This window comes from Apium graveolens, unplaced genomic scaffold, assembly GCF_009905375.1.
Source record: "Apium graveolens cultivar Ventura unplaced genomic scaffold, ASM990537v1 ctg8481, whole genome shotgun sequence".
In the NCBI taxonomy this organism is placed as follows: Eukaryota; Viridiplantae; Streptophyta; class Magnoliopsida; order Apiales; family Apiaceae; genus Apium; species Apium graveolens.
Window position 1 is genome coordinate 16,673 of NW_027421215.1, and position 72,089 is coordinate 88,761.

Below are 72,089 nucleotides of genomic sequence, written 5' to 3' on the forward strand. Positions count from 1 at the left end.
AGGTTAATTATTTTTAAAAAAATAAAACGAGATGATCAGAGTTTAACGACCGAAAGAATAGTAATGTTCAATATTGATTAATAAACTTTTTCTTATAATGATATAAACATTATCGATCTACACTTGTTTCTTAAATTTATATATATTTATTTTTGACGTCGAGGTTTAAGAATATGTCCAATTTTATTTTACACTATTTAGAAAATGCTAATTTTAAAAATCGTACATTACTTTTTAAAATATAGATGTGAAAATTTTATTATGTTCTAATATTTTACTAAAATCGGGTGTATGTAAATTACAGGTTATTTAATGATGTTCATGAAATTATGAAAAAATTGGAGACAAATAAATCATGATTACAATGTTTGATACTTCTCTTATGAAAAAATTAAGCGTTAAATTTTGAAATATGAACGACATTTCCATAATAATTAAATTATTAATAAACGACGAGAAAAATATATTTATAAATATATTATTGATTAGTAATAATTTATCAATGGTAATATATATCATTATAAATAATTTATTATAACAGAATTTTAACTTAGTTCGAGCTGATTCCGAGCTAAATTATTACCGAAACCGGACTAAGTCCAAGCGATTTCGAGTTTAAATTGTCTATTTTTGGTTCATCATCTGGTCATGCTCCCACTCTTAATACTCATAGGGCTTATGAATGGAATCACTCTTGGGACTACCAAGTGAGAAGATCTCTCTGGAATCTGCTCAGACTTTAGTTGATCATTCTGTTCATTTGGTTTCTAATTCTGATATGAAAGCATCTATCAATGCCGCAACAGTTTTAGTTAAAGGATTGCATTCTTCTATCTCTACACTCAAGAAAGATAATGTTGATCTTAGAGAAAATATTGTTGATTTTTCAGTGATTATTAAAGGAATAAACAAACATAATGGCTTGATCAAGAGGATGTTCTGCATGGAAGCTAAGCAGGATCAAATTTGTGAGAAGCTCGCAGCTCTGGAAGCAAGTCAGACTACAACAAATTCTAAGTTGGATGTTATTCTCTCTCTTCTACAAAGTCTAGATGCCCAAAAGGGGGAGATAGTACCAAAGATAAAGTGTCAACCTGAATCAGTTTCGAGGAGAATACCAATTCCAATGATGGTGATAAGCAAGCAAAGAAGTCCTCTGATGTTGTGATAGTTCAAATTGGAACTGGAATTCAAAATCAAACTACACACTCAACTCAAGTCTCTAAGGGTAGATCACATGGATCTAATTTAGAAACTGCTCGTGTTACTCCAAGTTCAATTCCTGACAACAAAGAAACAAGTTCTGATTCTTTTCCTGATACTGATAGAGTGATAGTAACTCCTCATTCTGTTAAATTTGAAGAAGAAGAAATTCTATTTCGAGTGGATTTACAGATTCTTTCTGCTTATTGTGAAGCCTTTAATGCTGAAAACTTCAAGGAAGAAGAAATGGTTTTTGACAGAGAAGAAAGAGCACGGGAAGGAAAAATCAGAATTGCTGTTGACAAAGCAAATCAAGCATACAGGAACATGCGTAAAAGACCTGAAATGAATAGATGGAGGAGTACAGATAAGAAGATGTTACATGAAAGAGCAGAAAGAAAAGCTCAAGTATTTCCAAAAATCAAGAACCAATATAAACTCTTGCTGATAGTCCTGGTGAGGAAGTAATTGTTGATCATCTGGAAAGACTTGAAGTTGTGAAGATTATACTTGACAAACATGATGGTTCAGAACCTGAACCGAAGATCTTACTCTTATTGCAAAATGATCAAATTCAAGTTCTTTCACTTGATGAACTGATGATCATGTCAACAAAGGAACTGAAATACATTCACTATTTGCTAAGAGTTGAAGATGAAACTTCAAGGTTATGGTCAAACATGATTCTTGCCAATATCAGAAAAAAGATATTGGATGATGGTCAATATTAATTTGGATCATATATTCCTACATACATAAATTTCAAAAGGCAAGAAGTCAATATGAAGAAAGGAGGAGCTATTATTGAAAATATTCTTACACAGACACATAACCATGAATCCTGATGGTTCTAATGCTTGTTATGTGACACTGGACGAGTTAATGATTGAAAGAATTCCAATCATAAACTTAAGGGCTTCTATCTATCAACTGTCAAATTAATCTGGATATGGGAAAAACTAGAATATCATATTAGAAGAGATATTGTTTAAAAAGTTTGATGATAGATTTAAAGTTTTTGTTCAAAGATACTGTAGAGTTTATCAATAAATATAAAAATTAAAGTCTAAAATACAGTATGCTTTGTACTCTACAATTTGTCTCTTTGGTTTTTGGCACTAGACATTACTTTGGAATTTATGCTTATTCTGCAAAGCATAAATTGGCGGAGAAATTTTAATAATTATCAATGTCAGGGATCGATTTATCAAGGCGTCAAGATCTGACAGAGGAATTAGGATATGTTAAGCCAATCAGGATCTGTTTGACAGTCAGGATATGTCCTCGGCATTGAACTCCGCAAAAATACCCCTAATTGTACGGCTAACCATCATGGAAACTGCTTGATTCTCATGAACAATGGTGTTCATGACTACAGTGCTCCAGAAATCGTTCAAGACATCCAGGTAGAGCTCTGGGTTTACAGTTAATCCTCCTGAAATATAGGAATCAGAAATGAACTTGACAAAGCACTTAAAGTTATCAGGTTCTTGAGTTGGATCCACAAAAGCCAGATAATTGGTTCCATCCTTGGGAATAACAGTTCTCATATTGTTAGCAACCATTAAAGAGTTTGGGTTTTAGTGGGTAAGTGATTTGAGAAAGAAAAAACTTGAAACGAAAGAGATTGGTGAAATTTTGCAGAAACTAGGTCAATTGAGATCTCAAAAGCGTAAAGAGGGGTTATGTCGAGATGTCTGGGTATTTATAGGGTAGAGATGTGACTTGTCAAAAAGTGAATAATGAACTGTTAATATTTGCTTGTAGAGAAGTCTCATGACCTATAGAGAACTCAAGTACAGATGTCACTTTCTTGACTCTTATCGAGAACTAGATAGTGACTTATCGAGATGTTGTACAAATACCCAGTTTGTCCTTATTGGATTAAATTATTCCAATTTATATTGAAGAACTCAACATAAAATTAGAATAGATTTTATATCAAAAAAAAATTATCTTTTACTTAAGAATTTTGTATTTGATCTTGAACCTATATATTCATATATAGATATATATATATATACGTGCATGCAAACTGTCTTTAACTACAAAATTACAAATAAATAAATAAATAAATAAATAAAACTCATACAAAACTTTGGTTAACACATATATAACTTAAATTAAAATACAATTACATATATTTACGACAATTAATTTTAAATATTCATAAAAAGTACGTGTAAATTCATATGTAATAAAGTTCTAATATGGTACAAAGACTATAATCTTACTATATGATACGGAGCTTAGTAGTTACATTTGCAAATCAACTCAAACTCATCGAGCTGCAAACAAGTCAAGTTCTTTTTGAAACGAGTCGAGGTTAATTATTTTTAAAAAATGAAACGAGCTGATGAGAGTTTAACGACCGAAAGAATAGTAATGTTCAATATCGATTAATAAACTTTTTCTTATAATGATATAAACATTATCGATCTACACCTGTTTCTTAAATATATATATATTTATTTTTGACGTCGAGGTTTAAGAATATGTCCAATTTTATTTTACACTGTTTAGAAAATGCTAATTTTAGAAATCGTACATTACTTTTTAAAATATAGATGTCAAAATTTTATTATGTTCTAATATTTTACTAAAATCGGGTGTATCTAAATTACAGGTTATTTAATGATGTTCATGAAATTATGAAAAAATTGAAGACAAATAAATCATGATTACAATGTTTGATAGTTCTCTTATGAAAAAATTAAGCGTTAAATTTCGAAATATGAACGACATTTCCATAATAATTAAATTATTAATAAACGACGAGAAAAATATATTTATAAATATATTAGTGATTAGTAATAATTTATCATTTGTAATATATATCATTATAAATAATTTATTATAACAGAATTTTAACTGAGTTCGAGCTGATTCCGAGCTAAATTATTACCGAAATCGGACTGAGTTCAAGCAATTTTGATTTTAACGAGCCGAGTACTAGTTTAAAAGAAAAAAGCTCGGCTTCACTCTTTTACTCATCCGAACTCATTTTCATGTTTAAGATCGTTTTGACTAAGGAGACGAGACGAACTGAGTTCACTTAAACGGGCCGATCTCCAGTATTGTTCATAATAACTCTGTTTATTTGTAGCCCTACAAATAAGGTTTCTCTTGGGTAAAGTTATTTGAAAAAATATACTAAAAACTAATTAACCTTAATTCCTTGAGCAATTTCACGTACAAGCCTCTGGAATGGAAGTTTTAATATCAAAAGCTCAGTAGTCTTCTGATACTTACGGATGTCACTACAAGAAATTACTGTATGATTAGCCTTGGGCAACAACCAGGAAATGATGTTTCAATAAATAACATGAATTGATAAATATATACCGAAGGGCAACTGTTCCAGGGCGGTATCTATGTGGCTTCCTATAGGCACCAGTTGTTGGAGCACGCATACGAGCAACCTGTGATGGAGAACAAAACACAGTAATGTTAGGAGAAGATATATCAAGTTAGGAGAAGATAGATCATAATGTATTCTATTATAGGCATTTAATAAGATGTAACCTTGTGTGTGAGCGGCTTTCGAGGAACCTTTCCTCCAATAGATTTACGAGCAGTTTGCTTGGTACGAGCCATCTAAAAATAAAATAAGAATGGTTTTCAATCAATACCTTTGATGAATACTATATGACATACATATAATTAGATAGATTAGAATTCCTCGGAAGAAATTTAAATTGTACTTCATATAGAGGAAAAAAATAAAGAGAAATGGTCACTTAATAAATTACCTAGCTATAATTCTTCTTCAAATATTTTGAGGTTTATTTTCTCTTTATCACTTCCTAGTGGATGTATATAAAAGTTTGAAGAACAAATGGGGAGGGGGAAACTGTTTTTATATATGGGGCAGGGGAATTATGATTTGATTTAACAGTTACAAGTTGCTAATGATGTGCTTAGTAGTTTCTACATGAATTGACGGCTCTTAAGTGTAGTTTTGTGAGTTCCCCCCTCCATCTGACGGTCTATAATCAATCTTAGAGGTAGGTGCGGATCATAAATCCTACTCAACATGTTCTTATTGGAGTGTTCAAAAATATTTGGTTCGAGGATCCTTTTATAGATAAAATGGTAATAATTCTAAAATTAATAAAAATCTAGATGATTGTGTGCAAAATATGCAAAGATTTAAAAAGAATATTTTAATTTCTAAAAATAAGAGTAGATTTTTACAAATGGGCTTACTAATAACTAGACTAAATTCACGCGACTAATCAGACTCGACCAATAAATTTTGATTATAAAATCCAGTACAAATTATGTACAAACTTTTTTGGTAATTACATATATCACTCGAATTTAACATCATTTAACAATAAATGAGTAAATTTTGATTATTACATATATCACTTGAATTTAACATCATTTAACAATAAATGAGTAAAATTTTTAAAAATATTTACTATATACGTACAACATTTTCATAAAATTTCATAATTTATGAAAAAGTTGCAAAAATTTCTACGAAAGTCTCATATTTTCTTATAGCTATGCTCAACAAATACAGAACTAGAGTTCAAACTCGTGTGTGTTAAACAATAGTTATGCATGTGTTGAATTCATATCATATATAATTTTAAATTGGTATTATTAATAAAATCAAAATAAATTAACAATATTTTATAATTTCTGTACCTAATATTTTTTGGGTGAACTAATTTAGTATTGGCGAATGAGAAGGATATCGAAGAAATAAATTACATTTATTTATTATAATTTAAGTTATTAGTGAATAAATGATGTTTAACCTGTGTTATATAAGTAGAATCAAAAAAATTGTTATCTTGTACTTAAAATTTTGTATTTGATCTTAAACCTATATATTCATATATAGATATATATATATATAGGTGCATGCAAACTGTCTTTAACTACAAAATTAAAAAAAATAAAAAAATAAAACTCATATAAAACTTTGGTTAACACATATATAACTTAAATTAAAATACAATTACATATATTTTACGACAATTAATTTTAAATATTCATAAAAAGTACGTGTAAATTCATATGTAATAAAGTTCTAATATGGTACAAAGACTATAATCTTATTATATGATACGGAGCTTGGTAGTTACATTTGCAAATCAAATCAAACTCATCGAGCTGCAAACAAGTCAAGTTCTTTCTGAACCGAGCTGAGGTTAATTATTTTTAAAAAGTGAAACGAGATGATCAGAGTTTAACGACCGAAAGAATAGTAATGTTCAATATTGATTAATAAACTTAAATCTATATATATTTAATTTTGACGTCGAGGTTTAAGAATATGTACAATCTTATTTTACACTATTTAGAAAATGCTAATTTTAGAAATTGTAAATTACTTTTTCAAATATAGATGTCAAAATTTTATTATGTTCTAATATTTTACTAAAATCGGGTGTATGTAAATTACAGGTTATTTAATGATGTTCATGAAATTATGAAAAAATTGGAGACAAATAAATCATGATTACGATGTTTGATAGTTCTCTTATGAAAAAATTAAGCGTTAAATTTCGAAATATGAACGACATTTCCATAATAATTAAATTATTAATAAACGACGAGAAAAATATATTTATAAATATATTAGTGATTAGTAATAATTTATCATTTGTAATATATATCATTATAAATAATTTATTATAACAGAATTTTAACTGAGTTCGAGCTGATTCCGAGCTAAATTATTACCGAAACCGGACTGAATCCAAGCGATTTCGAGTTTAACGAGCCGAGTACTAGTTTAAAAGAAAAAAGCTCGGCTTCACTCTTTTACTCATCCGAACTCATTTTCATGTTTAAGATCATTTTGACTAAGGAGACGAGACGAACTGAGTTCACTTAAACGAGCCGATCTCCACTATTATTCATAGCTAACTCTGTTTATTTATAGCTAACTCTGTTTATTTATCGCCCTACTCATGAATAACTGTGGTATCAAGTTTTTCTGTTGTTGAGGTGGTTACTGTGTGAACAAATCTTTATAAATTGACATTTGATTGCATCATCAATATTGTGCTAAATTCAAAATTAAACTATTTAAGTTTACTAACTAAGACTCACGATCCATAATTTTTTACTTTATTTATTCTCTAAATATTATTGTATTTTTATATTTATAAAAGACTAGTAGTAGTAGACTCGGTCAAAAACCCAATATTTCACCAAATAAAATCTGAAGGAATAATAATTTGAAAAAAAATGTTCAAAAAATATTTTAGTTTATGTCCAAATTCTAAAGACAACATATGTTTTCAAGATCGGCATCCTATATGTTCAGATTTGAACCATGCTTCTATTAGAGATGCTGGTGTAGGAGAGGGGCAAATGGAAAAATAAGAAATATGTAGTGGCAGACCAAAGAAAGGAGGAGTAAATGAATGGTGTCTCATGGTTGTACGAGAAGAGGAGCTATAACAAGCTTACAATAAGGAATAAAAATGGAGGAATAGGTGGGACAAATATATTGATTAAATGTGAATAAAGTGATTTGTTTTAAAAAAAAATTATTAGTTTGGATTCTCATTTTTCATGTGTCTCTTATCAAAACAAACTTATTTAAGGTAAATATACTATTTTTAATTTCATAATACATTTTAATAATTTCAGATTTCCTCATTGTGATAAATTATCTTTTTTCCTAATATTATTGAATACCAAAAGAAAAAAGCATGTCCTCATTGAAGATTAACTCAACATATATATTTTTTTCTTCATAACTCCCACATAAATCATCAATCCTCAAACTTACAATTATAGAAAAGTTAGGAGAAGAGAGATCATACTGAATTCTATTATAGGCATTTAATAAGATATGTAACCTTGTGTGCCAGCTGCTTTCTCTTAACCTTTCATCCACTAGATTTACTAGGGGGTTTGTTTGGTATCAGCCATCTACAAATAAAATAAGAATGGTTTTCAATCAATACCTCTTATGAATACTAAATGACATACAAATAATTAGATAGATCAAAATGACTAGGAAGAACTTTAAACTATACTTCATATACAGGAAAAAGTTAAAAGAGAAATAATCACTTAAATTACCTAGTTATAATTCTTCTTCAAATATTTTGATATTTATTTCTTGTTTATCACTTTCTAATGAAGATGTATATAAGAGTTTGAACGAACAAATGGGGATGGGGAAACCTCCATCTAACGGTCTATAATCAATCTTAAAGCTAGGGTAGGGATCATAAACTCCATTCGATCAACGTCTTTTTATTGGAGTCTTCAAAAATATTTGGAATGTGGATCTTTTTTTAATAAAAAGGTAATAATTCTAAAATTATAGAAAATATAGATGATTGTGTGCAAAACATACTAAGATTTATACATGGTACAAATTTTGTTGGTTATTACATATATCACTTGAGTTTAACATCATTTAATAATAAATGAGTAAAATTTTGAAAAACATTTATTTTATACATACAACATTTTTAGAATATTTCATAATTTATTAAAAAATTGCAAAACTTTCTACGAAATTATGATATTTTTCTTATAGCTAGTGCTCAAAAAATACATAACTAGAGTTGCCCGCAAGGGTTGGCTCAGTTGGTTAAAAAGAGGAAAACTAACCTCTTGGTCACAGGTTCGAATCCCACGGGAGGAGTATCTATGATTATACCTCCCGATCCAAAGCCTGTCGCTTAAATGCGGTTTACCTTGGTTCACGTGGTTTGCAGGCTATTACGTGAACCCGTAGGGTTTAGCCGGTGCGCACCCGAAGGGTAGCGGCTGCGGGTTACCTACGATAAAAAAAAATACATAACTAGAGTTCACATTTGTTTGTATTAAAGAATAGTTATACATATGTTCAATTCATATAATATATAAAATTTTAGATTGGTATTATTAAGAAAATGATAATAAATTAACAATATTTCATAATTTTGTACCCAATGGGTGATAGATAAAGAAAATTGAGAAGTATATAACACTAATTAAAATAAATTAGTAACGGCTAGCACACATCTATATTAAAGAAATGATTTTTTTAATAAAAATAAAATATCATATTACAATACAAGAAAAACGGGTATTTCCTACCGAGGAATTGGTAGGAAATGCCCCAAAATCTATAGGAAATGATGAAATTCCTAGGTGGGAAATAACATCGGTGAGAAATAAGTATGATCACAGTGAACGTGGCCCCACATGATGATTTGGACAGCCACATGTCGAGGACCCACATGCCAAGTAAGACGCGAATTTTTCAAGAAGTTGTAGGAGATGAAGCATACTTGTGGTTTGACTGGGTACTTGTGGTTTCTCTACACCCGTGTAGACATTGATAATCCTGATGATACTGCTATGAAAGCTGGAATAAAAGTATCTAAATTATCTATTTTTGGTTCATCATCTGGTCATGCTCCCACTCTTAATACTCATAGGGCTTATGAATGGAATCACTCTTGGGACTACCAAGTGAAAAGATCTCTCTGGAATCTGCTCAGACTTTAGTTGATCATTCTGTTCATTTGCTTTCTAATTCTGATATGAAAGCGTCTATCAATGCTACAACAGTTTTAGTTAAAGGATTGCATTCTTCTGTCTCTACACTCAAGAAAGATAATGTTGATCTTAGAGAAAATATTGTTGATTTTTCAGTGATTATTAAAGGAACAAACAAACATAATGGCTTGATCAAGAGGATGTTCAGCATGGAAGCTAAGCAGGATCAAATTTCTGAGAAGCTCGCAGCTCTGGAAGCAAGTCAGACTACAACAAATTCTAAGTTGGATGTTATTCTCTCTCTTCTACAAAGTCTAGATGCCAAAAAGGGGGAGATAGTACCAAAGACAAAGTGTCAACCTGAATCAGTTTTGAAGAGAATACCAATTCCGATGATGGTGATAAGCAAGCAAAGAAGACCTCTGATATTGTGAGAGTTTAAACTGGAACTGGAATTCAAAATCAAACTACACAGTCAACTCAAGTCTCTAAGGGTAGATCACATGGATCTAATTTAGAAGTTGCTCGTGTTACTCCAAGTTCAATTCCTGACAATAAAGAAACAAGTTCTGATTCTTTTCCTGACACTGATAGAGTGATAGTAACTCCTCATTATGTTAAAATTGAAGAAGAAGAAATTCTATTTTGAGTGGATTTAGAGATTCTTTCTGCTTATTGTGAAGCCTTTAATGCTGAAAACTTCAAGGAAGAAGAAATAGTTTTTGACAGAGATAAAAGAGCACGGGAAGAAAAATCAGAATTGCTATTGACAAAGCAAATCAAGCATATAGGAACATGCGTAAAAGACCTGAAATGAATAGATGGAGGAGTACAGATAAGAAGATGTTACATGAAAGAGCAGAAAGAAAAGCTCAAGTATTTCCAAAAATCAAGAACCAATATAAACTCTTGCTGATAGTCCTGGTCAGGAAGTAATTGTTGATCATCTGGAAAGACTTGAAGTTGTGAAGATTATACTTGACAAACATGATGGTTCAGAACCTGAACAGAAGATCTTACTCTTATTGCAAAATGATCAAATTCAAGTTCTTTCACTTGATGAACTGAGGATCATGTCAACAAAGGAACTGAAATACATTCACTGTTTGCTAAGAGTTGAAGATGAAACTTCAAGGTTATGGTCAACCATGATTCTAGCCAATATCAGAAAAAAGATACTGGATGATGGTCAATATTAATTTGGATCATATATTCCTACATACATAAATTTCAAAAGGCAAGAAGTCAATATGACGAAAGGAGGAGCTATTATTGAAAATGTTCTTACACAGACACATAACCATGAATCCTGATGGTTCTAATGCTTGTTATGTGACACTGGACGAGTTGATGATTGAAAGAATTCCCATCATAAACTTAAGGGCTTCTATCTATCAACTGTCAAATTAATCTGGATATGGGAAAAACTAGAATATCATATTAGAAGAGATATTGTTGAAAAAGTTTGATGATAGATTTAAAGTTTTTGTTCAAAGATACTGTAGAGTTTATCAATTAGTATAAAAATTAAAGTCTAAAAACAGTATGCTTTGTACTCTACAATTTGTCTCTTTGGTTTTTGGCACTACACATTACTTTGGAATTTATGCTTATTCTGCAAAGCATAAATTGGCGGAGAAATTTTAATAATTATCTATGTCAGGGATCGATTTATCAAGGCATCAAGATCTGACAGAGGAATCAGGATATGTTAAGCCAATCAGGATCTATTTGACAGTCAGGATATGTCAAGCCGTCAGGATAAGATTACTGTCAGGATCTGAGTGGATAAGTCAATTCTGCGAGATAAATCATGAGGTGCTGATTTATAGGATCGAAGTTGATTTAGATATGTATAAAAAGTAGAAGAGATATATCGTAACATATCTTGTAATTGATAGGGATTGATTGTAGCTATGTAGTATATAAACACAGAACAGGTTCACACTTTATGTGTGGTGCTTAACTCGAGTATTCGCATAAATATTATCATAGCCAGTTTCCTGCATGTGAATGCCCTGGTTATGGAGTCAAAAACAAATTACCATTCCCTCCTCAAGTTTTTCTTGTTTAGCCTGGACATGTCCATCTTTTAACTATAGTTGATAAAGTCCATGAATTCAACCAATTCCTAAGTTGTGGGAGCTTCAACAAAGTTATCTATAGGAATACACAGGACCTTGTTCATGTCCTCGGCATTGAACTTCACAGAAATACCCCTAATTGTATGATTAACCATCATGGAAACTGCTTGATTCTCATGAACAATGGTGTTCAAGACTACAGTGCTCCAGAAATTGTTCAAGACATCCAGGTAGAGCTCTGGGTTTACAGTTAATCCTCCTGAAATATAGGAATCAGAAATGAACTTGACAAAGCACTTAAAGGTATCGGGTTCTTAAGTTGGATCCACAAAAGCTAGATAATTGGTTCCATCCTTGGGAATAACAGCTCTCATATTGTTAGCAACCATTAAAGAGTTTGGGTTTTAGTGGGTAAGTGATTTGAGAAAGAAAAAACTTGAAACGAAAGAGATTGGTGAAATTTTGCAGAAACTAGGTCAATTGAGATCTCAAAAGCGTAAAGAAGGGTTATGTCGAGATGTCTGGGTATTTATAGGGTAGAGATGTGACTTGTCAAAAAGTAAATAATGAACTGTTAATATTTGCTTGTAGAGAAGTCTCATGACCTATAGAGAACTCAAGTCCAGATATCACTTTCTTGACTCTTATCGAGAACTAGATAGTGACTTATCGAGATGTTGTACAAATACCCAGTTTCTCCTTATTGGATTAAATTATTCCAATTTATATTGAAGAACTCAACATTAAATTAGAATAGATTTTATATCAAAAGTATTTTACTAAAATAATTTGTTGAATTAAATAATTTCATTTCTGAGTTATTGATAAGTATATCGAGATCTCTACAATGTTTGTCGAGAATTAATAAAAAGACTTATCGAGATATCCATCAAGAAGTCATAGAGACTTATCGAGAACTCTATCGAGAAGTCAAAAAATGACTAATCGACAGTTCATTTAGACTTATCGAGAATTCGGTTCTCTACATACTTTTGATATGCCTTATATATATCTTACATTAATTTCATATATTAATGATGTGATCTAACATTTAGACAGTTCCTCTTAGTATCAGAAAAATTCCAAGTTAAATTTTATTTGAAAAAATAATATACAGGGAATTCTAAAATATTTAGAGATCATATTTTAGCTAATTTCTAATTAAATTAAATTATTTTTGATTTATCAGGAATTAATCTGCTGCAACTAGTTAGCCGAGTTCTTGCCTTTAGGTCGAAGAATTTAACATACCAATCTCACTTATAAGTCCAGTGAAAGTTGTTTCATCTAAAGGTTTAGTGAAAATTTCAGCTAACTATTTTTCTGTTGGAACAAAAATAAGTTTAATAGTACCTTAATGAATATGCTTAGGTCTAGAATGATTGACTGAATTAGCCAGAATAGATATTGCACTAGTATTGTCACACATGATTCGAATCTTTTGTAACATTAGGCCATAATCCATCAGTTGGTTTCTAACCCAAAGCACTTGAGAACAACAACTTCCAGCAGCTATATATTCAGCTTCACTTTCATCAAGGCATTCCAAGTTTGGATACTTGTCATTATCAAATGTTGCATCTATGCTTTCCATTATTTTCTTTGCTCTAGCACATAGACTCTATTGGCAATCCAAATATCCCTGAAAAATAGCTTCAAATACTTTAAAGTCAAATTTTCCAACATATTCAGAGTTGTCTTTTAGCATAACACATTTGCTTCCAAACACATGAAGATGTTTAACAGTAGGCTTTCTTTTTGACAAAATTGAGTAGGGTGACTTGCCAATGTTTTTGTTGAGTAGATATCTATTTTGAGTGTAACATGTTGTGTTAAAAGCTTCTTTTCAAAAACTTGTTGGCAGTTTGGCATCTTGCTAGCCAGCAGCCTCAACTAGAGTTCGATTTTTCCTTTCAATCATACCATTTTGTTGAGGTGTTCTTGTAGCTAAGAACTCTTGAACAATGCCTTTATCTTTGTAAAATTCACCTAGAAATACATTCCTGAATTTTGTGTCATTGTCACTCCTCAATCTTTTCACACATTCTCGATCTTCAGCCTACTTCTCAATTTATTTGATGTGTTCAATAATGAAGTGTGGAGTTTCATCTTTTGAATGCATAAATTCCACACAAGTGTATCTTAAGTAGTCATGCACCATCACCAAAACATACTTCTTTCTGGATATAGACATGACATTTACATGTCCAAATAAATTCATGTGGATAAGCTATAGTGGTGCATTAATATAATTCACAGTTTTGCTCTTGTGACTGGGCCTCTTCATTTTTCCTTTTTGACAAGTTTTACAAACTTCATCTTGAGCAAATTTCAAGGTTGCCATGTCTCTCACTAATTCCTTTTTCACCAAAATGTTGATTGCTTTTTAAATGGACATTTGATTTGTTTCAGCAATGTGCTATATTAATTACTAATCATTTTTTAAAATTTATAAAAGATCAGTAGTAGTGGACTAGGACAAAATCCCAATTGCTTTCACCAAATCTTGTGGAATTTTACATTTTTAAATACTTCATAAAAAAAATTTAGTTCATGTCCCAATTATCAAGATTATAGAATTTCAAGACCGGCCTGTTATATTTGTGTGGTTGGTTGCACCTTTATCGAACATATAAATCAATTTTTTTTATTAATCTTCTTAATTTTACGAATGAAACTGTGGCAATATGTTTGGTTCTTATCATTTGTACATTACGGTAGTAGTTGACTAGGTCAAAATCCCAATTGTTTTCACCAAACATAATCTGTGTGGAATATTATATTTTTAAATACTTCATAAAACAATTTAGTTCATGTCCCAATTATCAAGATTGCAGAATTTCAAGACCCGCCTCTTATATTTGTGTGGTTTGTTGCAACTTTATTGAACGTATAAATCAAATATATTTATTAATCTTCTTAATTTCATGAATGAAACTGTAATAATGGGTTTTGTTCTTACCATTTGTACATTAAGGTGAGTTTGAGGGTAATAATAGAGTCAAAAATGCCAAGTTCAACACCACTTTCGGCTTTGGGTGCATATAATTAAATTAGTTCAGCAAGAGTTTGTATTTTATAATATATAATTTTTTTGCATTTTATAATATATAATTTTTTGCAATTTCTCTATGTGTCTTAGTTAATATGCATTTTTCATATAAATCCATCCGAACCTGAAACTCATCAAAACCATTACCATCTTTCCTAAATCGTAGCATTTGGTGAATTTGTTTTTCCTCTTTGATATCAATAAAATTTAATATACTCTTCTTATAAATTAGTGAATTAGGATTTTCAACCAAACAAAAATAAATTAGGTGGAGTTCATCTAAAAGCTCTTTTTACTGAAGGTATGTAAAGGATAGTGATTTTTTTGAAGATGCAACTCTATAAAATATAAAAGTACAAAGTTAGGACTTATCAAAAAAATTCAGTATCATACTAATGATTTATGTAAATCATCAAAATTAGACAAGGATGAAAAATAGTCATAACTCAATGTTAAGTTTGTTTAGTATTGATCCTGTTGAATATCAAATTGATAATCATCAAAATTAATAAAACACAAACTAAATAAACAATATATCATAATTTTCAAAATTAAAATAACAAAATTTGAATTAAAATAATAAATGTTATGAACAAAGACTATCAAAAAAGTCAGAATTGACCCATGCTTTTAGAGATGCTGAGAGGGGCAAATTGGAAAATGAGGAATGTGTGAGTGGCATCTCCTGGCTAGAACAATCTTTGAGGAGGTGATACATACAACAAGGAATAGAAATTGAGGAATAAGGGTACAAATATATTAAATTTGAATAAAGTGATTTTTTTCTCTAAATTTCATTAGTTTGGATTCTCATTTTTTTCTAAATTTTTATTAGTTTGGATTCTCATTTTAATAAGTAAACTAATTAAAGGTAAATGTACTATTTTTAATTTCTTATTACATTTTAATAATTTAGGATTTCCTCATTATTGTGAATTATCTTCTTTCCTAATATTAGTGAATACCAAAAGAAAAAAGTATCATCCTCATTGAAGATGAACTCAACATATATAATTTTTCTTCATCACTCCCACATATATCAGCAATCCTCAAACTTATAATTACAACTACTATTTTAATTACACTGCTCTCCGGCAGAATCAACTGCTTAAGCACACTCTCTGCGGATCCTCCTTGCCAGCTGAATGTCCTTTGGCATTATTGTCACCCGCTTAGCATGAATTGAACACAAGTTGGCATCATGGAATAGGCCTACCACGTAGGCCTCCAATGCCTCCTGTAGAGCCAGGACTGCATGACTCTGGAAACGGAAATCACTCTCTAACAACAAATTCACTATTGCAAATTAGAAATAAATTTGGCACATGCCATGAACAAAGATAAGGTTTCTCTTGGGTAAAGTTATTTGAAAAAATATACTAAAAACTAATTAACCTTAATTCCTTGAGCAATTTCACGTACAAGCCTCTGGAATGGAAGTTTTAATATCAAAAGCTCAGTAGTCTTCTGATACTTACGGATCTCACTACAAGAAATTACTGTATGATTAGCCTTGGGCAACAACCAGGAAATGATGTTTCAATAATAACATGAATTGATAAATATATAGCGAAGGGCAACTGTTCCAGGGCGGTATCTATGTGGCTTCCTATAGGCACCAGTTGTTGGAGCACGCATACGAGCAACCTGTGATGGAGAACAAAACACAGAAATGTTAGGAGAAGATATATCAAGTTAGGAGAAGATAGATCATAATGTATTCTATTATAGGCATTTAATAAGATGTAACCTTGTGTGTGAGCTGCTTTCCAGGAACCTTTCCTCCACTAGATACTACAAGAAATTTGCAATCACACAACACCTATGAAACAACGATTGACAAAAAAACTGTTGCCCCAAATTCGTAGACAACTCTAAATTTTCTTTCCTCGAAAAACTGTTGTTGGAGTACATGTAAAACAACAGTTATAGCTGTTTTTTGAATGACTTGTACCTCTGGCATCCTCTTACCGAGATAGACAAAATTTCGGATTCGCACTGTTGTCATAAATCTTTCACATAACAATCAAAAACCGTTGTTAATAAGCTAACTTATGGTAGTGTGAGACTACAGTTTTTGGCCTTATGTTGTGTAATTTAGACAAGTGTTTATTATAACCCTTATCTTATTGAACATCAAACAATGGTTTTTACATACCATTATTAAAAGGAAAGCTCACAAACAATGGTTATTACTAGTGTTATGTAAGTGAGGTTCAAACAACAGGTCTTGTATCTTGTTGTCTGAACACCTTATTTAGATGATTGTTTTACACATTGTAACAGTAACCATTGTCTGTTGAGTAATGGTAAAAAAAAATTGAGTTGCATATATGCAAGTCCCCACAAAACAAATTTAAAAACATTTAACCAAGAAATTTCCAAACCATGAATCATTCAACCAACAAACTAACAATCAAAAAATCATGAGCCAAATCAAAAACCAAAAATACTACCTCAAATGGACGAGTTCAACTATTAAACTAAAAGTTTGGCGATAAATAGATACAAATCAAAGTGTACTCTTTTTATAGTAATACAAAGCTACAAAATGCAACCTCCATTTCATGGAGACCGCATTTTGCACCTCTTGCATTACTATAAAGAGAGTATACCTGGACACGTATACATTCATCAATAAACTAAATATTTTTACAAATTTACAAGTTCATCTATGAATTGAAAAATATACAAATTAATCACAATGCCATAATACTACAAGTCCAGTGAAGAGCCTCCAGTAATTGGTGTGAGGTAATTATCATCATCATTGGTTGTGCAGAAATCTTAATGATTGATTGTGATGCCTGGATTAACGTCGGCTATTTTCTTAAGTAACTGGGCCATGTTCTCGCGCACCTTCCTCTTTGCTCATCTGCAGCTTGTCCTGGTCTTCCAACAGTTTTTCTTTAGCCAGTTTCTTGAGCTTAACCTCAAGATCTTTACTCATCTTCCTCTTGTACATTTTCAGCAAAGGTAATAAACTCTTCTATAATTGGTTTCTCTCCCTCTCCCTGAAAATGTAAATAGGATAATGCTGTAGCTGAATGTCTGGATATAAACGTAAACAACCTCAATAAAACAGTTAATGAACCTGAATAGTAAATCATAAAATCCCTTAATAAAATTAGCTCATGCAATTAAGAAAAACAGTATTCAAATTTACAAGCAACATTTTTGCATTAGTGATTTCTTTTGGAAAAAATCTTAAACATATAATAACCAAACACATAACAGAACAAAATCTTGCTTATAAAGAGTGTCTACAATATTTGCTTCCTTGGAGATTAGAAATAATTAATACTAGAATTTTACAGTTAATATTGGTAGGTACATATAAAGCAATGGAGTCCTAATAACTCACAAGTGGTTGTATAAAGCAATTGGTAGGTATATACAAAGTTAGGATGGAAACAATAGTTTAAACTAAGTGGTTTTACATATCTAACTATTATGTTATTAATAGGATTTCTTAAACATGTTCTTCAACCACATATACAAGCCTATTCCTCTAGCATACAAACTGGTTCTAGCAATGTTATGGCGTCACCCGGAGAACGTAGAACTAGATGAAGTAAAAGTTGTGCACTACTGTGCTGCTGTAAGCTCTTTTCTGCAATAAAGTATATCTCGAATAATGAATATAACTAAGCTGTCTGCCCTAAAACTTTGACCTATTTGGTTTAACTTGCAAATATAGGGATCAAAGCCATGGAGGTACACTGGCAAAGAAGCTAACATGGACAGAGAAGACATCAAAATGTTAGTTTCCAAATGGTGGGATATTTACAATGACGAGTCACTAGATTTTAAGGCTGAGAACTCTGCCCAAGAGGGAGAGAACTGCTCGAGATCATCTATAATGGCTTCCATCCAAGAACATGCAATTTCTTATGTCCCTGCACAATTGACTGCTTAAGGATCTGGATAATGTAGCTAAATCTTGAGTGTGTGTTGGTGAACTCATAATACTAGGATTTTTTAAGACTACTGGCTAGTACTGACGCTAAGATATTTGTTTTTCAACGTGAAGCTTGACAAAGTATATACGTCCTCAATAACGTAAACCATGTACAATTATTAGCATTGAAATCAATAAACCCTATATTTTATTCCAATTGATATACAACTACTTTCAATAAGAATAATAAAAATCTCATCAGTTACAGGACCACAACTTCAGGATATATGCAAGTAGTAAACACATCAAAACTTATTATATCACTAAGAAGTAAGAATGACTTCTCTTCGTATGCTTCTCAAGTACAAACTAAAGACCAGGCATACAAATTCTAAAATTTAAAAACTAATACATAATAGAAAGGCTGGTTCACAAGTTTATAAAGGCAAGGTAATTGTGATAATCATAAATATCTCCTGACACATACTACAGAAAATTAGGAAATTAATACTTTGTCACTAGCTTACTATCACTATTTTGAAATTTTCATAATACTCAACGTGTTAAAATGCCTGCAAAAGTACCTAAATCAGTCGATCAATATTCATATTGACATAATAAATACTGAAGGCATTAATTATGATTCATAAAAGGAAGTAGTTATATGTTCTGATACTCTAAACTTGACTAGCTTAAGGTCATAATTCTTTATATCTGTAATTGCACAACTGCCACCAACTTGTATTAGATGTAATATGAGTAAAGGCAACTCATCGTTTAAGCTACTTTTTCTATAGAGAGATATCCCTAGCATGCTCAAATTATGTGGCAAATCATACTCGACACTTGAAACTTCTTCGAAGAAAGTGAATAAAAAAGGAAATAAAACCTAGGGCTCAAAATGGTCTCCACCAGAACCTGACTCAATGTCTTAAGGTTGACAGTCTACAAGTTGTAACAGGACAGAACAACAAAGATAAAGAACAAGCATACCAAGAAGACATACCAGCAATGTAGCTCTCATTCCTTTATATAGACCAAAGAACCCCTCATCTCTGAATATCGTACGAAGCGTGTGCCCCATACCCTCATAATATTCTTCTTCTTCCCCATTCCAGACTGATATTTAATTCAATTAAATTCAATAACCCTTCCCTACCTAGATTACTTCTTGTTTCTCTATCTAGATTACTATCAGCAAATGAGGTGATTAATGAAAATTACTTAATCGATGTGATTTTGAAAAAATCAAGGTAAGAAATCGTAGATGGAAGAGCGGCAGAGAAATGAAGGAGATGAAAGGGAAATTGGAGATGAAGGAAATTGGATAAGAAAGGGAAAGGTAAATTGGGGGAGTTGGGAGCATATAAAAAATTAATTAAAGGAAAGAAGTAGTGTTATTGGGAAAAAAGGGGGGAGATAAAGGGGCAAATGAAATTTGGAAGAAGGGGGAAATAAAATTTGATGAGAGGGAATGGAAATGAAATGTGAAATTCATCTTGCATATTTAAAATGATTTTTTCATCAATTTTAGTCATATCAAAAAATTAATAAAAAATTTAAAATTCATCTTGCATGTCAGGATTAGAAAAATCCAGTTAACGTACCCCTCCCGACAACGAGACTCATTCCCGATTGACAAGATTAATTTTTAAAATGATTTTTTCGATGATCCAACCGTACGGATGTTAAGATATATCAATTTTAGTCATATGAAAAAATTATTAAAAAATTTGAAATTCATCTTGCATGTCAGGATTAGAAAAATGCAGTTAATGTACCCCTCCCGACAACGAGACTCGTTCCCGATTGACAAGATTAATTTTTAAAATGATTTTTTCGACGATCCAACCATACGGATGTTAAGATATATCAATTTTAGTCATATGAAAAAATTATTAAAAAATTTGAAATTCATCTTGCATGTCAGGATTAGAAAAATCCAGTTAATGTACCCCTCCCGACAACGAGACTCATTCCCGATTAACATGATTAATATTTAAAATGATTTTTTCGACGATCCAACCGTATGGATGTTAAGATATATCAATATTAGTCATATGAAAAAATGATTAAAAATTTTGAAATTCATCTTGCATGTCAGGATTAGTAAAATCCAGTTAATGTACCCCTCCTGACAACGAGGCTCTTTCCCGATTGACAAGATTAATTTTTAAAATGATTTTTTCAACGATCCAACCGTACGGATGTTAAGATATATCAATTTTAGTCATATGAAAAAATTATTAAAAAATTTGAAATTCATCTTGCATGTCAGGATTAGAAAAATCCAGTTAATGTACCCCTCCCGACAACGAGACTCGTTCCCGATTGACAAAATTAATATTTAAAATGATTTTTTCGACAATCCAACCGTACGGATGTTAAGATATATCAATTTTAGTCATATGAAAAAATTATTAAAAAATTTGAAATTCATCTTGCATGTCAGGATTAGAAAAATCCAGTTAATGAACCCCTTCCGACAACGAGACTCGTTCCGGATTGACAAAATTAATATTTAAAATGATTTTTTCGACGATCCAACCGTATAGATGTTAAGATATATCAATTTTAGTCATATGAAAAAATTATTAAAAAATTTGAAATTCATCTTGCATGTCAGGATTAGAAAAATCCAGTTAATGTACCCCTCCCGACAACGAGACTCGTTCCCGATTGACAAGATTAATATTTAAAATAATTTTTTTGATGATCCAACCATACGGATGTTAAGATATATCAATTTTAGTCATATGAAAAAATTATTAAAAAATTTGAAATTCATCTTGCATGTCAGGATTAGAAAAATCCATTTAATATACCCCTCCCTACAACGAGACTCGTTCCCGATTGATAAGATTAACATTTAAAATGACTTTTTCGACGATCCAACCGTACGGATGTTAAGATATATAAATTTTAGTTAAATGAAAAAATGATTATCAATTTTGAAATTCATCTTGCATGTCAGGATTAGAAAAATACAGTAAAAGTACCACTCCAAACAACGAGACTCGTTCCCGATTTAAAAGATTAATTTTTAAAATGATTTTTTTGACAATCCAACCTTACGGATGTTAAAATATATCAATTTTATTTGATTAATATTTTATTTTATTTGATTAATATTTAAAATAATTTAAAACAATTATATAATAATAATAATAAAATACACTCAAAACAAAAATTTTTTGCTCTTCTTATACAAACACATCTCCCATGAAATTCTCTTTGTTTCCCCCCTTTACCAAATATTTTTTCCCTCCCGTCATCTTGGAGTATACTCTAACCCTATTTCTTTTATGTTTCATGTGCCGCCTCTCTAATCTCACACTTACATGCTCTGTCTTTCTCAATTCTCTCTGTTCTCTTCCCTAGAATTTCATTTCCCTTTCTCACAACTTTTGTCTTAAGACTTTAGATTCAAGGTACTGCTCCTTTCCTAATTATTCAACAGCACTCTCCGCCAAAGTCACAACATAAGTGAAGGGGCGTGTAAACAGCTGCAGTCCCGCAAGGAGGTCGACAAGGGGCAAAATAGAGACGCACAGAGAGGAGTTGAAGAATTGGTGAAAAAATACAAGGTGGATGGGAGAAAGTAAGCAAAGATTGGTGAAGATGACAAAGGGGATTATGGGTCAAAATGAAAACCCAATAACCCAATTTCAAACCAAGTTTAACAAATTGGAAATTGGGTTTAAGAGGAGCCCAATCTTTAATTCGCTGGAATTAGTAAGTTAATTGAGTCCTTTACAATTTTATATTATATTTTGAGATGGGTTTTTTTTAGACTTGGGTGTATAATAACCTCTGTTTCTCCTCTGGTTGGAGATGTAGCTCTGGATTTCGAAGCTGAGGCTATTTTCATTACCATTACCATCTGTCAATTTGAGTCCTGCTATTGGCCTTCGAGCCTGAGAAGATGTTAAACACGAGTTCCATATTTGGGATCAAACACACTGCATAGGTTAATGTTGAGGTATTCTTCAATTCTAGTATTATAAAATATTATGTAGCAGGCCTTGTAATTAATATATGTAAACATACTTTTATTGATAGTTTGAGATCATATTAACTGAAAAGGATTGAAATATTTAATTTTGACCGTGGGTGTGAATTGACATGAAAGCTTCTAAAATGCTGATTGAATAATAGTGGTTGCATCATCTTTGTTAACCAATGTAGATGTCAGGTTCTATTTTTCGTGCATATCACAATTTGTGTGCCTACTCTCGGTATCTACTACATCAATCAACCCTAGTGGCACAGGTCGTGTATATCATCATTTGACCCCAAGCCTGACAAGTCTGTCATAACGGTAGTCGGTAATACCAATGTTGTAATTGACTGGCATGGTCGGAAACAGTTAATGATCACACATGCCCACATGGAAAATTATGGAGTAGCAGGGCAGACAGAATACGAGGTCAAAGTTCTCGCCTCCGATAGGTTCAAAGATAAATTGATCATCTCACTTGCAACTAATGGCCAGAAAGTAGGAATTGATGTAAACTATGAACATGAGAAGATAACCGGACTTCCTTCTTCCAGTAACTTCAGAAATTGGGTCATTGTACTTGTGTGTTCCACTGTATTAGTATCAACATTAATTCTGTTTCTCTATTACCTCGATAGACCAAATAGAGATCAGTCTAATGTAGCACCTACCAGCCCAACTGTCATAGCATATTTAACGGCAACCCCTTTTCGTAGAAGTACATCCGTCGTAAATGAACACTCTCATACCAGGTAATTGCTCTGTGAACTCGTGTTATACTTTTCTTGCATTGAATACATGAGCTTTTACATTCAATATATGTTTACATAGAGCAATGTAAATGTTTGCCCAGAAAGTTTAAAAAATATGACTGTGCATCTATATAGAGCTTCACATCTCATTAATAAAACTCGTGTTCCGGTTTTAGATGTGGGATTTTTTTTGTTATATTCTATATGGTGTATAATTTATTTCCTCTGTAGAATATATGGTTACTGGTGAAGCTAAAATATTTTTTAATTTTACCAGCGTTACTTGTTGGGGAGCTCCTCGGTGGAAGCAGTGTCTGGTGCAAATGAGACACTGGTTTTGGTCTGGACATGTATAACACAGAAGGCTACTCTATGTGGTTCTGCAACTACAAGTATATTGACGAGAATACAAGTTCTAATGTCAGATTCAAGAGGGAACTCCACAGCATCAAAGTTGAGTTACAAGCCACTAATCCAACAGAAATGGGACTTGATGTTTTTAGCCGAGACGATTAAAATGTGTAACTTAATGAGCATGTTTAGAAATAGATTTTAAGTTATAGTTTTTATTTTTGTAGAGAAACATTATATTATAAATTTAATTTCAATAATTGTGAAATAACAATTGAATTATTATAATATTATTTTATTTTAAAATTGATTTATTTTAAATAATAAGATTAGTTTTGTAAACTGTTGTGTGAAACTCACTTAAAAATGATGAAAACCGTTGTATATCTCACTACACTTATTTTTTTTAAAAAAACTGTTGTCTTTTGATATTACTTGCAATGGTTTAAATTTTTTATACCATTGTCTTTTAAATAAAAAAATTCAAGACAATGGTTTTAACTAGTTAAAAAAAGTTTATAAACTGTTGTTTATGAAAATATCGTACAAAACCATTATTTTTAAGTTAGATAGACAATAGTTGAATAAAAAAATAGTTGTTTAAAAAAGTTCCAACAACAGTTTGTTTAGAATAACTGTTGTGTGTTCCATGTTAACACAAGCACTCTAACATGTTGATTAATCTCTCTTTTTATAATGGTAAAAACAACCATTATCTCATGTTCAATCACACGAGTGTTGGATAGACAACGGAAAACATACTTGTCACACAACCGTAAAAAACAGTTGTGTGATTGCAAATTTCTTGTAGTGTTTACTAGCAGTTTGCTTGGTACGAGCCATCTAAAAATAAAATAAGAATGGTTTTCAATCAATACCTTTGATGAATACTATATCACATACATATAATTAGATAGATCAGAATTCCTGGGAAGAACTTTAAACTGTACTTCATATAGAGGAAAAAAATAAAGAGAAATGGTCACTTAATAAATTACCTAGCTATAATTCTTCTTCAAATATTTTGAGGTTTATTTTCTCTTTATCACTTCCTAGTGGATGTATATTAAAGTTTGAAGAACAAATGGGTAGGGGAAACTGTTTTTATATATGGGGCAGGGGGATTATGTTTTGATTTAACAGTTACAAGTTGCTAATGATGTGCTTCGTAGTTTCTACATGAATTGACGGCTCTTAAGTGTAGTTTTGTGAGTTCCCCGCCCTCCATCTGACGGTCTATAATCAATCTTAAAGGTAGGTGCGAATCATAAATCCTACTCAACGTGTTCTTATTGGAGTGTTCAAAAATATTTGGATCGAGGATCTTTTATGGATAAAATGGTAATAATTCTAAAATTAATAAAAATCTAGATGATTGTGTGCAAAATATGCAAAGATTTAAAAAGAATATTTTAATTTATAAAAATAAGAGTAGATTTTTACAAATGGGCTTATTAATAACTAGACTAAATTCACCCGAGTAATCACACTCGACCAATAAATTTTTATTATAAAATCCGGTACAAATTATGTACAAACTTTTTTGGTTATTACATATATCACTGGAATTTAACATCATTTAACAATAAATGAGTAAATTTTTGTTATTACATATATCACTTGAATTTAACATCATTTAACAATAAATGAGTAAATTTTTTAAAAACATTTACTATATACGTACAACATTTTCATAACATTTCATAATTTATGAAAAAGTTGCAAAAATTTCTACTAAAGTCTCATAGTTTCTTATAGTTATGCTCAACAAATACATAACTAGAGTTCAAACTCGTGTGTGTTAAACAATAGTTATGCATGTGTTGAATTCATATCATATATATATTTATATTGGTATTATTAATAAAATCTAAATAAATTAACAATATTTTATAATTTTTGTACCCAATATTTTTTGGGTGAACTGATAAAGAAAATTGAAAAGTATATAATATTAATTTAACAAAAATTTAGTAATGACTAAGCACACTTCTATATTAAAGAAATAAACTTTTGGTTTTTTGAAGAAAAATAAAATATCATATTATGTGCCCTAATTTAATACTGGCGAATGAGAAGGATATCGAAGAAATAAATTACATTTATTTATTAAAATTTAAGTAATTAGTGAATAAATGATGTTTAACTCGGGTTATATAAGTAGAATCAAAAAAATTGTAATCTTGTACTTAAAAATTTTGTATTTGATCTTGAACCTATATATTCATATATAGATATATATAGAGGTGCATGCAAACTGTCTTTAACTACAAAATTACAACAAAAAAAAACTCATATAAAATTTTGGTTAACACATATATAACTTAAATTAAAATACAATTACATATATTTACGACAATTAATTTTAAATATTCATAAAATGTACGTGTAAATTCATATGTAATAAAGTTCTAAATGGTACAAAGACTATAATCTTACTATATGATACGGAGCTTAGCAGTTACATTTGCAAATCAAATCAAACTCATGGAGCTGCAAACAAGTCAAGTTCTTTCGGAACCGAGCCGAGGTTAAGTATTTTTAAAAAAATGAAACCAGATGATCATAGTTTAACGACTGAAAGAATAGTAATGTTCAATATTGATTAATAAACTTTTTCTTATAATGATATAAACATTATCGATCTACACTTGTTTCTTAAATCTATATATATTTATTTTTGACGTCGAGGTTTAAGAATATGTCCAATTTATTTTACACTATTTAGAAAATGCTAATTTTAGAAATCGTACATTACTTTTTAAAATATAGATGTCAAAATTTATTATGTTCTAATATTTTACTAAAATCGGGTTTATGTAAATTACAGGTTATTTAATGGTGTTCATAAAATTATGAAAAAAATGGAGACAAATAAATCATGATTACAATGTTTGATAGTTCTCTTATGAAAAAATTAAGCGTTAAATTTTGAAATATGAACGACATTTCCATAATAATTAAATTATTAATAAACGACGCGAATAATATATTTATAAATATATTAGTGATTAGTAATAATTTATCATTTGTAATATATATCATTATAAATAATTTATTATAACAGAATTTTAACTGAGTTCGAGCTGATTCTGAGCTAAATTATTACCGAAACCGGACTGAGTCCAATCGATTTCGAGTTTCACGAGCCGAGTACTAGTTTAATAGAAAAAAGCTCGGCTTCACTGTTTTACTCATCCGAACTCATTTTCATGTTTAAGATCGTTTTGACTAAGGAGACGAGACGAACTGAGTTCACTTAAACGAGCCGATCTCCAGTATTGTTCATAATAACTCTGTTTATTTGTAGCGCTACTCATGAATAACTTTGGTATCAAGTTTTTCTTTTGTTGAGGTGGTTAGTGTGTGTGAGCAAATTTTTACAAATTGACATTTGATTGCATCATCAATATTGTGCTAAATTCAAAATTAAACTATTTAAGTTTACTAACTAAGACTCACGATCCAAAATATTTTTACTTTATTTCTTCTCTAAATATTATTGTATTTTTATATTTATAAAAGACTGGTAGTAGTAGACTCAGTCAAAAATCCAATATTTCACCAAATAAAATCTGAAGGAATAATAATTTGAAAAAAATGTTCAAAAAATATTTTAGTTAATGTCCAAATTCTAAAGACAACATATGTTTTCAAGATCGGTATCCTATGTTTTCAGATTTGAACAATGCTTCTATTAGAGATGCTGGGGTAGGGGAGGGGCAAATGGGAAAATAAGAAATATGTAGTGGCAGACCAAAGAAAGGAAGAGTAAATGAATGGTAATCTCATGGCTGTAGGAGAAGAGGAGCTAGAACAAGCTTACAATAAGGAATAAAAATGGAGGAATAGGTGGGACAAATATATTGATTAGATGTGAATAAAGTGATTTGTTTTAAAAAAAATTATTAGTTTGGATTCTCATTTTTCATGTGTCTCTTATCAAAACAAACTTATTTGAGGTAAATATATACTATTTTTAATTTCATAATACATTTTAACAATTTCAGATTTCCTCATTGTGATAAATTATCTTCTTTCATAATATTATTGAATACCAAAAAGAAAAAGTATGTCCTGATTAAAGATTAACTCAACATATATATTTTTTCTTCATAACTCCCACATAAATCATCAATCCTCAAACTTACAATTATAGAAAAGATAGGAGAAGATATATCATACGGAATTCTAGAGTTTGTTTAGTATTGATCCGATTGAATATCAAATTGATAATCATCAAAATTAATAAAACACAAACTAAATAAACAATATATAGGGGGATAACTATCCACTTGGTCACAGGTTCGAATCCACGGGAGGAGAATTTATGATTATGCCTCCTGTGTCAGAGCATGTCGCTTAAATGCGGTTTATCTTGATTCACGTGGTTTGCAGGCTATTGCGTGAGCCCGTAGGGTTTACCCAGTGCGCACCCGAAGGTAGCGGCTGCGGGTTACCTACGATAAAAAAAATAAATAAACAATATATCATAATTTTCAAAATTAAAATAACAAAATTTGAATTAAAATAATAAATGTTATGAACAAAGACTATCAAAAAAGTCAGAATTGACCCATGCTTTTAGAGATGGTGAGAGGGGCAAATTGGAAAATGAGGAATGTGTGAGTGGCATCTCCTGGCTAGAACAATCTTTCAGGAGGTACTACATACAACAAGGAATAGAAATTGAGGAATAAGGGTACAAATATATTAAATTTGAATAAAGTGATTTTTTTCTCTAAATTTCATTAGTTTGGATTCTAATTTTTTTCTAAATTTTCATTAGTTTTGATTCTCATTTTAATAAGTAAACTAATTAAAGGTAAGTGTACTATTTTTAATTTCTCATTACATTTTAATAATTTAGGATTTCCTCATTATTGTGTATTATCTTCTTTCCTAATATTAGTGAATACCAAAAGAAAAAGGTATCATCCTCATTGAAGATTAACTCAACATATATAATTTTTCTTCATCACTCCCACATATATCAGCAATCCTCAAACTTATAATTACAACTACTATTTTAATTACACTGCTCTCCGGCAGAATCAACTACTTAAGAACACTCTAGGCGGATCCTCCTTGCCAGCTGAATGTCCTTTGGCATTATTGTCACCCGCTTAGCATGAATTGAACACAAGTTGGCATCATGGAATAGGCCTACCACGTAGGCCTCCGATGCCTCCTGTAGAGCCAGGACTGCATGACTCTGGAAACGCAAATCACTCTGTAACAACAAATTCACTATTGCAAATTAGAAATAAATTTGGCACATGTGATACACAAAGATAAGGTTTCTCTTGGGTAAAGTTATTTGAAAAAATATACTAAAAACTAATTAACCTTAATTCCTTGAGCAATTTCACGTACAAGCCTCTGGAATGGAAGTTTTAATATCAAAAGCTCAGTAGTCTTCTGATACTTACGGATCTCACTACAAGAAATTACTGTATGTTTAGCCTTGGGCAACAACCAGGAAATGATGTTTCAATAATAACATGAATTGATAAATATATACCGAAGGGCAACTATTTCAGGGCGGTATCTATGTGGCTTCCTATAGGCACCAGTTGTTGGAGCACGCATACAAGCAACCTGTGATGGAGAACAAAACACAGAAATGTTAGGAGAAGATATATCAACTTTGGAGAAGATAGATCATAATGTATTCTATTATAGGCATTTAATAAGATGTAACCTTGTGTGTGAGCTGCTTTCCAGGAACCTTTCCTCCACTAATGTATTCTATCAGTTTTATATTGATCTTTTTCTAGTAGTATTTAAGGATCATCACAGGCAACTGAGCCTTCTAAGTCAAATCCTGATTTAAAGCTCAAAGGCATAGTTCCTGACACTAATTTTGATGTTCCTGAGAAATATTCTGGTGATGATGTTGAGTCTGATGATTCTGATGATGATGATAATCCTGATGATGCTGTTCTGAAAGCTGGAATAGAAGTATCTAAATTGTCTATTTTTGGTTCATCATCTGGTCATGCTCCCACACTTAATACTCATAGGGCTTATGAATTGAATCACTCTTGGGACTACCAAGTGAGAAGATCTCTCTGGAATCGGCTCAGACTTTAGTTGATCATTCTGTTCATTTGGTTTCTAATTCTGATATGAGAGCATCTTACAATGCCACAACAGTTTTAGTTAAAGGATTGCATTCTTCTGTCTCTACACTCAAGAAAGATAATGTTGATCTTAGAGAAAATATTGTTGATTTTTCAGTGATTATTAAATGAACAAACAAACATAATGGCTTGATCAAGAGGATGTTCAGCATGGAAGTTAAGCAGGATCAAATTTCTGAGAAGCCCGCAGCTCTGGAAGCAAGTCAGACTACAACAAATTCTAAGTTGTATGTTATTCTCTCTCTTCTACCAAATCTAGATGCGAAAAAGGGGGAGATAGTACCAAAGACAAAGTGTCAACCTGAATCAGTTTTGAGGAGAATACCAATTCTGATGATGGTGATAAGCAAGCAAAGAAGACCTCTGATGTTGTGATAGTTCAAACTGGAACTGGAATTCAAAATCAAACTACACAGTCAACTCAAGTCTCTAAGGGTAGATCACATGGATCTAATTTAGAAACTGCTCTTGTTACTCCAAGTTCAATTCCTGACAACAAAGAAACAAGTTCTAATTCTTTTCCTAACACTGATAGAGTGATAGTAACTCCTCATTTTGTTAAAATTGAAGAAGAAGAAATTCTATTTCGAGTGAATTTACAGATTCTTTCTGCTTATTGTAAAGCCTTTAATGCTGAAAACTTCAAGGAAGAAGAAATGGTTTTTGACAGAGAAGAAAGAGCACGGGAAGGAAAAATCAGAATTGCTGTTGACAAAGCAAATCAAGCATACAGGAACATGCGTAAAAGACCTGAAATGAATAGATGGAGGAGTACAGATAAGAAGATGTTACATGAAAGAGCAGAAAGAAAAGCTCAAGTATTTCCAAAAATCAAGAACCAATATAAACTCTTGCTGATAGTCCTGGTCAGGAAGTAATTGTTGATCATCTGGAAAGACTTGAAGTTGTGAAGATTATACTTGACAAACATGATGGTTCAGAACCTGAACAGAAGATCTTACTCTTATTGCAAAATGATCAAATTCAAGTTCTTTCACTTGATGAACTGATGATCATGTGAACAAAGGAACTGAAATACATTCACTATTTGCTAAGAGTTGAAGATGAAACTTCAAGGTTATGGTCAACCATGATTCTAGCCAATATCAGAAAAAAGATACTGGATGATGGTCAATATTAATTTGGATCATATATTCCTACATACATAAATTTCAAAAGGCAAGAAGTCAATATGACGAAAGGAGGAGCTATTATTGAAAATGTTCTTACACAGACACATAACCATGAATCCTGATGGTTCTAATGCTTGTTATGTGACACTGGACGAGTTGATGATTGAAAGAATTCCCATCATAAACTTAAGGGCTTCTATCTATCAACTATCAAATTAATCTGGATTTGGGAAAAACTAGAATATCATATTAGAAGAGATATTGTTGAAAAAGTTTGATGATAGATTTAAAGTTTTTGTTCAAAGATACTGTAGAGTTTATCAATAAATATAAAAATTAAAGTCTAAAATACAGTATGCTTTGTACTCTACAATTTGTCTCTTTGGTTTTTGGCACTACACATTACTTTGGAATTTATGCTTATTCTGCAAAGCATAAATTGGCGGAGAAATCTTAATAATTATCTATGTCAGGGATCGATTTATCAAGGCGTCAAGATCTGACAGAGGAATCAGGATATGTTAAGCCAATCAGGATCTGTTTGACAGTCAGGATATGTCAAGCCGTCAGGATAAGATTACTGTCAGGATCTGAGTGGATAAGTCAATTCTGCGAGATAAATCATGAGGTGCTGATTTATAGGATCGAAGTTGATTTAGATATGTATAAAAAGTAGAAGAGATATATCGTAACATATCTTGTAATTGATAGGGATTGATTGTAGCTATGTAGTATATAAACACAGAATAGGTTCACACTTTATGTGTGGTGCTTAACTCGAGTATTCGCATAAATATTATCATAGCCAGTTTCCTGCATGTGAATGCCCTGGTTATGGAGTCAAAAACAAATTACCATTCCCTCCTCAAGTTTTTCTTGTTTAGCCTGTACATGTCCATCTTTTCACTATAGTTGATAAAGTCCATGAATTCAACCAATTCCTAAGTTGTGGGAGCTTCAACAAAGTTATCTATAGGAATACACAGGACCTTGTTCATGTCCTCGGCATTGAACTCCACAGAAATACCCCTAATTGTACGATTAACCATCATGGAAACTGCTTGATTCTCATGAACAATGGTGTTCAAGACTACAGTGCTCCAGAAATTGTTCAAGACATCCAGGTAGAGCTCTGGGTTTACAGTTAATCCTCCTGAAATATAGGAATCAGAAATGAACTTGACAAAGCACTTAAAGGTATCGGGTTCTTGAGTTGGATCCACAAAAGCCAGATAATTGGTTCCATCCTTGGGAATAACAGCTCTCATATTGTTAGCAACCATTAAAGAGTTTGGGTTTTAGTGGGTAAGTGATTTGAGAAAGAAAAAACTTGAAACGAAAGAGATTGGTGAAATTTTGCAGAAACTAGGTCAATTGAGATCTCAAAAGCGTAAAGAAGGGTTATGTCGAGATGTCTGGGTATTTATAGGGTAGAGATGTGACTTGTCAAAAAGTGAATAATAAACTGTTAATATTTGCTTGTAGAGAAGTCTCATGACCTATAGAGAACTCAAGTCCAGATGTCACTTTCTTGACTCTTATCGAGAACTAGATAGTGACTTATCGAGATGTTGTACAAATACCCAGTTTCTCCTTATTGGATTAAATTATTCCAATTTATATTGAAGAACTCAACATTAAATTAGAATAGATTTTATATCAAAAGTATTTTACTAAAATAATTTGTTGAATTAAATAATTTCATTTCTGAGTTATTGATAAGTATATCGAGATCTCTACAATGTTTGTCGAGAATTAATAAAAAGACTTATCGAGATATCCATCAAGAAGTCATAGAGACTTATCGAGAACTCTATCGAGAAGTCAAAAAATGACTAATCGATAGTTCATTTAGACTTATCGAGAATTCGGTTCTCTACATACTTTTGATATGCCTTATATATATCCTACATTAATTTCATATATTAATGATGTGATCTAACATTTAGACAGTTCCTCTTAGGATCAGAAAAATTCCAAGTTAAATTTTATTTGAAAAAATAATATACAGGGAATTCTAAAATATTTAGAGATCATATTTCAGCAAATTTCTAATTAAATTAAATTATTTTTGATTTATCAGGAATTAATCTGCTGCAACTAGTTAGCCGAGTTCTTGCCTTTAGGTCGAAGAATTTAACATACCAATCTCACTTATAAGTCCAGTGAAAGTTGTTTCATCTAAAGGTTTAGTGAAAATTTCAGCTAACTATTTTACTGTTGGAACAAAAATAAGTTTAATAGTACCTTAATGAATATGCTTAGGTCTAGAATGATTGACTGGATTAGCCAAAATAGATATTGCACTAGTATTGTCATACATGATTCGAATCTTTTGTAACATTAGGCCATAATCCATCAGTTGGTTTCTAACCCAAAGCACTTGAGAACAACAACTTCCAGCAGCTATATATTCAGCTTCACTTTCATCAAGGCATTCCAAGTTTGGATACTTGTCATTATCAAATGTTGCATCTATGCTTTCCATTATTTTCTTTGCTCTAGCACATAGACTCTGTTGGCAATCCAAATATCCCTGAAAAATAGCTTCAAATACTTTGAAGTCAAATTTTCCAACATATTCAGAGTTGTCTTTTAGCATAACGCATTTGCTTCCAAACACATGAAGATGTTTAACAGTAGGCTTCCTTTTTGACAAAATTGAGTAGGGTGACTTGCGAATGTTTTTGTTGAGTAGATATCTATTTTGAGTGTAACATGTTGTGTTAAAAGCTTCTTTTCAAAAACTTGTTGGCAGTTTGGCATCTTGCTAGCCAGCAGCCTCAACTAGAGTTCGATTTTTCCTTTCAATCATACCATTTTGTTGAGGTGTTCTTGTAGCTGAGAACTCTTGAACAATGCCTTTATCTTTGTAAAATTCACCTAGAAATACATTCCTGAATTTTGTGTCATTGTCACTCCTCAATCTTTTGACACATTCTCGATCTTCAGCCTACTTCTCAATTTATTTGATGTGTTCAATAATGAAGTGTGGAGTTTCATCTTTTGAATGCATAAATTCCACACAAGTGTATCTTAAGTAGTCATGCACCATCACCAAAACATACTTCTTTCTCGATATAGACATGACATTTACATGTCCAAATAAATTCATGTGGATAAGCTATAGTGGTGCATTAATATAATTCACAGTTTTGCTCTTGTGACTGGGCCTCTTCATTTTTCCTTTTTGACAAGTTTTACAAACTTCATCTTGAGCAAATTTCAAGGTTGCCATGTCTCTCACTAATTCCTTTTTCACCAAAATGTTAATTACTTTTTAAATGGACATTTGATTTGTTTCAGCAATGTGCTATATTAATTACTAATCATTTTTTAAAATTTATAAAAGATCAGTAGTAGTGGACTAGGACAAAATCCCAATTGCTTTCACCAAATCTTGTGGAATTTTACATTTTTAAATACTTCATAAAAAAAAATTTAGTTCATGTCCCAATTATCAAGATTATAGAATTTCAAGACCGGCCTCTTATATTTGTGTGGTTGGTTGCACCTTTATCGAACGTATAAATCAAATTTTTTTATTAATCTTCTTAATTTTACGAATGAAACTGTGGCAATATGTTTGGTTCTTATCATTTGTACATTACGGTAGTAGTTGACTAGGTCAAAATCCCAATTGTTTTCACCAAACATAATCTGTGTGGAATATTACATTTTTAAATACTTCATAAAATAATTTAGTTCATGTCCCAATTATCAAGATTGAAGAATTTCAAGACCCGCCTTTTATATTTGTGTGGTTTGTTGCAACTTTATTGAACGTATAAATCAAATTTATTTATTAATCTTCTTAATTTCACGAATGAAACTGTGATAATGGGTTTTGTTCTTACCATTTGTACATTAAGGTGAGTTTGAGGGTAATAATAGAGTCAAAAATGCCAAGTTCAACACCACTTTCGGCTTTGGGTGCATATAATTAAATTAGTTCAGCAAGAGTCTGTATTTTATAATATATAATTTTTTTGCATTTTATAATATATAATTTTTTGCAATTTCTCTTGTGTCTTAGTTAATATGCATTTTTCATATAAATCCATCCGAACCTGAAACTCATCAAAACCATTACCATCTTTCCTAAATCGTAGCATTTGGTGAATTTGTTTTTCCTCTTTGATATCAATAAAATTTAATATACTCTTCAGATAAATTAGTGAATTAGGATTTTCAACCAAACAAAAATAAATTAGGTGGAGTTCATCTAAAAGCTCTTTTTACTGAAGGTATGTAAAGGATAGTGATTTTTTTGAAGATGCAACTCTATAAAAGTACAAAGTTAGGACTTATCAAAAAAATTCAGTATCATACTAATGATTTATGTCAATCATCAAAATTAGACAAGGATGAAAAATAGTCCTAACTCAATGTTAAGTTTGTTTAGTATTGATCCTGGTGAATATCAAATTGATAATCATCAAAATTAATAAAACACAAACTAAATAAACAATATATCATAATTTTCAAAATTAAAATAACAAAATTTGAATTAAAATAATAAATGTTATGAACAAAGACTATCAAAAAGTCAGAATTGACCCATGCTTTTAGAGATGCTGAGAGGGGCAAATTGGAAAATGAGGAATGTGTGAGTGGCATCTCCTGGCTAGAACAATCTTTCAGGAGGTGATACATACAACAAGGAATAGAAATTGAGGAATAAGGGTACAAATATATTAAATTTGAATAAAGTGATTTTTTTCTCTAAATTTCATTAGTTTGGATTCTCATTTTTTTCTAAATTTTCATTAGTTTGGATTCTCATTTTAATAAGTAAACTAATTAAAGGTAAATGAACTATTTTTAATTTCTTATTACATTTTAATAATTTAGGATTTCCTCATTATTGTGAATTATCTTCTTTCCTAATATTAGTGAATACCAAAAGAAAAAGGTATCATCCTCATTGAAGATTAACTCAACATATATAATTTTTCTTCATCACTCCCACATATATGAGCAATCCTCAAACTTACAATTACAACTACTATTTTAATTACACTGCTCTCCGGCAGAATCAACTGCTTAAGCACACTCTCCGCGGATCCTCCTTGCCAGCTGAATGTCCTTTGGCATTATTGTCATCCGCATAGCATGAATTGAACACAAGTTGACATCATGGAATAGGCCTACCAGGTAGGCCTCCGATGCCTCCTGTAGAGCCAGGACTGCATGACTCTGGAAACATAAATCACTCTCTAACAACAAATTCACTATTGCAAATTAGAAATAAATTTGGCACATGCCATGAACAAAGATAAGGTTTCTCTTGGGTAAAGTTATTTGAAAAAATATACTAAAAACTAATTAACCTTAATTCCTTGAGCAATTTCACGTACAAGCCTCTGGAATGGAAGTTTTAATATCAAAAGCTCAGTAGTCTTCTGATACTTACGGATCTCACTACAAGAAATTACTGTATGATTAGCCTTGGGCAACAACCAGGAAATGATGTTTCAATAATAACATGAATTGATAAATATATACCGAAGGGCAACTGTTCCAGGGCGGTATCTATGTGGCTTCGTATAGGCACCAGTTGTTGGAGCACGCATACGAGCAACCTGTGATGGAGAACAAAACACAGAAATGTTAGGAGAAGATATATCAAGTTAGGAGAAGATAGATCATAATGTATTCTATTATAGGCATTTAATAAGATGTAACCTTGTGTGTGAGCTGCTTTTCAGGAACCTTTCCTCCACTAGATACTACAAGAAATTTGCAATCACACAACACCTATGAAACAACGGTTGACAAAAAAACTGTTGCCCCAAATTCGTAGATAACTGTGAATTTCCTTTCCTCGAAAAACTGTTGTTGGAGTACATGTAGAACAACAGTTATAGCTGTTTTTTGAAAGACTTGTACCTCTGGCATCCTCTTACCGAGATAGACAACATTTCGGGTTCTGCACTGTTGTCATAAATCTTTCACATAACAATAAAAAACCGTTGTTAATAAGCTAACTTATGGTAGTGTGAGACTACAGTTTTTGGCCTTACGTTGTGTAATTTAGACAAGTGTTTATTATAACCCTTATCTTATTGAACATCAAACAATGGTTTTTACATACCATTATTAAAAGGAAAGCTCACAAACAATGGTTATTACTAGTGTTATGTAAATGAGGTTCAAACAACAGGTCTTGTATCTTGTTGTCTGAACACCTTATTTAGATGATTATTTTACACATTGTGACAGTAACCATTGTCTGTTGAGTAATGGTAAAAAAAAAAATTTGACTTGCATATATGCAAGTCCCCACAAAACAAATTCAAAAACATTTAACCAAGAAATTTCCAAACCATGAATCATTCAACCAACAAACTAACAATCAAAAAATCATGAGCCAAATCAAAAACCAAAAATACTACCTCAAATGGACGAGTTCAACTATTAAACTAAAAGTTTGGCGATAAATAGATACAAATCAAAGTGTAATCTTTTTATAGTAATACAAAGCTACAAAATGCAACCTCCATTTCATGGAGACCGCATTTTGCAGCTCTTGCATTACTATAAAGAGAGTATACCTGGACACGTATACATTCATCAACAAACTAAATATTTTTACAAATTTACAAGTTCATCTATGAATTGAAAAATATACAAATTAATCACAATGCCATAATACTACAAGTCCAGTGAAGAGCCTCCAGTAATTGGTGTGAGGTAATTATCATCATCATTGCTTGTGCAGAAATCTTAATGATTGATTGTGATGCCTGGATTAACGTCGGCTATTTTCTTAAGTAACTGGGCCATGTTCTCGCGCACCTTCCTCTTTGCTCATCTGCAGCTTGTCCTGGTCTTCCAACAGTTTTTCTTTAGCCAGTTTCTTGAGCTTAACCTCAAGATCTTTAATCATCTTCCTCTTGTACATTTTCAGCAAATGTAATAAACTCTTCTATAATTGGTTTCTATCCCTCTCCCTGAAAATGTAAATAGGATAATGCTGTAGCTGAATGTCTGGATATAAACGTAAACAACCTCAATAAAACAGTTAATGAACCTGAATAGTAAATCATAAAATCCCTTAATAAAATTAGCTCATGCAATTAAGAAAAACAGTATTCAAATTTACAAGCAACATTTTTGCATTAGGGATTTCTTTGGAAAAAATCTTAAACATATAATAACCAAACACATAACAGAACAAAATCTTGCTTATAAAGAGTGTCTACAATATTTGCTTCCTTGGAGATTAGAAATAATTAATACTAGAATTTTACAGTTAATATTGGTAGGTACATATAAAGCAATGGAGTCCTAATAACTCACAAGTGGTTGTATAAAGCAATTGGTAGGTATATACAAAGTTAGGATGGAAACAATAGTTTAAACTAAGTGGTTTTACATATCTAACTATTATGTTATTAATAGGATTTCTTAAACATGTTCTTCAACCACATATACAAGCCTATTCCTCTAGCATACAACCTGGTTCTAGCAATGTTATGGCGTCACCCGGAGAACGTAGAACTAGATGAAGTAAAAGTTGTGCACTACTGTGCTGCTGTAAGCTCTTTTCTGCAATAAAGTATATCTCGAATAATGAATATAACTAAGCTGTCTGCCCTAAAACTTTGACCTATTTGGTTTAACTTGCAAATATAGGGATCAAAGCCATGGAGGTACACTGGCAAAGAAGCTAACATGGACAGAGAAGACATCAAAATGTTAGTTTCCAAATGGTGGGATATTTACAATGACGAGTCACTAGATTTTAAGGCTGAGAACTCTGCCCAAGAGGGAGAGAACTGCTCGAGATCATCTATAATGGCTTCCATCCAAGAACATGCAATTTCTTATATCCCTGCACAATTGACTGCTTAAGGATCTGGATAATGTAGCTAAATCTTGAGTGTGTGTTGGTGAACTCATAATACTAGGATTTTTTAAGACTACTGGCTAGTACTTACGCTAAGATATTTGTTTTTCAACGTGAAGCTTGACAAAGTATATATACGTCCTCAATAACGTAAACCATGTACAATTATTAGCATTAAAATCAATAAACCCTATATTTTATTCCAATTGATATACAACTACTTTCAATAAGAATAATAAAAATCTCATCAGTTACAGGACCACAACTTCAGGATATATGCAAGTAGTAAACACATCAAAACTTATTATATCACTAAGAAGTAAGAATGACTTCTCTTCGTATGCTTCTCAAGTACAAACTAAAGACCAGGCATACAAATTCTGCAATTTAAAAACTAATACATAATAGAAAGGCTGGTTCACAAGTTTATAAAGGCAAGGTAATTGTGATAATCATAAATATCTCCTGACACATACTACAGAAAATTAGGAAATTAATACTTTGTCACTAGCTTACTATTACTATTTTGAAATTTTCATAATACTCAACGTGTTAAAATACCTGCAAAAGTACCTAAATCAGTCGATCAATATTCATATTGACATAATAAATACTGAAGGCATTAGTTATGATTCATAAAAGAAAGTAGTTATATGTTCTGATACTCTAAACTTGACTAGCTTAAGGTCATAATTCTTTATATCTGTAATTGCACAACTGCCACCAACTTGTATTAGATGTAATATGAGTAAAGGCAACTCATCGTTTAAGCTACTTTTTCTATAGAGAGATATCCCTAGCATGCTCAAATTATGTGGCAAATCATACTCGACACTTGAAACTTCTTCGAAGAAAGTGAATAAAAAAGGAATAAAAACCTAGGGCTCAAAATGGTCTCCACTAGAACCTGACTCAATGTCTTAAGGTTGACAGTCTACAAGTTGTAACAGGACAGAACAACAAAGATAAAGAACAAGCATACAAGAAGACATACCAGCAGCGTAGCTCCCATTCCTTTATATAGACCAAAGAACCCCTCATCTCTGAATATTGTACGAAGCGTGTGCCCCATACCCTCATAATATTCTTCTTCTTCCCCATTCCAGACTGATATTTAATTCAATTAAATTCAATAACCCTTCCCTACCTAGATTACTTCTTATTTCTCTATCTAGATTACTATCAGCAAATGAGGTGATTAATGAAAATTACTTAATCGATGTGATTTTGAAAAAATCAAGGTAAGAAATCGTAGATGGAAGAGCGGCAGAGAAATTAAGGAGATGAAAGGGAAATTGGAGATGAAGGAAATTGGATAAGAAAGGGAAAGGTAAATTGGGGGAGTTGGGAGCATATAAAAAATTAATTAAAGGAAAGAAGTAGTGTGATTGGGAAAAGAGGGAGGAGATAAAGGGGGCAAATGAAATTTGGAAGAAGGGGAAATGAAAATTTGATGAGAGGGAATGGAAATGAAATGTGAAATTTATCTTGCATATTTAAAATGATTTTTTCATCAATTTTAGTCATATGAAAAAATTAATAAAAAATTTAAAATTTATCTTGCATGTCAGGATTAGAAAAATCCAGTTAATGTACCCCTCCCGACAACGAGACTCGTTCCCGATTGACAAGATTAATTTTTAAAATGATTTTTTCGATGATCCAACCATACGGATGTTAAGATATATCAATTTTAGTCATATGAAAAAATTATTAAAAAATTTGAAGTTCATCTTACATGCCAGGATTAGAAAAATGCAGTTAATGTACCCCTCCCGACAACGAGACTCGTTCCCGATTGACAAGATTAATTTTTAAATGATTTTTTTGACGATCCAACCGTACGGATGTTAAGATATATCAATTTTAGTCATATGAAAAAATTATTAAAAATTTTGAAATTCATCTTGCATGTCAGGATTAGAAAAATCCAGTTAATGTACCCCTCCCGACAACGAGACTCATTCCCGATTAACAAGATTAATATTTAAAATGATTTTTTCGACGATCCAACCGTACGGATGTTAAGATATATCAATTTTAGTCATATGAAAAAATGATTAAAAATTTTGAAATTCATCTTGCATGTCAGGATTAGTAAAATCCAGTTAATGTACCCCTCCCGACAACGAGACTCATTCCCGATTGACAAGATTAATTTTTAAAATGATTTTTTCAACGATCCAACCGTACGGATGTTAAGATATATCAATTTTAGTCATATGAAAAAAATATTAAAAAATTTGAAATTCATCTTGCATGTCAGGATTAGAAAAATCCAGTTAATGTACCCCTCCCGACAACGAGACTCGTTCCCGATTGATAAAATTAATATTTAAAATGATTTTTTCGATGATCCAACCGTACGGATGTTTAAGATATATCAATTTTAGTCATATGAAAAAATTATTAAAAAATTTGAAATTCATCTTGCATGTCAGGATTAGAAAAATCCAGTTAATGAACCCCTCCCGACAACGAGACTCGTTCCTGATGACAAAATTAATATTTAAAATGATTTTTTCGACGATCCAACCGTACAGATGTTAAGATATATCAATTTTAGTCATATGAAAAAATTATTAAAAATTTGAAATTCATCTTGCATGTCAGGATTAGAAAAATCCAGTTAATGTACCCCTCCCGACAACGAGACTCGTTCCCGATTGACAAGATTAATATTTAAAATAATTTTTTGATGATCCAACCATACGGATGTTAAGATATATCAATTTTAGTCATATGAAAAAATTATTAAAAAAATTTGAAATTCATCTTGCATGTCAGGATTAGAAAAATCCATTTAATATACCCCTCCCTACAACGAGACCCGTTCCCGATTGATAGATTAACATTTAAAATGACTTTTCGACGATCCAACCGTACGGATGTTAAGATATATCAATTTTAGTTAAATGAAAAAAGATTATCAATTTTGAAATTCATCTTGCATGTCAGGATTAGAAAAATCCAGTAAAAGTACCACTCCAAACAACGAGACTCGTTCCCGATTTAAAGATTAATTTTAAAATGATTTTTTCGACAATCCAACCTTACGGATGTTAAAATAATCAATTTATTTGATTAATATTTTATTTATTTGATTAATATTTAAAATAATTTAAAACAATTATAAATAATAATAATAAAATACACTCAAAACAAAATTTTTTTGCTCTTCTTATACAAAACACATCTCCCATGAAATTCTCTTTGTTTCCCCCTTTACCAAATATTTTTCCCTCCCATCATCTTGGAGTATACTCTAACCCTATTTCTTTATGTTTCATCTGCCGCCTCTCTAATCTCACATTACATGCTCTGTCTTTCTCAATTCTCTCTGTTCTTTCCCTAGAATTTCATTTCCCTTTCTCACAACTTTTGTCTTAAGACTTTAGATTCAAGGTATGCTCTTTCCTAATTATTCAACATCACTCTCCGCCAAAGTCACAACATAAGTGAAGGGGCGTGTAAACAGCTGCAGTCCCGCAAGGAGGTCGACAAGGGGCAAAACAGAGACGCACAAAGAGGAGTGAAGAATTGGTGAAAAAATACAAGGTGGATGGGAGAAAGTAAGCAAAGATGGTGAAGATGACAAAGGGGATTATGGGTCAAAATGAAAAACCCAATAACCCAATTTCAAAACCAAGTTAACAAATTGGAAATTGGGTTTAGAGGAGGACCAATCTTTAATTCGCGTGGAATTAGTAAGTTAATTGAACCTTTACAATTTTATATTATATTTTGAGATGGGTTTTTTTTAGACTTGGGTGTATAATAACCTCTGTTTCTCCTCTGGTTGGAGATGTAGCTCTGGATTTCGAAGCTGAGGCTATTTTCATTACCATTACCATCTGTCAATTTGAGTCCTGCTATTGGCCTTCGAGCCTGAGAAGATGTTAAACACGAGTTCCATATTTGGGATCAAACACACTGCATAGGTTAATGTTGAGGTATTCTTCAATTCTAGTATTATAAAATATTATGTAGCAGGCCTTGTAATTAATATATGTAAACATACTTTTATTGATAGTTTGAGATCATATTAACTGAAAAGATTGAAATATTTAATTTTGACCGTGGGTGTGAATTGACATGAAAGCTTCTAAAATGCTGATTGAATAATAGTGGTTGCATCATCTTTGTTAACCAATGTAGATGTCAGGTTCTATTTTTCGTGCATATCACAATTTGTGTGCCTACTCTCGGTATCTACTACATCAATCAACCCTAGTGGCACAGGTCGTGTATATCATCATTTGACCCCAAGCCTGACAAGTCTGTCATAACGGTAGTCGGTAATACCAATGTTGTAATTGACTGGCATGGTCGGAAACAGTTAATGATCACACATGCCCACATGGAAAATTATGGAGTAGCAGGGCAGACAGAATACGAGGTCAAAGTTCTCGCCTCCGATAGGTTCAAAGATAAATTGATCATCTCACTTGCAACTAATGGCCAGAAAGTAGGAATTGATGTAAACTATGAACATGAGAAGATAACCGGACTTCCTTCTTCCAGTAACTTCAGAAATTGGGTCATTGTACTTGTGTGTTCCACTGTATTAGTATCAACATTAATTCTGTTTCTCTATTACCTCGATAGACCAAATAGAGATCAGTCTAATGTAGCACCTACCAGCCCAACTGTCATAGCATATTTAACGGCAACCCCTTTTCGTAGAAGTACATCCGTCGTAAATGAACACTCTCATACCAGGTAATTGCTCTGTGAACTCGTGTTATACTTTTCTTGCATTGAATACATGAGCTTTTACATTCATATATGTTTACATAGAGCAATGTAAATGTTTGCCCAGAAAGTTTAAAAAATATGACTGTGCTATATAGAGCTTCACATCTCATTAATAAAACTCGTGTTCCGGTTTTAGATGTGGGATTTTTTTTGTTATATTCTATATGGTGTATAATTTATTTCCTCTGTAGAATATATGGTTACTGGTGAAGCTAAAATATTTTTTAATTTTACCAGCGTTACTTGTTGGGGAGCTCCTCGGTGGAAGCAGTGTCTGGTGCAAATGAGACACTGGTTTTGGTCTGGACATGTATAACACAGAAGGCTACTCTATGTGGTTCTGCAACTACAAGTATATTGACGAGAATACAAGTTCTAATGTCAGATTCAAGAGGGAACTCCACAGCATCAAAGTTGAGTTACAAGCCACTAATCCAACAGAAATGGGACTTGATGTTTTTAGCCGAGACGATTAAAATGTGTAACTTAATGAGCATGTTTAGAAATAGATTTTAAGTTATAGTTTTTATTTTTGTAGAGAAACATTATATTATAAATTTAATTTCAATAATTGTGAAATAACAATTGAATTATTATAATATTATTTTATTTTAAAATTGATTTATTTTAAATAATAAGATTAGTTTTGTAAACTGTTGTGTGAAACTCACTTAAAAATGATGAAAACCGTTGTATATCTCACTACACTTATTTTTTTTAAAAAAACTGTTGTCTTTTGATATTACTTGCAATGGTTTAAATTTTTTATACCATTGTCTTTTAAATAAAAAAATTCAAGACAATGGTTTTAACTAGTTAAAAAAAGTTTATAAACTGTTGTTTATGAAAATATCGTACAAAACCATTATTTTTAAGTTAGATAGACAATAGTTGAATAAAAAATAGTTGTTTAAAAAAGTTCCAACAACAGTTTGTTTAGAATAACTGTTGTGTGTTCCATGTTAACACAAGCACTCTAACATGTTGATTAATCTCTCTTTTTATAATGGTAAAAACAACCATTATCTCATGTTCAATCACACGAGTGTTGGATAGACAACGGAAAACATACTTGTCACACAACCGTAAAAAACAGTTGTGTGATTGCAAATTTCTTGTAGTGTTTACTAGCAGTTTGCTTGGTACGAGCCATCTAAAAATAAAATAAGAATGGTTTTCAATCAATACCTTTGATGAATACTATATCACATACATATAATTAGATAGATCAGAATTCCTGGGAAGAACTTTAAACTGTACTTCATATAGAGGAAAAAAATAAAGAGAAATGGTCACTTAATAAATTACCTAGCTATAATTCTTCTTCAAATATTTTGAGGTTTATTTTCTCTTTATCACTTCCTAGTGGATGTATATTAAAGTTTGAAGAACAAATGGGTAGGGGAAACTGTTTTTATATATGGGGCAGGGGGATTATGTTTTGATTTAACAGTTACAAGTTGCTAATGATGTGCTTCATAGTTTCTACATGAATTGACGGCTCTTAAGTGTAGTTTTGTGAGTTCCCCCCCTCCATCTGACGGTCTATAATCAATCTTAAAGGTAGGTGCGAATCATAAATCCTACTCAACGTGTTCTTATTGGAGTGTTCAAAAATATTTGGATCGAGGATCTTTTATGGATAAAATGGTAATAATTCTAAAATTAATAAAAATCTAGATGATTGTGTGCAAAATATGCAAAGATTTAAAAAGAATATTTTAATTTATAAAAATAAGAGTAGATTTTTACAAATGGGCTTATTAATAACTAGACTAAATTCACCCGAGTAATCATACTCGACCAATAAATTTTTATTATAAAATCCGGTACAAATTATGTACAAACTTTTTTGGTTATTACATATATCACTGGAATTTAACATCATTTAACAATAAATGAGTAAATTTTTGTTATTACATATATCACTTGAATTTAACATCATTTAACAATAAATGAGTAAATTTTTTAAAAACATTTACTATATACGTACAACATTTTCATAACATTTCATAATTTATGAAAAAGTTGCAAAAATTTCTACTAAAGTCTCATATTTCTTATAGTTATGCTCAACAAATACATAACTAGAGTTCAAACTCGTGTGTGTTAAACAATAGTTATGCATGTGTTGAATTCATATCATATATAATTTTATATTGGTATTATAATAAAATCTAAATAAATTAACAATATTTTATTTTTGTACCCATATTTTTTGGGTGAACTGATAAAGAAAATTGAAAAGTATATAATATTAATTTAACAAAAATTTAGTAATGACTAAGCACACTTCTATATTAAAGAAATAAACTTTTGGTTTTTTGAAGAAAAATAAAATATCATATTATGTGCCCTAATTTAATACTGGCGAATGAGAAGGATATCGAAGAAATAAATTACATTTATTTATTAAAATTTAAGTAATTAGTGAATAAATGATGTTTAACTCGGGTTATATAAGTAGAATCAAAAAATTGTAATCTTGTACTTAAGTTTTGTATTTGATCTTGAACCTATATATTCATATATATATATATAGAGGTGCATGCAAACTGTCTTTAACTACAAAATTACAACAAAAAAAAAACTCATATAAAATTTTGGTTAACACATATATAACTTAAATTAAAATACAATTACATATATTTACGACAATTAATTTTAAATATTCATAAAATGTACGTGTAAATTCATATGTAATAAAGTTCTAAATGGTACAAAGACTATAATCTTACTATATGATACGGAGCTTAGCAGTTACATTTGCAAATCAAATCAAACTCATGGAGCTGCAAACAAGTCAAGTTCTTTCGGAACCGAGCCGAGGTTAAGTATTTTTAAAAAAATGAAACCAGATGATCATAGTTTAACGACTGAAAGAATAGTAATGTTCAATATTGATTAATAAACTTTTTCTTATAATGATATAAACATTATCGATCTACACTTGTTTCTTAAATCTATATATTTATTTTTGACGTCGAGGTTTAAGAATATGTCCAATTTATTTTACACTATTTAGAAAATGCTAATTTTAGAAATCGTACATTACTTTTTAAAATATAGATGTCAAAATTTTATTATGTTCTAATATTTTACTAAAATCGGGTTTATGTAAATTACAGGTTATTTAATGGTGTTCATAAAATTATGAAAAAATGGAGACAAATAAATCATGATTACAATGTTTGATAGTTCTCTTATGAAAAAATTAAGCGTTAAATTTTGAAATATGAACGACATTTCCATAATAATTAAATTATTAATAAATGACGCGAATAATATTTATAAATATATTAGTGATTAGTAATAATTTATCATTTGTAATATATATCATTATAAATAATTTATTATAACAGAATTTTAACTGAGTTCGAGCTGATTCTGAGCTAAATTATTACCGAAACCGGACTGAGTCCAATCGATTTCGAGTTTCACGAGCCGAGTACTAGTTTAATAGAAAAAAGCTCGGCTTCACTATTTTACTCATCCGAACTCATTTTCATGTTTAAGATCGTTTTGACTAAGGAGACGAGACGAACTGAGTTCACTTAAACGAGCCGATCTCCAGTATTGTTCATAATAACTATGTTTATTTGTAGCGCTACTCATGAATAACTTTGGTATCAAGTTTTTCTTTTGTTGAGGTGGTTAGTGTGTGTGAGCAAATTTTTACAAATTGACATTTGATTGCATCATCAATATTGTGCTAAATTCAAAATTAAACTATTTAAGTTTACTAACTAAGACTCACGATCCAAAATATTTTTACTTTATTTCTTCTCTAAATATTATTGTATTTTTATATTTAGAAAAGACTGGTGTAGTAGACTCAGTCAAAAATCCAATATTTCACCAAATAAAATCTGAAGGAATAATAATTTGAAAAAAATGTTCAACAAATATTTTAGTTAATGTCCAATTCTAAGACAACATATGTTTTCAAGGATCGGTATCCTATGTTTTCAGATTGAACAATGCGTCTATTAGAGATGCTGGGGTGGGAGGGGCAAATGGGAAAATAGAAATATGTAGTGGCGACCAAAGAAAGGAAGAGGTAAATGAATGGTAATCTCATGGCTGTAGGGGAAGAGGAGCGTAGAACAAGCTTACATAAGGAATAAAAATGGAGGAATAGGTGGACAATATATTGATTAATGTGAATAAAGTGATTGTGTTTAAAAAAAATTATTAGTTTGGATTCTCATTTTTCATGTGTCTCTTATCAAACAAACTTATTGAGGTAAATATTATACTATTTTTAATTTCATAATACATTTAACAATTTCAGATTTTCCTCATTGTGATAAAATTACTTCTTCATAATATTATTGAATACCAAAAGAAAAAAGTATGTCCGATTAAAGATTAACTCAACATATATATTTTTTTCTTCATAACTCCCACATAAATCATCAATCCTCAAACTTACAATTATAGAAAAAGATAGGAGAAGATATATCATACGGAATTCTAGAGTTTGTTTAGTATTGATCCGATTGAATATCAAATTGATAATCAATCAAAATTAATAAAACACAAACTAAATAAACCAATATATAGGGGGATAACTATCCACTTGGTCACGAGGTTCGAATCCACGGGAGGAGAATTTATGATTATGCCCTCCTGTGTCAGAGCATGTCGCTTAAATGCGGTTTATCTTGATTCACGTGGTTTGCAGGCTATGCGTGAGCCCGTAGGGTTTACCCAGTGCGCACCCGAAGGTAGCGGCTGCGGGTTACCTACGATAAAAAAAAATAAATAAACAATATATCATAATTTTCAAAATTAAAATAACAAAATTTGAATTAAAATAATAAAGTTATGAACAAAGACTATCAAAAAAGTCAGAATTGACCCATGCTTTTAGAGATGGTGAGAGGGGCAAATTGGAAAATGAGGGAATGTGTGAGTGGCATCTCCTGGCTAGAAACAATCTTCAGGAGGTACAAATATATTAAATTTGAATAAAGTGATTTTTTTCTCTAAATTTCATTAGTTTGGATTCTAATTTTTTTCTAAATTTTCATTAGTTTTGATTCTCATTTTAATAAGTAAAACTAATTAAAGGTAAGTGTACTATTTTTAATTTCTTATTACATTTTAATAATTTAGGATTTCCTCATTATTGTGTATTATCTTCTTTCCTAATATTAGTGAATACCAAAAGAAAAAGGTATCATCCTCATTGAAGATTAACTCAACATATATAATTTTTCTTCATCACTCCCACATATATCAGCAATCCTCAAACTTATAATTACAACTACTATTTTAATTACACTGCTCTCCGGCAGAATCAACTACTTAAGAACACTCTAGGGCGGATCCCTCCTTGCCAGCTGAATGTCCTTTGGCATTATTGTCACCCCCGCTTAGCATGAATTGAACACAAGTTTGGCATCATGGAATAGGCCTACCACGTAGGCCTCCGATGCCTCCTGTAGAGCCAGGACTGCATGACTCTGGAAACGCAAATCACTCTGTAACAACAAATTCACTATTGCAAATTAGAAATAAATTTGGCACATGTGATACACAAAGATAAGGTTTCTCTTGGGTAAAGTTATTTGAAAAAATATACTAAAAACTAATTAACCTTAATTCCTTGAGCAATTTCACGTACAAGCCTCTGGAATGGAAGTTTTAATATCAAAAGCTCAGTAGTCTTCTGATACTTACGGATCTCACTACAAGAAATTACTGTATGTTTAGCCTTGGGCAACAACCAGGAAATGATGTTTCAATAATAACATGAATTGATAAATATATACCGAAGGGCAACTATTCCAGGGCGGTATCTATGTGGCTTCCTATAGGCACCAGTTGTTGGAGCACGCATACAAGCAACCTGTGATGGAGAACAAAACACAGAAATGTTAGGAGAAGATATATCAACTTTGGAGAAGATAGATCATAATGTATTCTATTATAGGCATTTAATAAGATGTAACCTTGTGTGTGAGCTGCTTTCCAGGAACCTTTCCTCCACTAATGTATTCTATCAGTTTTATATTGATCTTTTTCTAGTAGTATTTAAGGATCATCACAGGCAACTGAGCCTTCTAAGTCAAATCCTGATTTAAAGCTCAAAGGCATAGTTCCTGACACTAATTTTGATGTTCCTGAGAAATATTCTGGTGATGATGTTGAGTCTGATGATTCTGATGATGATGATAATCCTGATGATGCTGCTCTGAAAGCTGGAATAGAAGTATCTAAATTGTCTATTTTTGGTTCATCATCTGGTCATGCTCCCACACTTAATACTCATAAGGGCTTATGATTGAATCACTCTTGGGACTACCAAGTGAGAAGATCTCTCTGGAATCGGCTCAGACTTTAGTTGATCATTCTGTTCATTTGGTTTCTAATTCTGATATGAGAGCATCTTACAATGCCACAACAGTTTTAGTTAAAGGATTGCATTCTTCTGTCTCTACACTCAAGAAAGATAATGTTGATCTTAGAGAAAATATTGTTGATTTTTCAGTGATTATTAAATGAACAAACAAACATAATGGCTTGATCAAGAGGATGTTCAGCATGGAAGCTAAGCAGGATCAAATTTCTGAGAAGCCCGCAGCTCTGGAAGCAAGTCAGACTACAACAAATTCTAAGTTGTATGTTATTCTCTCTCTTCTACCAAATCTAGATGCGAAAAAGGGGGAGATAGTACCAAAGACAAAGTGTCAACCTGAATCAGTTTGAGGAGAATACCAATTCTGATGATGGTGATAAGCAAGCAAAGAAGACCTCTGATGTTGTGATAGTTCAAACTGGAACTGGAATTCAAAATCAAACTACACAGTCAACTCACGTCTCTAAGGGTAGATCACATGGATCTAATTAGAAACTGCTCTTGTTACTCCAAGTTCAATTCTGACAACAAAGAAACAAGTTCTAATTCTTTTCCTAACACTGATAGAGTGATAGTAACTCCTCATTTTGTTAAAATTGAAGAAGAAGAAATTCTATTTCGAGTGAATTTACAGATTCTTTCTGCTTATTGTAAAGCCTTTAATGCTGAAAACTTCAAGGAAAGAGAAATGGTTTTTGACAGAGAAGAAAGAGCACGGGAAGGAAAAATCAGAATTGCTGTTGACAAAGCAAATCAAGCATACAGGAACATGCGTAAAAGACCTGAAATGAATAGATGGAGGAGTACAGATAAGAAGATGTTACATGAAAGAGCAGAAAGAAAAGCTCAAGTATTTCCAAAAATCAAGAACCAATATAAACTCTTGCTGATAGTCCTGGTCAGGAAGTAATTGTTGATCATCTGGAAAGACTTGAAGTTGTGAAGATTATACTTGACAAACATGATGGTTCAGAACCTGAACAGAAGATCTTACTCTTATTGCAAAATGATCAAATTCAAGTTCTTTCACTTGATGAACTGATGATCATGTGAACAAAGGAACTGAAATACATTCACTATTTGCTAAGAGTTGAAGATGAAACTTCAAGGTTATGGTCAACCATGATTCTAGCCAATATCAGAAAAAAGATACTGGATGATGGTCAATATTAATTTGGATCATATTATTCCTACATACATAAATTTCAAAAGGCAAGAAGTCAATATGACGAAAGGAGGAGCTATTATTGAAAATGTTCTTACCAGACACATAACCATGAATCCTGATGGTTCTAATGCTTGTTATGTGACACTGGACGAGTTGATGATTGAAAGAATTCCCATCATAAACTTAAGGGCTTCTATCTATCAACTATCAAATTAATCTGGATTTGGGAAAACTAGAATATCATATTAGAAGAGATATTGTTGAAAAAGTTTGATGATAGATTTAAAGTTTTTGTTCAAAGATACTGTAGAGTTTATCAATAAATATAAAAATTAAAGTCTAAATACAGTATGCTTTGTACTCTACAATTTGTCTCTTTGGTTTTGGCACTACACATTACTTTGGAATTTATGCTTATTCTGCAAAGCATAAATTGGCGGAGAAATCTTAATAATTATCTATGTCAGGGATCGATTTATCAAGGCGTCAAGATCTGACAGAGGAATCAGGATATGTTAAGCCAATCAGGATCTGTTTGACAGTCAGGATATGTCAAGCCGTCAGGATAAGATTACTGTCAGGATCTGAGTGGATAAGTCAATTCTGCGAGATAAATCATGAGGTGCTGATTTATAGGATCGAAGTTGATTTAGATATGTATAAAAAGTAGAAGAGATATATCGTAACATATCTTGTAATTGATAGGGATTGATTGTAGCTATGTAGTATATAAACACAGAATAGGTTCACACTTTATGTGTGGGTGCTTAACTCGAGTATTCGCATAAATATTATCATAGCCAGTTTCCTGCATGTGAATGCCCTGGTTATGGAGTCAAAAACAAATTACCATTCCCTCCTCAAGTTTTTCTTGTTTAGCCTGGACATGTCCATCTTTTCACTATAGTTGATAAAGTCCATGAATTCAACCAATTCCTAAGTTGTGGGAGCTTCAACAAAGTTATCTATAGGAATACACAGGACCTTGTTCATGTCCTCGGCATTGAACTCCACAGAAATACCCCTAATTGTACGATTAACCATCATGGAAACTGCTTGATTCTCATGAACAATGGTGTTCAAGACTACAGTGCTCCAGAAATTGTTCAAGACATCCAGGTAGAGCTCTGGGTTTACAGTTAATCCTCCTGAAATATAGGAATCAGAAATGAACTTGACAAAGCACTTAAAGGTATCGGGTTCTTGAGTTGGATCCACAAAAGCCAGATAATTGGTTCCATCCTTGGGAATAACAGCTCTCATATTGTTAGCAACCATTAAAGAGTTTGGGTTTTAGTGGGTAAGTGATTTGAGAAAGAAAAAACTTGAAACGAAAGAGATTGGTGAAATTTTGCAGAAACTAGGTCAATTGAGATCTCAAAAGCGTAAAGAAGGGTTATGTCGAGATGTCTGGGTATTTATAGGGTAGAGATGTGACTTGTCAAAAAGTGAATAATAAACTGTTAATATTTGCTTGTAGAGAAGTCTCATGACCTATAGAGAACTCAAGTCCATATGTCACTTTCTTGACTCTTATCGAGAACTAGATAGTGACTTATCGAGATGTTGTACAAATACCCAGTTTCTCCTTATTGGATTAAATTATTCCAATTTATATTGAAGAACTCAACATTAAATTAGAATAGATTTTATATCAAAAGTATTTTACTAAAATAATTTGTTGAATTAAATAATTTCATTTCTGAGTTATTGATAAGTATATCGAGATCTCTACAATGTTTGTCGAGAATTAATAAAAAGACTTATCGAGATATCCATCAAGAAGTCATAGAGACTTATCGAGAACTCTATCGAGAAGTCAAAAAATGACTAATCGATAGTTCATTTAGACTTATCGAGAATTCGGTTCTCTACATACTTTGATATGCCTTATATATATCCTACATTAATTTCATATATTAATGATGTGATCTAACATTTAGACAGTTCCTCTTAGGATCAGAAAAATTCCAAGTTAAATTTATTTGAAAAAATAATATACAGGGAATTCTAAAATATTTAGAGATCATATTTCAGCAAATTTCTAATTAAATTAAATTATTTTTGATTTATCAGGAATTAATCTGCTGCAACTAGTTAGCCGAGTTCTTGCCTTTAGGTCGAAGAATTTAACATACCAATCTCACTTATAAGTCCAGTGAAAGTTGTTTCATCTAAAGGTTTAGTGAAAATTTCAGCTAACTATTTTACTGTTGGAACAAAAATAAGTTTAATAGTACCTTAATGAATATGCTTAGGTCTAGAATGATTGACTGGATTAGCCAAAATAGATATTGCACTAGTATTGTCATACATGATTCGAATCTTTTGTAACATTAGGCCATAATCCATCAGTTGGTTTCTAACCCAAAGCACTTGAGAACAACAACTTCCAGCAGCTATATATTCAGCTTCACTTTCATCAAGGCATTCCAAGTTTGGATACTTGTCATTATCAAATGTTGCATCTATGCTTTCCATTATTTTCTTTGCTCTAGCACATAGACTCTAGTTGGCAATCCAAATATCCCTGAAAAATAGCTTCAAATACTTTGAAGTCAAATTTTCCAACATATTCAGAGTTGTCTTTTAGCATAACACATTTGCTTCCAAACACATGAAGATGTTTAACAGTAGGCTTCTTTTTGACAAAATTGAGTAGGGTGACTTGCCAATGTTTTTGTTGAGTAGATATCTATTTTGAGTGTAACATGTTGTGTTAAAAGCTTCTTTTCAAAAACTTGTTGGCAGTTTGGCATCTTGCTAGCCAGCAGCCTCAACTAGAGTTCGATTTTTCCTTTCAATCATACCATTTTTGTTGAGGTGTTCTTGTAGCTGAGAACTCTTGAACAATGCCTTTATCTTTGTAAAATTCACCTAGAAATACATTCCTGAATTTTGTGTCATTGTCACTCCTCAATCTTTGACACATTCTCGATCTTCAGCCTACTTCTCAATTTATTTGATGTGTTCAATAATGAAGTGTGGAGTTTCATCTTTTGAATGCATAAATTCCACACAGTGTATCTTAAGTAGTCATGCACCATCACCAAAACATACTTCTTTCTCGATATAGACATGACATTTACATGTCCAAATAAATTCATGTGGATAAGCTATAGTGGTGCATTAATATAATTCACAGTTTTGCTCTTGTGACTGGGCCTCTTCATTTTTCCTTTTTGACAAGTTTTACAAACTTCATCTTGAGCAAATTTCAAGGTTGCCATGTCTCTCACTAATTCCTTTTTCACCAAAATGTTAATTACTTTTTAAATGGACATTTGATTTGTTTCAGCAATGTGCTATATTAATTACTAATCATTTTTTAAAATTTATAAAAGATCAGTAGTAGTGGACTAGGACAAAATCCCAATTGCTTTCACCAAATCTTGTGGAATTTTACATTTTAAATACTTCATAAAAAAAAATTTAGTTCATGTCCCAATTATCAAGATTATAGAATTTCAAGACCGGCCTCTTATATTTGTGTGGTTGGTTGCACCTTTATCGAACGTATAAATCAATTTTTTTTATTAATCTTCTTAATTTTACGAATGAAACTGTGGCAATATGTTTGGTTCTTATCATTTGTACATTACGGTAGTAGTTGACTAGGTCAAAATCCCAATTGTTTTCACCAAACAGAATCTGTGTGGAATATTACATTTTTAAATACTTCATAAAAATAATTTAGTTCATGTCCCAATTATCAAGATTGAAGAATTTCAAGACCCGCCTCTTATATTTGTGTGGTTTGTTGCAACTTTATTGAACGTATAAATCAAATTTATTTATTAATCTTCTTAATTTTCATGAATGAAACTGTGATAATGGGTTTTGTTCTTACCATTTGTACATTAAGGTGAGTTTGAGGGTAATAATAGAGTCAAAAATGCCAAGTTCAACACCACTTTCGGCTTTGGGTGCATATAATTAAATTAGTTCAGCAAGAGTCTGTATTTTATAATATATAATTTTTTTGCATTTTATAATATATAATTTTTTGCAATTTCTCTTGTGTCTTAGTTAATATGCATTTTTCATATAAATCCATCCGAACCTGAAACTCATCAAAACCATTACCATCTTTCCTAAATCGTAGCATTTGGTGAATTTGTTTTTCCTCTTTGATCATCAATAAAATTTAATATACTCTTCAGATAAATTAGTGAATTAGGATTTTCAACCAAACAAAAATAAATTAGGTGGAGTTCATCTAAAAGCTCTTTTTTACTGAAGGTATGTAAAGGATAGTGATTTTTTTGAAGATGCAACTCTATAAAAGTACAAAGTTAGGACTTATCAAAAAAATTCAGTATCATACTAATGATTTATGTCAATCATCAAAATTAGACAAGGATGAAAAATAGTCCTAACTCAATGTTAAGTTTGTTTAGTATTGATCCTGTTGAATATCAAATTGATAATCATCAAATTAATAAAACACAAACTAAATAAACAATATATCATAATTTTCAAAATTAAAATAACAAAATTTGAATTAAAATAATAAATGTTATGAACAAAGACTATCAAAAAAGTCAGAATTGACCCATGCTTTTAGAGATGCTGAGAGGGGCAAATTGGAAAATGAGGAATGTGTGAGTGGCATCTCCTGGCTAGAACAATCTTTCAGGAGGTGATACATACAACAAGGAATAGAAATTGAGGAATAAGGGTACAAATATATTAAATTTGAATAAAGTGATTTTTTTCTCTAAATTCATTAGTTTGGATTCTCATTTTTTTCTAAATTTTCATTAGTTTGGATTCTCATTTTAATAAGTAAACTAATTAAAGGTAAATGTACTATTTTTAATTTCTTATTACATTTTAATAATTTAGGATTTCCTCATTATTGTGAATTATCTTCTTTCCTAATATTAGTGAATACCAAAAGAAAAAGGTATCATCCTCATTGAAGATTAACTCAACATATATAATTTTTCTTCATCACTCCCACATATATGAGCAATCCTCAAACTTACAATTACAACTACTATTTTAATTACACTGCTCTCCGGCAGAATCAACTGCTTAAGCACACTCTCCGCGGATCCTCCTTGCCAGCTGAATGTCATTTGGCATTATTGTCACCCGCATAGCATGAATTGAACACAAGTTGACATCATGGAATAGGCCTACCAGGTAGGCCTCCGATGCCTCCTGTAGAGCCAGGACTGCATGACTCTGGAAACGTAAATCACTCTCTAACAACAAATTCACTATTGCAAATTAGAAATAAATTTGGCACATGCCATGAACAAAGATAAGGTTTCTCTTGGGTAAAGTTATTTGAAAAAATATACTAAAAACTAATTAACCTTAATTCCTTGAGCAATTTCACGTACAAGCCTCTGGAATGGAAGTTTTAATATCAAAAGCTCAGTAGTCTTCTGATACTTACGGATCTCACTACAAGAAATTACTGTATGATTAGCCTTGGGCAACAACCAGGAAATGATGTTTCAATAATAACATGAATTGATAAATATATACCGAAGGGCAACTGTTCCAGGGCGGTATCTATGTGGCTTCGTATAGGCACCAGTTGTTGGAGCACGCATACGAGCAACCTGTGATGGAGAACAAAACACAGAAATGTTAGGAGAAGATATATCAAGTTAGGAGAAGATAGATCATAATGTATTCTATTATAGGCATTTAATAAGATGTAACCTTGTGTGTGAGCTGCTTTTCAGGAACCTTTCCTCCACTAGATACTACAAGAAATTTGCAATCACACAACACCTATGAAACAACGGTTGACAAAAAAACTGTTGCCCCAAATTCGTAGACAACTGTGAATTTCCTTTCCTCGAAAAACTGTTGTTGGAGTACATGTAAACAACAGTTATAGCTGTTTTTTGAAGACTTGTACCTCTGGCATCCTCTTACCGAGATAGACAACATTCGGGATTCTGCACTGTTGTCATAAATCTTTCACATAACAATCAAAAACCGTTGTTAATAAGCTAACTTATGGTAGTGTGAGACTACAGTTTTTGGCCTTACGTTGTGTAATTTAGACAAGTGTTTATTATAACCCTTATCTTATTGAACATCAAACAATGGTTTTTACATACCATTATTAAAAGGAAAGCTCACAAACAATGGTTATTACTAGTGTTATGTAAAGTGAGGTTCAAACAACAGGTCTTGTATCTTGTTGTCTGAACACCTTATTTAGATGATTAGTTTTACACATTGTAACAGTAACCATTGTCTGTTGAGTAATGGTAAAAAAAAAAATTGACTTGCATATATGCAAGTCCCCACAAAACAAATTTCAAAAACATTTAACCAAGAAATTTCCAAACCATGAATCATTCAACCAACAAACTAACAATCAAAAAATCATGAGCCAAATCAAAAACCAAAAATACTACCTCAAATGGACGAGTTCAACTATTAAACTAAAAGTTTGGCGATAAATAGATACAAATCAAAGTGTACTCTTTTATAGTAATACAAAGCTACAAAATGCAACCTCCATTTCATGGAGACCGCATTTTGCACCTCTTGCATTACTATAAAGAGAGTATACCTGGACACGTATACATTCATCAATAAACTAAATATTTTTACAATTACAAGTTCATCTATGAATTGAAAAATATACAAATTAATCACAATGCCATAATACTACAAGTCCAGTGAAGAGCCTCCAGTAATTGGTGTGAGGTAATTATCATCATCATTGGTTGTGCAGAAATCTTAATGATTGATTGTGATGCCTGGATTAACGTCGGCTATTTTCTTAAGTAACTGGGCCATGTTCTCGCGCACCTTCCTCTTTGCTCATCTGCAGCTTGTCCTGGTCTTCCAACAGTTTTTCTTTAGCCAGTTTCTTGAGCTTAACCTCAAGATCTTTACTCATCTTCCTCTTGTACATTTCAGCAAAGGTAATAAACTCTTCTATAATTGGTTTCTCTCCCTCTCCCTGAAAATGTAAATAGGATAATGCTGTAGCTGAATGTCTGGATATAAACGTAAACAACCTCAATAAAACAGTTAATGAACCTGAATAGTAAATCATAAAATCCCTTAATAAAATTAGCTCATGCAATTAAGAAAAACAGTATTCAATTTACAAGCAACATTTTTGCATTAGTGATTTCTTTTGGAAAAAATCTTAAACATATAATAACCAAACACATAACAGAACAAAATCTTGCTTATAAAGAGTGTCTACAATATTTGCTTCCTTGGAGATTAGAAATAATTAATACTAGAATTTTACAGTTAATATTGGTAGGTACATATAAAGCAATGAGTCCTAATAACTCACAAGTGGTTGTATAAAGCAATTGGTAGGTATATACAAAGTTAGGATGGAAACAATAGTTTAAACTAAGTGGTTTTACATATCTAAACTATTATGTTATTAATAGGATTTCTTAAACATGTTCTTCAACCACATATACAAGCCTATTCCTCTAGCATACAAACTGGTTCTAGCAATGTTATGGCGTCACCCGGAGAACGTAGAACTAGATGAAGTAAAAGTTGTGCACTACTGTGCTGCTGTAAGCTCTTTTCTGCAATAAAGTATATCTCGAATAATGAATATAACTAAGCTGTCTGCCCTAAAACTTTGACCTATTTGGTTTAACTTGCAAATATAGGGATCAAAGCCATGGAGGTACACTGGCAAAGAAGCTAACATGGACAGAGAAGACATCAAAATGTTAGTTTCCAAATGGTGGGATATTTACAATGACGAGTCACTAGATTTTAAGGCTGAGAACTCTGCCCAAGAGGGAGAGAACCTGCTCGAGATCATCTATAATGGCTTCCATCCAAGAACATGCAATTTCTTATGTCCCTGCACAATTGACTGCTTAAGGATCTGGATATGTAGCTAAATCTTGAGTGTGTGTTGGTGAACTCATAATACTAGGATTTTTAAGACTACTGGCTAGTACTGACGCTAAGATATTTGTTTTTCAACGTGAAGCTTGACAAAGTATATATACGTCCTCAATAACGTAAACCATGTACAATTATTAGCATTGAAATCAATAAACCCTATATTTTATTCCAATTGATATACAACTACTTTCAATAAGAATAATAAAAATCTCATCAGTTACAGGACCACAACTTCAGGATATATGCAAGTAGTAAACACATCAAAACTTATTATATCACTAAGAAGTAAGAATGACTTCTCTTCGTATGCTTCTCAAGTACAAACTAAAGACCAGGCATACAAATTCTAAAATTTAAAAACTAATACATAATAGAAAGGCTGGTTCACAAGTTTATAAAGGCAAGGTAATTGTGATAATCATAAATATCTCCTGACACATACTACAGAAAATTAGGAAATTATACTTTGTCACTAGCTTACTATCACTATTTTGAAATTTTCATAATACTCAACGTGTTAAAATGCCTGCAAAAGTACCTAAATCAGTCGATCAATATTCATATTGACATAATAATACTGAAGGCATTATTATGATTCATAAAAGGAAGTAGTTATATGTTCTGATACTCTAAACTTGACTAGCTTAAGGTCATAATTCTTTATATCTGTAATTGCACAACTGCCACCAACTTGTATTAGATGTAATATGAGTAAAGGCAACTCATCGTTTAAGCTACTTTTTCTATAGAGAGATATCCCTAGCATGCTCAAATTATGTGGCAAATCATACTCGACACTTGAAACTTCTTCGAAGAAAGTGAATAAAAAAGGAATAAAACCTAGGGCTCAAAATGGTCTCCACCAGAACCTGACTCAATGTCTTAAGGTTGACAGTCTACAAGTTGTAACAGGACAGAACAACAAGATAAAGAACAAGCATACCAAGAAGACATACAGCAATGTAGCTCTCATTCCTTTATATAGACCAAAGAACCCTCATCTCTGAATATCGTACGAAGCGTGTGCCCCATACCCTCATAATATTCTTCTTCTTCCCCATTCCAGACTGATATTTAATTCAATTAAATTCAATAACCCTTCCCTACCTAGATTACTTCTTGTTTCTCTATCTAGATTACTATCAGCAAATGAGGTGATTAATGAAAATTACTTATCGATGTGATTTTGAAAAAATCAAGGTAAGAAATCGTAGATGGAAGAGCGGCAGAGAAATGAAGGAGATGAAGGGAAATTGGAGATGAAGGAAATTGGATAAGAAAGGGAAAGGTAAATTGGGGGAGTTGGGAGCATATAAAAATTAATTAAAGGAAAGAAGTAGTGTTATTGGGAAAAAAGGGGGGGAGATAAAGGGGCAAATGAAATTTGGAAGAAGGGGGAAATAAAATTTGATGAGAGGGAATGGAAATGAAATGTGAAATTCATCTTGCATATTTAAAATGATTTTTTCATCAATTTTAGTCATATCAAAAAATTAATAAAAAATTTAAAATTCATCTTGCATGTCAGGATTAGAAAAATCCAGTTAACGTACCCCTCCCGACAACGAGACTCATTCCCGATTGACAAGATTAATTTTTAAAATGATTTTTTCGATGATCCAACCGTACGGATGTTAAGATATATCAATTTTAGTCATATGAAAAAATTATTAAAAATTTGAAATTCATCTTGCATGTCAGGATTAGAAAAATGCAGTTAATGTACCCCTCCCGACAACGAGACTCGTTCCCGATTGACAAGATTAATTTTTAAAATGATTTTTTTCGACGATCCAACCATACGGATGTTAAGATATATCAATTTTAGTCATATGAAAAAATTATTAAAAAATTTGAAATTCATCTTGCATGTCAGGATTAGAAAAATCCAGTTAATGTACCCCTCCCGACAACGAGACTCATTCCCGATTAACATGATTAATATTTAAAATGATTTTTTCGACGATCCAACCGTATGGATGTTAAGATATATCAATATTAGTCATATGAAAAAATGATTAAAAATTTTGAAATTCATCTTGCATGTCAGGATTAGTAAAATCCAGTTAATGTACCCCTCCTGACAACGAGGCTCTTTCCCGATTGACAAGATTAATTTTTAAAATGATTTTTTCAACGATCCAACCGTACGGATGTTAAGATATAATCAATTTTAGTCATATGAAAAAATTATTAAAAAATTTGAAATTCATCTTGCATGTCAGGATTAGAAAAAATCCAGTTAATGTACCCCTCCCGACAACGAGACTCGTTCCCGATTGACAAAATTAATATTTAAAATGATTTTTTCGACAATCCAACCGTACGGATGTTAAGATATATCAATTTTAGTCATATGAAAAAAATTATTAAAAAATTTGAAATTCATCTTGCATGTCAGGATTAGAAAAATCCAGTTAATGAACCCCTTCCGACAACGAGACTCGTTCCGGATTGACAAAATTAATATTTAAAATGATTTTTTCGACGATCCAACCGTATAGATGTTAAGATATATCAATTTTAGTCATATGAAAAAATTATTAAAAAATTTGAAATTCATCTTGCATGTCAGGATTAGAAAAATCCAGTTAATGTACCCCTCCCGACAACGAGACTCGTTCCCGATTGACAAGATTAATATTTAAAATAATTTTTTTGATGATCCAACCATACGGATGTTAAGATATATCAATTTTAGTCATATGAAAAATTATTAAAAAATTTGAAATTCATCTTGCATGTCAGGATTAGAAAAATCCATTTAATATACCCCTCCCTACAACGAGACTCGTTCCCGATTGATAAGATTAACATTTAAAATGACTTTTTCGACGATCCAACCGTACGGATGTTAAGATATATAAATTTTAGTTAAATGAAAAATGATTATCAATTTTGAAATTCATCTTGCATGTCAGGATTAGAAAAATACAGTAAAAGTACCACTCCAAACAACGAGACTCGTTCCCGATTTAAAAGATTAATTTTAAAATGATTTTTTTGACAATCCAACCTTACGGATGTTAAAATATATCAATTTTATTTGATTAATATTTTATTTTATTTGATTAATATTTAAAATAATTTAAAACAATTATATAATAATAATAATAAAATACACTCAAAACAAAAATTTTTTGCTCTTCTTATACAAACACATCTCCCATGAAATTCTCTTTGTTTCCCCCCTTTACCAAATATTTTTTCCCTCCCGTCATCTTGGAGTATACTCTAACCCTATTTCTTTTATGTTTCATGTGCCGCCTCTCTAATCTCACACTTACATGCTCTGTCTTTCTCAATTCTCTCTGTTCTCTTCCCTAGAATTTCATTTCCCTTTCTCACAACTTTTGTCTTAAGACTTTAGATTCAAGGTACTGCTCCTTTCCTAATTATTCAACAGCACTCTCCGCCAAAGTCACAACATAAGTGAAGGGGCGTGTAAACAGCTGCAGTCCCGCAAGGAGGTCGACAAGGGGCAAAATAGAGACGCACAGAGAGGAGTTGAAGAATTGGTGAAAAAATACAAGGTGGATGGGAGAAAGTAAGCAAAGATTGGTGAAGATGACAAAGGGGATTATGGGTCAAAATGAAAACCCAATAACCCAATTTCAAACCAAGTTTAACAAATTGGAAATTGGGTTTAAGAGGAGCCCAATCTTTAATTCGCTGGAATTAGTAAGTTAATTGAGTCCTTTACAATTTTATATTATATTTTGAGATGGGTTTTTTTTAGACTTGGGTGTATAATAACCTCTGTTTCTCCTCTGGTTGGAGATGTAGCTCTGGATTTCGAAGCTGAGGCTATTTTCATTACCATTACCATCTGTCAATTTGAGTCCTGCTATTGGCCTTCGAGCCTGAGAAGATGTTAAACACGAGTTCCATATTTGGGATCAAACACACTGCATAGGTTAATGTTGAGGTATTCTTCAATTCTAGTATTATAAATATTATGTAGCAGGCCTTGTAATTAATATATGTAAACATACTTTTATTGATAGTTTGAGATCATATTAACTGAAAAGGATTGAAATATTTAATTTTGACCGTGGGTGTGAATTGACATGAAAGCTTCTAAAATGCTGATTGAATAATAGTGGTTGCATCATCTTTGTTAACCAATGTAGATGTCAGGTTCTATTTTTCGTGCATATCACAATTTGTGTGCCTACTCTCGGTATCTACTACATCAATCAACCCTAGTGGCACAGGTCGTGTATATCATCATTTGACCCCAAGCCTGACAAGTCTGTCATAACGGTAGTCGGTAATACCAATGTTGTAATTGACTGGCATGGTCGGAAACAGTTAATGATCACACATGCACACATGGAAAATTATGGAGGTAGCAGGGCAGACAGAATACGAGGTCAAAGTTCTCGCCTCCGATAGGTTCAAAGATAAATTGATCATCTCACTTGCAACTAATGGCCAGAAAGTAGGAATTGATGTAAACTATGAACATGAGAAGATAACCGGACTTCCTTCTTCCAGTACTTCAGAAATTGGGTCATTGTACTTGTGTGTTCCACTGTATTAGTATCAACATTAATTCTGTTTCTCTATTACCTCGATAGACCAAATAGAGATCAGTCTAATGTAGCACCTACCAGCCCAACTGTCATAGCATATTTAACGGCAACCCTTTTCGTAGAAGTACATCCGTCGTAATGAACACTCTCATACCAGGTAATTGCTCTGTGAACTCGTGTTATACTTTTCTTGCATTGAATACATGAGCTTTTACATTCAATATATGTTTACATAGAGCAATGTAAATGTTTGCCCAGAAAGTTTAAAAAATATGACTGTGCATCATATAGAGCTTCACATCTCATTAATAAAACTCGTGTTCCGGTTTTAGATGTGGGATTTTTTTTGTTATATTCTATATGGTGTATAATTTATTTCCTCTGTAGAATATATGGTTACTGGTGAAGCTAAAATATTTTTTAATTTTACCAGCGTACTTGTTGGGGAGCTCCTCGGTGGAGAGCAGTGTCTGGTGCAAATGAGACACTGGTTTTGGTCTGGACATGTATAACACAGAAGGCTACTCTAGGGGTTCTGCAACTACAAGTATATTGACGAGGAATACAAGTTCTAATGTCAGATTCAAGAGGGAACTCCACAGCATCAAAGTTGAGTTACAAGCCACTAATCCAACAGAAATGGGACTTGATGTTTTAGCCGAGACGATAAAATGTGTAACTTAATGAGCATGTTTAGAAATAGATTTTAAGTTATAGTTTTTATTTTTGTAGAGAAACATTATATTATAAATTTAATTTCAATAATTGTGAAATAACAATTGAATTATTATAATATTATTTTATTTTAAAATTGATTTATTTTAAATAATAAGATTAGTTTTGTAAACTGTTGTGTGAAACTCACTTAAAAATGATGAAAACCGTTGTATATCTCACTACACTTATTTTTTTTAAAAAAACTGTTGTCTTTTGATATTACTTGCAATGGTTTAAATTTTTTATACCATTGTCTTTTAAATAAAAAATTCAAGACAATGGTTTAACTAGTTAAAAAAAGTTTATAAACTGTTGTTTATGAAAATATCGTACAAAACCATTATTTTTAAGTTAGATAGACAATAGTTGAATAAAAAAATAGTTGTTTAAAAAAGTTCCAACAACAGTTTGTTTAGAATAACTGTTGTGTGTTCCATGTTAACACAAGCACTCTAACATGTTGATTAATCTCTCTTTTTATAATGGTAAAAACAACCATTATCTCATGTTCAATCACACGAGTGTTGGATAGACAACGGAAAACATACTTGTCACACAACCGTAAAAAACAGTTGTGTGATTGCAAATTTCTTGTAGTGTTTACTAGCAGTTTGCTTGGTACGAGCCATCTAAAAATAAAATAAGAATGGTTTTCAATCAATACCTTTGATGAATACTATATCACATACATATAATTAGATAGATCAGAATTCCTGGGAAGAACTTTAAACTGTACTTCATATAGAGGAAAAAAATAAAGAGAAATGGTCACTTAATAAATTACCTAGCTATAATTCTTCTTCAAATATTTTGAGGTTTATTTTCTCTTTATCACTTCCTAGTGGATGTATATTAAAGTTTGAAGAACAAATGGGTAGGGGAAACTGTTTTTATATATGGGGCAAGGGGGATTATGTTTGATTTAACAGTTACAAGTTGCTAATGATGTGCTTCGTAGTTTCTACATGAATTGACGGCTCTTAAGTGTAGTTTTGTGAGTTCCCCCGCCCTCCATCTGACGGTCTATAATCAATCTTAAAGGTAGGTGCGAATCATAAATCCTACTCAACGTGTTCTTATTGGAGTGTTCAAAAATATTTGGATCGAGGATCTTTTATGGATAAAATGGTAATAATTCTAAAATTAATAAAAATCTAGATGATTGTGTGCAAAATATGCAAAGATTTAAAAAGAATATTTTAATTTATAAAAATAAGAGTAGATTTTTACAAATGGGCTTATTAATAACTAGACTAAATTCACCCGAGTAATCACACTCGACCAATAAATTTTTATTATAAATCCGGTACAAATTATGTACAAACTTTTTTGGTTATTACATATATCACTGGAATTTAACATCATTTAACAATAATGAGTAAATTTTTGTTATTACATATATCACTTGAATTTAACATCATTTAACAATAAATGAGTAAATTTTTTAAAAACATTTACTATATACGTACAACATTTCATAACATTTCATAATTTATGAAAAAGTTGCAAAAAATTTCTACTAAAGTCTCATAGTTTCTTATAGTTATGCTCAACAAATACATAACTAGAGTTCAAACTCGTGTGTGTTAAACAATAGTTATGCATGTGTTGAATTCATATCATATATAATTTATATTGGTATTATTAATAAAATCTAAATAAATTAACAATATTTTATAATTTTTGTACCCAATATTTTTTGGGTGAACTGATAAAGAAAATTGAAAAGTATATAATATTAATTTAACAAAAATTTAGTATGACTAAGCACACTTCTATATTAAAGAAATAAACTTTTGGTTTTTTGAAGAAAAATAAAATATCATATTATGTGCCCTAATTTAATACTGGCGAATGAGAAGGATATCGAAGAAATAAATTACATTTATTTATTAAAATTTAAGTAATTAGTGAATAAATGATGTTTAACTCGGGTTATATAAGTAGAATCAAAAAAATTGTAATCTTGTACTTAAAAATTTTGTATTTGATCTTGAACCTATATATTCATATATAGATATATATAGAGGTGCATGCAAACTGTCTTTAACTACAAAATTACAACAAAAAAAAAAACTCATATAAAATTTTGGTTAACACATATATAACTTAAATTAAAATACAATTACATATATTTACGACAATTAATTTTAAATATTCATAAAATGTACGTGTAAATTCATATGTAATAAAGTTCTAAATGGTACAAAGACTATAATCTTACTATATGATACGGAGCTTAGCAGTTACATTTGCAAATCAAATCAAACTCATGGAGCTGCAAACAAGTCAAGTTCTTTCGGAACCGAGCCGAGGTTAAGTATTTTAAAAAAATGAAACCAGATGATCATAGTTTAACGACTGAAAGAATAGTAATGTTCAATATTGATTAATAAACTTTTTCTTATAATGATATAAACATTATCGATCTACACTTGTTTCTTAAATCTATATATATTTATTTTTGACGTCGAGGTTTAAGAATATGTCCAATTTATTTTACACTATTTAGAAAATGCTAATTTTAGAAATCGTACATTACTTTTTAAAATATAGATGTCAAAAATTTTATTATGTTCTAATATTTTACTAAAATCGGGTTTATGTAAATTACAGGTTATTTAATGGTGTTCATAAAATTATGAAAAAAATGGAGACAAATAAATCATGATTACAATGTTTGATAGTTCTCTTATGAAAAAATTAAGCGTTAAATTTTGAAATATGAACGACATTTCCATAATAATTAAATTATTAATAAACGACGCGAATAATATATTTATAAATATATTAGTGATTAGTAATAATTTATCATTTGTAATATATATCATTATAAATAATTTATTATAACAGAATTTTAACTGAGTTCGAGCTGATTCTGAGCTAAATTATTACCGAAACCGGACTGAGTCCAATCGATTTCGAGTTTCACGAGCCGAGTACTAGTTTAATAGAAAAAAGCTCGGCTTCACTAGTTTTACTCATCCGAACTCATTTTCATGTTTAAGATCGTTTTGACTAAGGAGACGAGACGAACTGAGTTCACTTAAACGAGCCGATCTCCAGTATTGTTCATAATAACTATGTTTATTTGTAGCGCTACTCATGAATAACTTTGGTATCAAGTTTTTCTTTGTTGAGGTGGTTAGTGTGTGTGAGCAAATTTTTACAAATTGACATTTGATTGCATCATCAATATTGTGCTAAATTCAAAATTAAACTATTTAAGTTTACTAACTAAGACTCACGATCCAAAATATTTTTACTTTATTTCTTCTCTAAATATTATTGTATTTTTATATTTATAAAAGACTGGTAGTAGTAGACTCAGTCAAAAATCCAATATTTCACCAAATAAAATCTGAAGGAATAATAATTTGAAAAAAATGTTCAAAAAATATTTTAGTTAATGTCCAAATTCTAAAGACAACATATGTTTTCAAGATCGGTATCCTATGTTTTCAGATTTGAACAATGCTTCTATTAGAGATGCTGGGGTAGGGGAGGGGCAAATGGGAAAATAAGAAATATGTAGTGGCAGACCAAAGAAAGGAAGAGTAAATGAATGGTAATCTCATGGCTGTAGGGGAAGAGGAGCTAGAACAAGCTTACAATAAGGAATAAAAATGGAGGAATAGGTGGGACAAATATATTGATTAGATGTGAATAAAGTGATTTGTTTTAAAAAAAATTATTAGTTTGGATTCTCATTTTTCATGTGTCTCTTATCAAAACAAACTTATTTGAGGTAAATATATACTATTTTTAATTTCATAATACATTTTAACAATTTCAGATTTCCTCATTGTGATAAATTATCTTCTTTCATAATATTATTGAATACCAAAAAGAAAAGTATGTCCTGATTAAAGATTAACTCAACATATATATTTTTTCTTCATAACTCCCACATAAATCATCAATCCTCAAACTTACAATTATAGAAAAGATAGGAGAAGATATATCATACGGAATTCTAGAGTTTGTTTAGTATTGATCCGATTGAATATCAAATTGATAATCATCAAAATTAATAAAACACAAACTAAATAAACAATATATAGGGGGATAACTATCCACTTGGTCACAGGTTCGAATCCACGGGAGGAGAATTTATGATTATGCCTCCTGTGTCAGAGCATGTCGCTTAAATGCGGTTTATCTTGATTCACGTGGTTTGCAGGCTATTGCGTGAGCCCGTAGGGTTTACCCAGTGCGCACCCGAAGGTAGCGGCTGCGGGTTACCTACGATAAAAAAAATAAATAACAATATATCATAATTTTCAAAATTAAAATAACAAAATTTGAATTAAAATAATAAATGTTATGAACAAAGACTATCAAAAAAGTCAGAATTGACCCATGCTTTTAGAGATGGTGAGAGGGGCAAATTGGAAAATGAGGAATGTGTGAGTGGCATCTCCTGGCTAGAACAATCTTTCAGGAGGTACAAATATATTAAATTGAATAAAGTGATTTTTTTTCTCTAAATTTCATTAGTTTGGATTCTAATTTTTTTCTAAATTTTCATTAGTTTTGATTCTCATTTTAATAAGTAAACTAATTAAAGGTAAGTGTACTATTTTTAATTCTTATTACATTTTAATAATTTAGGATTTCCTCATTATTGTGTATTATCTTCTTTCCTAATATTAGTGAATACCAAAGAAAAAGGTATCATCCTCATTGAAGATTAACTCAACATATATAATTTTTCTTCATCACTCCCACATATATCAGCAATCCTCAAACTTATAATTACAACTACTATTTTAATTACACTGCTCTCCGGCAGAATCAACTACTTAAGAACACTCTAGGCGGATCCTCCTTGCCAGCTGAATGTCCTTTGGCATTATTGTCACCCGCTTAGCATGAATTGAACACAAGTTGGCATCATGGAATAGGCCTACCACGTAGGCCTCCGATGCCTCCTGTAGAGCCAGGACTGCATGACTCTGGAAACGCAAATCACTCTGTAACAACAAATTCACTATTGCAAATTAGAAATAAATTTGGCACATGTGATACACAAAGATAAGGTTTCTCTTGGGTAAAGTTATTTGAAAAAATATACTAAAACTAATTAACCTTAATTCCTTGAGCAATTTCACGTACAAGCCTCTGGAATGGAAGTTTTAATATCAAAAGCTCAGTAGTCTTCTGATACTTACGGATCTCACTACAAGAAATTACTGTATGTTTAGCCTTGGGCAACAACCAGGAAATGATGTTTCAATAATAACATGAATTGATAAATATATACCGAAGGGCAACTATTCAGGGCGGTATCTATGTGGCTTCCTATAGGCACCAGTTGTTGGAGCACGCATACAAGCAACCTGTGATGGAGAACAAAACACAGAAATGTTAGGAGAAGATATATCAACTTTGGAGAAGATAGATCATAATGTATTCTATTATAGGCATTTAATAAGATGTAACCTTGTGTGTGAGCTGCTTTCCAGGAACCTTTCCTCCACTAATGTATTCTATCAGTTTTATATTGATCTTTTTCTAGTAGTATTTAAGGATCATCACAGGCAACTGAGCCTTCTAAGTCAAATCCTGATTTAAAGCTCAAAGGCATAGTTCCTGACACTAATTTTGATGTTCCTGAGAAATATTCTGGTGATGATGTTGAGTCTGATGATTCTGATGATGATGATAATCCTGATGATGCTGCTCTGAAAGCTGGAATAGAAGTATCTAAATTGTCTATTTTTGGTTCATCATCTGGTCATGCTCCCACACTTAATACTCATAGGGCTTATGAATTGAATCACTCTTGGGACTACCAAGTGAGAAGATCTCTCTGGAATCGGCTCAGACTTTAGTTGATCATTCTGTTCATTTGGTTTCTAATTCTGATATGAGAGCATCTTACAATGCCACAACAGTTTTAGTTAAAGGATTGCATTCTTCTGTCTCTACACTCAAGAAAGATAATGTTGATCTTAGAGAAAATATTGTTGATTTTTCAGTGATTATTAAATGAACAAACAAACATAATGGCTTGATCAAGAGGATGTTCAGCATGGAAGCTAAGCAGGATCAAATTTCTGAGAAGCCCGCAGCTCTGGAAGCAAGTCAGACTACAACAAATTCTAAGTTGTATGTTATTCTCTCTCTTCTACCAAATCTAGATGCGAAAAAGGGGGAGATAGTACCAAAGACAAAGTGTCAACCTGAATCAGTTTTGAGGAGAATACCAATTCTGATGATGGTGATAAGCAAGCAAAGAAGACCTCTGATGTTGTGATAGTTCAAACTGGAACTGGAATTCAAAATCAAACTACACAGTCAACTCAAGTCTCTAAGGGTAGATCACATGGATCTAATTTAGAAACTGCTCTTGTTACTCCAAGTTCAATTCCTGACAACAAAGAAACAAGTTCTAATTCTTTTCCTAACACTGATAGAGTGATAGTAACTCCTCATTTTGTTAAAATTGAAGAAGAAGAAATTCTATTTCGAGTGAATTTACAGATTCTTTCTGCTTATTGTAAAGCCTTTAATGCTGAAAACTTCAAGGAAGAAGAAATGGTTTTTGACAGAGAAGAAAGAGCACGGGAAGGAAAAATCAGAATTGCTGTTGACAAGCAAATCAAGCATACAGGAACATGCGTAAAAGACCTGAATGAATAGATGGAGGAGTACAGATAAGAAGATGTTACATGAAAGAGCAGAAAGAAAAGCTCAAGTATTTCCAAAATCAAGAACCAATATAAACTCTTGCTGATAGTCCTGGTCAGGAAGTAATTGTTGATCATCTGGAAAGACTTGAAGTTGTGAAGATTATACTTGACAAACATGATGGTTCAGAACCTGAACAGAAGATCTTACTCTTATTGCAAAATGATCAAATTCAAGTTCTTTCACTTGATGAACTGATGATCATGTGAACAAAGGAACTGAAATACATTCACTATTTGCTAAGAGTTGAAGATGAAACTTCAAGGTTATGGTCAACCATGATTCTAGCCAATATCAGAAAAAAGATACTGGATGATGGTCAATATTAATTTGGATCATATATTCCTACATACATAAATTTCAAAGGCAAGAAGTCAATATGACGAAAGGAGGAGCTATTATTGAAAATGTTCTTACACAGACACATAACCATGAATCCTGATGGTTCTAATGCTTGTTATGTGACACTGGACGAGTTGATGATTGAAAGAATTCCCATCATAAACTTAAGGGGCTTCTATCTATCAACTATCAAATTAATCTGGATTTGGGAAAAACTAGAATATCATATTAGAAGAGATATTGTTGAAAAAGTTTGATGATAGATTTAAAGTTTTTGTTCAAAGATACTGTAGAGTTTATCAATAAATATAAAAATTAAAGTCTAAAATACAGTATGCTTTGTACTCTACAATTTGTCTCTTTGGTTTTTGGCACTAACACAATTACTTTGGAATTTATGCTTATTCTGGCAAAGCATAAATTGGCGGAGAAATCTTAATAATTATCTATGTCAGGGATCGATTTATCAAGGCGTCAAGATCTGACAGAGGAATCAGGATATGTTAAGCCAATCAGGATCTGTTGACAGTCAGGATATGTCAAAGCCGTCAGGATAAGATTACTGTCAGGATCTGAGTGGATAAGTCAATTCTGCGAGATAAATCATGAGGTGCTGATTTATAGGATCGAAGTTGATTTAGATATGTATAAAAAGTAGAAGAGATATATCGTA

At 31.5% G+C, this 72,089-nt stretch overlaps 4 protein-coding genes across 4 annotated transcripts; all 4 read right to left on the reverse strand.

Annotated features, from left to right (window-relative positions):
* Positions 1-4,363: 4,363 nt before the first annotated feature.
* Positions 4,364-4,800, reverse strand: LOC141705047 (histone H3.3-like). The gene is made up of 3 exons (XM_074508120.1): positions 4,729-4,800; positions 4,549-4,625; positions 4,364-4,463 (listed from the first exon to the last, which is right to left on the reverse strand). The coding sequence occupies exons 1-3, from the start codon at positions 4,798-4,800 to the stop codon at positions 4,364-4,366; spliced, it is 249 nt and encodes an 82-aa protein (XP_074364221.1).
* An 11,122-nt stretch (positions 4,801-15,922) lies between these two features.
* Positions 15,923-17,779, reverse strand: LOC141705044 (histone H3.3-like). Its single transcript, XM_074508117.1, has 5 exons — positions 17,674-17,779; positions 16,565-16,608; positions 16,396-16,461; positions 16,210-16,326; positions 15,923-16,075 (listed from the first exon to the last, which is right to left on the reverse strand). Exons 1-5 carry the CDS (start codon positions 17,777-17,779, stop codon positions 15,923-15,925), a joined length of 486 nt encoding a protein of 161 aa, XP_074364218.1.
* An 18,364-nt stretch (positions 17,780-36,143) lies between these two features.
* On the reverse strand, positions 36,144-44,863 carry LOC141705049 (histone H3.3-like). The gene is made up of 6 exons (XM_074508122.1): positions 44,839-44,863; positions 39,091-39,093; positions 36,786-36,829; positions 36,606-36,682; positions 36,431-36,521; positions 36,144-36,314 (listed from the first exon to the last, which is right to left on the reverse strand). Exons 1-6 carry the CDS (start codon positions 44,861-44,863, stop codon positions 36,144-36,146), a joined length of 411 nt encoding a protein of 136 aa, XP_074364223.1.
* Positions 44,864-56,285: 11,422 nt separating this feature from the next.
* LOC141705045 (histone H3.3-like) lies at positions 56,286-58,143 on the reverse strand. Its single transcript, XM_074508118.1, has 5 exons — positions 58,038-58,143; positions 56,928-56,971; positions 56,748-56,824; positions 56,573-56,663; positions 56,286-56,438 (listed from the first exon to the last, which is right to left on the reverse strand). Exons 1-5 carry the CDS (start codon positions 58,141-58,143, stop codon positions 56,286-56,288), a joined length of 471 nt encoding a protein of 156 aa, XP_074364219.1.
* Between the last annotated feature and the right edge of the window lie 13,946 nt (positions 58,144-72,089).

What these genes read in the sequence shown, in the direction of transcription:
- LOC141705047 (XM_074508120.1), bottom strand. Translation starts at nt 4,800, where the DNA reads ATGGCTCGTACCAAGCAAACTGCTCGTAAATCTATTGGAGGAAAGGTT. An exon ending in GAAAGCCGCTCACACACAAG is followed by an intron (nt 4,626 to 4,728) that starts GTTACATCTTAT and finishes TCTCCATCACAG; the next exon opens with GTTGCTCGTATGCGTGCTCC. An exon ending in CCTGGAACAGTTGCCCTTCG is followed by an intron (nt 4,464 to 4,548) that starts GTATATATTTAT and finishes AATTTCTTGTAG; the next exon opens with TGACATCCGTAAGTATCAGA.
- LOC141705044 (XM_074508117.1), bottom strand. Translation starts at nt 17,779, where the DNA reads ATGTACAAGAGGAAGATGAGTAAAGATCTTGAGGTTAAGCTCAAGAAA. An exon ending in ATAGATACCGCCCTGGAACA is followed by an intron (nt 16,327 to 16,395) that starts GTTGCCCTTCGC and finishes TTGTTGCCCAAG; the next exon opens with GCTAATCATACAGTAATTTC. An exon ending in AAATTGCTCAAGGAATTAAG is followed by an intron (nt 16,076 to 16,209) that starts GTTAATTAGTTT and finishes TTCCGTTTCCAG; the next exon opens with AGTCATGCAGTCCTGGCTCT.
- LOC141705049 (XM_074508122.1), bottom strand. Translation starts at nt 44,863, where the DNA reads ATGGCTCGTACCAAGCAAACTGCTA. An exon ending in CCTGGAACAGTTGCCCTTCG is followed by an intron (nt 36,522 to 36,605) that starts GTATATATTTAT and finishes AATTTCTTGTAG; the next exon opens with TGAGATCCGTAAGTATCAGA. An exon ending in AAATTGCTCAAGGAATTAAG is followed by an intron (nt 36,315 to 36,430) that starts GTTAATTAGTTT and finishes TTGTTGTTAGAG; the next exon opens with AGTGATTTATGTTTCCAGAG.
- LOC141705045 (XM_074508118.1), bottom strand. Translation starts at nt 58,143, where the DNA reads ATGTACAAGAGGAAGATGAGTAAAGATCTTGAGGTTAAGCTCAAGAAA. An exon ending in CCTGGAACAGTTGCCCTTCG is followed by an intron (nt 56,664 to 56,747) that starts GTATATATTTAT and finishes AATTTCTTGTAG; the next exon opens with TGAGATCCGTAAGTATCAGA. An exon ending in AAATTGCTCAAGGAATTAAG is followed by an intron (nt 56,439 to 56,572) that starts GTTAATTAGTTT and finishes TTACGTTTCCAG; the next exon opens with AGTCATGCAGTCCTGGCTCT.